Genomic DNA, 72,089 nt, shown 5'->3' on the forward strand with positions numbered 1-72,089 from the left:
AGCATATGTCTAGATGCACAATTTCATGAGCTTTCCCATGGATTTTGCAGAATTTTGATATGACCGATAGTAGTCAAATAAACTGCAAAAAAATTTAAAATCTCATGAGTCAGTGTTATAACCACGGAGGAGGGTAAGGACTGAGGGAGTGAAGGAGCCGGGAGGGTATGGAGGAGGGACAGAAGGGAGGGAGAAGCGAGACTGTGGGCAGGATTTTCACCCTTCTGTCATGAGTCGGACAACACTTTTACTGCACATTTACTCGTGGCTTGCGGTCTGTTAGATGCCCAGTGGCCATGCGGAAACACAACTCCCGGTGACCAGGTGACTTTGGACGTTTGGTAGAGAGGCGGACAGCCTCTGTCACCGAACATGTACTCGTGGCTTGCAGTCTGTGTTACAATCACAGTGACAGTTAGAAATGACTTAGTCCGGTGGCTGTGCGACTTTGGACATTCGGTGGGGATGCATACGGACATACTGACACCACTTGTGGGTTACAGTTGTATTACTCGGGTGCTGGAGGTTCGTTGGGAGTGATCGGATGAGTGTGCAACTTTGATCATTCACTACAGGGGCGGATGGATATTTTATCTCTGGTTGTGGGTTACGGCCTACTTCCTGCTCACATCTCGAGCAAAGTGGTCACGACACCGAATGTTTGAACATATTGGCCAGCTGACCTAAGTTCTCGGGGACTTTTACATCTGGATAACAGCAAAGAAATTTGGATAATGGTTTACTACAGCCAAGGTCCAGCATCTGGATAATGAACACGGAGGGACTACTGCAGTTGGATCAAGTCAAAGAGTGTATGAGTACCTTCTGGCAGTGTTTACCAGCAGAGAGGTGATCCAAAATGGTGTTGGATCAATGCAAACACTGAGACTTCAAACTTACTGTTATGAATGTTGTCTTACTGTGCATTATATGACTTCCGTAGAGGGTACTGTGCCGTTTTAGGAGTTTACTGACTGGCTCTATTAGACGGTGTAAAGGAGTCGGGTAATCTCACACAAGAGTAACCCTCTGAGACCATTTGACATAACTCAGCCGAAACCATGTTATATTATTGTCATTGTCCACAATGTTAATATCCGAAAGGGCTTTTCTCAACAAAACCTTTCAGTTAAAATAGGTATTCCTATATATATATATATATATATAATATATATATATATATATATATATATATATATATATATATATATATATATATATATATATATATATATATATATATATATATATATATATATATATATATATGTCATTCACTTGCAAGACAATATGTTCCAAACAATCTCACATACAATAAATATAAATGTACACTTCACTGACAGATATAGAGATATTATCGAGGTGCAAAACAATAAATTGCGATATTCATTTTGATCGATGATGACATCTTGCTTTTGGGAGAATCCTAGGTGGAGAAGCTGAGGCTTGGGCTGGGCAACAACTACTCTCAGAGGCAGAGGTGGCCATAAATCCCTCAAAGTCACTGAAGCTGTCAACTTGAGAGTCTTGTTTGGTGGTGGCTGATTGCTGCCATGCTGCCTGTGTAGGTATGGAGTTGGGTGCAAAAGTGGCAGAAGATAGTCGCTGGGCCCTGCTATTAATTCTGCTGCAAAAATCAATCATTGCTTGTGCCCCTAATTGATTGATTCCATCACTAACTCCTCCAAGCATGCCATGTCACAAATGTTCAGCATCCTGTCTTTCAACTTATAAACAAGTCTGAAAAATTCACTCAGTTGTTTGTGTTGGCATGTCTGGTGATGCTCAGACACATCTGGTTACGCTGATGAGAATGGTAGGCTTAGTGGGCCACACATACAGCAGGAGATTTTGTCACCATGTTGAATTGCCTCAGTGTGCAACACTGTTCCAGGCACAGACAATGCTGGTTAGGGCATTCTTCACACTAAGATTTCCCCAGAGCTCTGTAACAGTTTCCTGCAGAGCTACCTGCCTACAATTCAATCCAATAAATGCCAAATCAACCTTGACACTGGCTCAACCCTCATTCTTCAGGGCTTGCAGCTCCACCTTCTGTTCACTGCTTGCAGCAGCTGAACTTAAGTCTTCCTGAATTAGGGTCCCTTGACACATTACATGATTTCTAGATCTGGATACTAATAATGGTATAAGGGGACAGAAATAGGACTTCAATGGATGGATAACAGCTGACAAGGTAAGCCTGATTTACAAGGCAAGTGCCAAGTCTCTGGACTACCTTAAAGGCAGTATGCTGCTTCTGACAGACATCTGTAGTTGTTAGGACAATGATGTAAATGAATTACCTCAGTAGAAGAGGCTGTAGCCCAACCTTTTGCACAATGCTTCCAGTTTATGCCCAGCTGCTGCATGTTAACACCCATAAGTCCTGGGACAGGCATACCAATGAACCACTAAAGGCTTCAGCTTACATTCCTCAGCAGCATTTACACAGAGTGGGGTCAGACAATGCCACACAGCCAGACTCCATTCTTTCCTCCCAAGTGAAAAAGGTAAAGGAAGGTAGGTAGGTGTTTCCAAAACAACCCAGTCTTTTCCATAAGAAAGACCTGTGAAGTTTCGCAGCTGCCTTTCTCCACTACTTTCTTTAGCACAAGAAGAAAGAAGGCTGTGGCTTCAGCATCAGCACTAGAGGCCTCATTTTGCATGCAGCTATGATGAAGCCCACGTTGCTGCATAAACTTATGTAACCACTCTGCTAACACAGAACTTTCTTGGACCGTCTATCCACACAACTCTGAACACCTTAGCATAACCTTGGCCCTGCCACACAATGTACTGCTGTCGGCAGGTAGGTTATGCGCACACCTCACACAAAAATATGTCATATAAATTTTCTCTGCTTTCAAATGAACAGAGTCTCACAACACTATTTTGCAAGCCAAGATGAAATACAAGCTCTAATTTATAACAATATTTGTGGACTATGAATTCATTAACACCAAAAGTACAAGTCACATTGAAAGAGTGTCTTCATGACTGTGCTATGTAAGCAAATATCTTTTTTCATGGCCAAGTTTAAACTGACAGTTTTGAGATGGTTCTGCAACTGCCCATGCCATAATGTTCCCAGGATAACACACATTACCAAATCCATTTACATCCGAGTGTGGATCACGTGATAATGTCTGCAGGGAAGCCAGATGAAAGAAAAACCATGTGCTACAGAGGGCTTGGGAGAGGGTGGCACAGTGCTTGGTGGCCAAGACTTGCATGCCATGATGTCGTCGCACAGCAGATTAGTGTTAAGGGCTTTTCCACCATGCTCAATCCGTGCATGCAAGATCTGTGACTTGTAAAGGGGAAACTTGTCACTAATGTGGCTACCATGTACAAAAAAGAACACTTCAAGTATGCATAAATGGGGGATAACTACTGTATACATTATTTAAATTTTTTTCTCTGCTTCATGTTCACAACAATGAAAAATATGATTAAGTATTGAAACTCTTGGCCTTGGTGATACTATACTGAAAGAATTTGCTTAGACTGTTAAGTTTTATAGGCTGAGAGGAGGGCCGAGCCAGGCAGTTCATATTTTGTCAATTACCTCCAACTTAAACTCAAAGATAATATTCCTTATTTTTCTTCAATGCCAAGAAAATTGAATTCACACACCATGTCTGTAGTAAAATATGAGAAACAAATGCTGTACAAATTGTCTAAATCAAAGTAAAAAGAATGGCTACAAAGCTGGGTCATGTTTACATATCAAGGATGCAGGTCAGGCCGTGTGAGTCACAAGCGCATTGCTCTGGCCATGAGGAAATGCCTTTGTCTAGAGAAAGTTGGATTTTTTTTTTTTTTTTTTTTTCTTTTTTTTTTTTGTGAGTTTTACACCAGGTCCCCCCCTTTTTTGGATAAGGGCTAAGGCGTTGCCCCTGGGTAGAGGACTTTGGTTTGAAGCGTGTAGCATTTTATGACCGGATGCCCTTCCTGATGTCTACCAATGACTCTTGGGTGGATTTGATCCTCCAACCCTTTGGTCTGAGCTGAGCACTCTAACCCACTGAGGCAGGGCTGCACAAAATATTTTTTTTTATCTATCTATCTATCTATTGCCAGATGCCATAATCCCGTAAGAGGTGGCCATTTAACTTTGAGTTAGTTGTTTTACGGGGAGGGGCAGTGGCTCAATCGGTAGGAAGGTGGCCTGCAGTCCTAATGGACTCAGGTTCAAATCATTGCTGGCGCAGGGAACGGTTTAAGGATTTGAATTTCATTAAATCAGGCTTTACTGATCTATCAGAAGCCCCGCCGACATGTCGTAAAAATACCCCCACTAATACCAATACACCAGTCCTGTACGAGACAGCCCCAGCATGTATTCAATATGGACGGTGGGTGTTAACGCCGAAGTGGTGACATGTGGAGGTGTATGGTATGTAGGAGGACTGCTGGGCTTTGATAGTAAGCTGTGAAGCCTATGCCCAGAGTCGGACAAAAAAAAAAAAAAAAAAAAATCCACCAACCCACTTGTTGACATGTAGGGAGCGCATATGGTTTGGTTATATGGTTACCACCAAGCATTGTAAATGGTTTCCTGGCTTACAGGAAACCATTCGGCTTGTCACTCAATGTAAAGCCACCTGTAAAGGAAAGAAAAGCAATAAGAAGTGACAGGAAAGATGAGAGAAATAGGACGAGAGGAGGGCAGGCACAAAAAAAGATTGATAAAGGCTAAGGAAGAAGTAGGCAACACTACATCATGTGAGCACTGTATTTTAATACAGTAACAAGTCACAAAAATTAGGGGAAAAAAATCCATCTCTGTATGCTGGATCACATCAAAATCACTCCCCAAATGCTTCTGGTAAGGGAAACATCACAGCAGTGACTAAACATGGTGTGTGGGGTATAGCTGAGAGACTCTTTGACTGATCACTACCTAGTATCTGCAGTTTATGATGAAATCTGCTAAATGGACATCAATGCCAGTGGTGTAGTACAGCTTCCCACATATGCCATGGGCAGTTAATGGGTAAATAGCATCTTCCTTGGGTATCTCCAAATGGAAATAACAGTGAAAATTAGCTTTTTGGAAGTAAAAAAAAAAAAAAAAAAAAAAAAAAAAAAAAAGCCATTTTCTTCTAAGTACCGTGCATTACCAGACATTGTAACATTGTTCGGAAATCACTTAATATTACGTCAAAGCTATCTTCACACAATATTTATCCATTTTAAATATCATTTATGCTGAAAGAGGTACAAAGAATATTATTAATGTAGATATTTTCAACTTCCATGTGGGCCAAATGTCGCAATGGTCAATTCATGCTCACAAATGGAGTGATGGTTTGAACACGCTGTCCTCTTGGGATCAAAGGCACCTTGATGCCCATGCATTAATATACCCCTTTTTAGATGTATGTTTATATAAGGTATGCATTACATAATATAGAATTTCAAGTTCTGGAGAGGACCCTGATGATTTTAGTAAAATATAGGTCAGTGGAATTAGGGAAATTATATCAGCAAATTCTTAATCTCTCCAATTGTTTACTAACTGTGTTTATACTCCATAATAAGATAGACTATGTACGGTGTACATGAATGAAATTAGTAAAATAACACCTGCAGCCAGGGTAATTAAGGATCATAACAATGGGAACAGTAAATACAGTTGTGGTCATCAGTGTAAAGCATTGACCTTAACACCAAATGAATCCAGATGGTCCAACTCAGACTGTACTGTCTTCAAGCGGGTGATCAGGTTTCAGAGATTCCTTATTGCTCCTACTGTACTTAAATTTGAATGTGAAGTATTTCTACTGTTTGTCTGGCCAAAGGTAACTAGAATATTGTGACAATTATCTGACAAACACAATAAGTTTTGTCTCCTCAAAGTAATAGCTAGAACATGCTTAACCTAATCATGGTGAGGTTACGTGATGCCGAGCAAAGCGTATGTTCCTCAATAATGCCTCATGGCAAAGAGATGCCTCCTTCTCTGCCTCAAACACACTTTCCACCTCAGCTTCACTTCTGCATACCTGCATTGCACACAAGCAGAAAATAAATTATCAGAAAAAAAAAAAAAAATGATATTATGATAACCAGAATAAAGTTTAAGAAAACAAATACAGTACAGTATTATCATCAAATAAATGCAAGCCAGAACCACATAATGCCCAATGAATCAAGAATATTTTACCAACACTGCCCATCTGGTATGCAAATACTTCCTACTTGGATATCTATTTTTTTACATTCATTATAACATTAAGTTTACAGTCTGCTATGGATTACAGTTTCACTTAGTTACAGAGTAGAGTCAAAATACAGAATTTTTCTCACCTCAAACTTCACCCACTTGTAGCGTGAGCACTTCCTGGCACCAGGACATGCCTGGAGAACATTTTGAACACTTGGGTGGGTCAATCCAAAGAAACGACAGCCTCGCTCTTCACTGTCACTACCCTCCGGTCTGCAAAATAATAATGGATTAGAAATTAAGTACTAACTAGAAAGCGTTCGGAAAGTGCATACCTCCACCGACGCCATTGCCATTAAAAAGGATCTGAATCCTATATCAACATAGGGATCTGCCCCAAAATTTAATTAATTCTTTCTTGGTCCATGGCCCACCATTCCACATAATTTCATTGAAATTCATGGAGAACGTTTGGAGATATTGCGCGGGATACTCTGGATCCCAATGCGGATCAACCCCAAAATTTAATAATTTCTTCCTTGGCCCATGGATCACCATTCCACAAAATTTCACCAAAATCCACTCATAACATTTTGAGTAATCCTGGATCCAGATCTGGATCCGCCCCAAAATTTAATCAATTCTTTCTTGGTCCATAGCCCACCCTTCCACAAAATTTCATTGAAATTCATTGAGAACTTCTGGAGATATTGTGTGGGGTACTCTGGATCTGCTCCAACATTAAATCATTTCTTCCTTGGCCCATGGCCCACCCTTCCACAAAATTTCATCACAATCCATTAATAACTTTTTGAGTTATCCTGCTAACAAACAAACAAGACAAACCAACGTGGGGTAAAACATAACCTCCTTGGTGAAGGTAATAATGGGGGATTCACTGGCCTCTCAAGAGTTAGTGCTTGAACTGCTGAGTACACTATGCCTCTCTGGGCCTAGATCAGGCTCCCTTAACACCTCATTACTCTAGTAGAAAATGAGGATTACATCAGAGCTCAAAAAACTTAAGCAGGGCAGAAAAAACAAGTCCTTGTCAAGTATATATTGCCATGCAATACAAAGTCCCCTAACAGATGATAACCACACATATGTACTGTGTATACATTGTGGGTATGATAGTAATATGTATGTACAGCCATTCAGTGACCTCCCCAGCCAACACACACAGCAGATACAAATGAAGGTATGGCTGTTAAGTATGATGGCACCCAACCTTGTTTGAGCCCCATGTGTGACCTTGAGCTTGGAGGACGATGGCTGGTTGTTGCGCTCAACACACCATCATGGTACGGGGAACAAATGTGGGATGTTACATCAAAATCTGTCCATACATGTGGAAGTTACAAAGAGGACACAAAACTACGGACAGACTCATGAATGTACTGAGGTACTGACGGAACCACACAAACCAGCAATCACTGACCAGTTTGGTAGGAGACTAACAACTGCTAAACACTCAAATCTCCTTGGCCTCCTCTTCACTTTCCACTAACTGCATCCTTAAACTATGAGATATGCTAGTGTATAAAATGCTATCACTTTGTTTCATTCTCTTCACAGTGTCTGCCATTGCGCTTCTTCTGTACCCTTTCTGTGTCCCACCTTTTCAGTGTTTATGTTTTAGCTGATGCTTAGGACCATTTTTGCACTTGTTCTTCAGCCTCTGGCCCTCCTGGATGCTTTCTGACCATTGTTACTTAACCTAACTGCATACTTGTAGATGTCACTCCAGGTCTAAAGAGCCCTCTAGATGGAGCCTCTAGGGCAGTGTCCAAGATGACATTACTTCCTATTTTGGGGGCTTATTTGGACACACCTTCCATCATGATGACTCCACTTTGTTCACTGAATGAACATCCAAGCCTTCCCAACACATGCCACAGTGATATCATAACCTGTCAAAGTCAGATGCCAAGAGGAGCTGTTCATGTCCTTTCAGGCCTGCAAATACCAGCAATGTATTCATATTCTCAATGTTATGATAATGGCTGCTCAACCCATGGAAATCTCCACACTGCTTACATTTCATGCCTCATCCAAATGACACAGAAAGCTGCAGTTATTCATCAACATTCCTGGCTATGAAGTCCTAAAGTCTGAGTGTTCATTTTCAGCCTTGAAAATACAGTACTTGGGGTTTTTACCCTCTTGTTTACCCCTGAAACACTTCAAACCATATGACATTAGGAGAAATACACTGAGGTGGTTTGGCCATGGGCAGAGGATGGAGACTGTGACTTTAATGGGGTGGGGGGGGGGAGGAAGGGAAATGTTCCCCCACGGTAAACCTTATTAGATCATATAGCCCTGCTATGTGTGACAGGAGGGCGCTACCCCTCCCAGCATGGCAACTACCAGGCGTAGCTTGAACTCACGACCCCCCAGTCCCGAGTCCGACAATCTACCACCAAGATACACTACCCCTACCCTAATGTGAGTGAGGTGGGAGGGAGAAGAGGGAGGAGGAGACTAAAGATGAGATGGAGAAATGGAGTGGAGAGGTACATGAAAAAGGAGGTGTGTGAGCTGGGGGGAGGGCAGTGAAATGGCAGGGGACAGGGCGACATGGAGGCAATTTGTGGCCACTCCTTAAGGGATTGAGGTGTCTGGCTAAAGACAGAGAGACAAACTTTACTTAACCCCTTCTTTACTGGAAATGTGTTTCGATGTACCCCCATACGTCACTTGTAAACACCCGTGAGACACCGGAACCGCAACCGTGGTATGCTGGTACATCCTCTAATGAATGGAAGCTTATGGGCCTCAGGGTAGCCCAGTAAGGCTGTTTCTGAGGATCTCATGATTGCAACAACTCTGTGTTTAAAAGACTGTGACGAAGTTCTGACGAATTCTGACATCATAAGATACGTTATGACTGATTTGCAGTGGCATCAATGGCTTGCTCACTCATCTGTGATGTAACCTCTTTTAGACCAATCATTATTTTATTTATAATTTCTGCTACAGATATCGTACTCTATTTTCTGCTGACAAACGGGAAAATTCACATCCTTTGGCCTGCCTGACAGAGCCAGTTACCACGCATTTGACCACAGGAGAGGGTGTACAGGATATTTTCCTCTCAGGATGTCTCTGGCAGATTCCGATAGTGACGAGTTTATTCCCCATGAGGATACTTATTTAGATGTATCAGATGATGATGCAGCAGTGTCTGACGTGTCAGTAGATGACTATAATCCTGAAAATGACAGCGAGGTTGATGTGAATAAGGAGGAGAAGGAAATCAGTAGCGAGCTTAGTGACGCCACACTCTCGGCAACAAGTGGGTCAAGGTCGCCATCACCGTCACGTGTCCACACACTTCATGCTCAGCTTACAAGGTAAATAAATAAGCCATCCATCTGTGCATGACATTTTTTTCAAGCCAGTTTGTACAGTAGTTACCTGGGTAGCAGTACTCTAGCATAAGATATGTAAACTTACAAAGTACCATATAATTATTTATAATAATTTTTTTTTTATTACCAACCTCATGCTGGGTTTATGTGATCATCAGTATACAAACAAATCACAAAGAGTAATTAGTTTGGACGTGGCAAAAAAATACACTATCCCTCACAGTACGGGAGGGGGAGCTGTCAGGTCAGTATGGGGGGTAAATGTAGTGTTTACACTGGGGGGAGGGGTCAGTAAAGAAGGGGTTAAGCATGAGGTTTATTCAGAAAGTATCCAACCTTAGGCTCTAAAAAAATAACTAACTAACCTGTTGAGCTAGGAAACTAATCCTTCGCAAAGTAGGTCCCATCTGACTTGACAGATAGCCCAGTGTTCTTTCCACTGCCTGAAACATTTTTCAAAGCCAGTTTTCGGTATCTCCTACAGGTGCTTCACTGCATTTGTCAAGACCTCTTCTCCCGTCAAATCTGGAACCCTTCAGCAGAGCTTTGAGCTTGGGGAAAAACCAACAGTCACACGGAGTCATTGCTGCCGAGTAAGGAGCCTGCCAGACCTGTGGGATGTTATGTTTGTTCAAAAATTCCTGAATCAGTTGAGAAGAATGGGCAGGGGTGTCATTATGGTGCAGCTTCCAACTTGCTGCTTCCCAAATGTCTGGTCTCTTTCGTCCAATTGTGTCACGAAGATCACGGATAACGTCGAAGTACTGTAGTACTGTTTTTTGACAGTCTGACCTTCTGGTGCAAATTCTTGATACTCAACACCATGGTAGTTGAAAAAAACTGTCAACATGCATTTCACCTTGCTGTGGACCTGTCATGCTTTTCTGGCCCTGCATGCATCCACTGGGACAACTGTGTTTTTGTTTCTGGGTTGTACTCGTACACCCAAGTCTCATCTCCAGTGATAATAGACTTCAGAAAGTCTGGATCATGATTTGAACACTCCAACATGTCTTAAGCAACATTCATCCAAGAGATGAGATCATGACAAATACAAAGAAGCACCTGCAGGAGATACCGAAAACCGACTTTGAAAAATGTTTCAGCAGTGGAAAGAACACTGGACTACGTGTGTCAAGTCAGAAGGGGACTACTTTGAGGGGGATTAGTGTCCAAGCTCGACAGGCTTGCTATTTATTTTTTTTAGTGCCTATGGTCAGATACTTTCTGAACAAACCTCATATACTGGCGGTACAGACATGACGCATATTCCTCTTACTGTTTCCTCAAGTATTCTTGAAACAGTACGTGACACATCATCTGCAAAGGTGATGTACCATATACACAGCTTTTCTCTTCCTTTACTTACCTTATAGCAAGGAGGTCCATGTCAAGAGTGAGGTTGATGGTAGAAAGAATTTGGTTGTGGCACTCTGCAGGTGATGCACCAGTAACCACTGAATCCTCCTCTTCATCTTCACAAACAACCTCAAATCTGAAGTCATCAGAAAAAGGAAATTATTTACCTTATTGTCCTTCTGTACCCTATCTTATTCCACCTGCATGTTGGAAAAAGAGGCAGGATATTTGCGGGCTCAAATGTACAGAAATGAGAAATGATTACTGGAGGATGGATTCATTCTGCATCCTGAAATGATAGGCCTGGGAGGTTAGGACTGCAAATGAAGAGTTGAAAGAAAGGAGGGACTAAAATGTATTAAGTGTTGTGATGAAGAGTAGACATACATGGTTCGGGCAAGTGAAGAGGATGGAGGATGACAACTGAGTGCAAAAGGTGTAGGTGTCAACACTGGGGGTAGAGCTGCGAGCAGAAGACTAAAAAAAAAAAAAAAAAAAAAAAAAAAAAAAAAAAAAATTGTGATGAGATCATACAGTGCAACCTCAGGGATATGAGACTGAAAAGTGAGGCTGCCAGAGATTAAGCAGTGTGGAGAACTGCCATTAACAGATCAAGACTGACATGCAAGCAAGCACGTTGGATCCTTAATAAACAAACAAACGAACATATAATGAAAATGACAACAATGATGATAAGTGGATAGCTGATTACAGTAATAAGCTTTAGAGTTCTTTCTCTGTAAAACTAAATACAGTACTGTTGTATCCTTGATTTATCAGATTTACTGCCACATCGTATTGTATCGTATCATTTATAAAGGCTCCAACATGCTTGCATGCGCCAGCCTTGGTCACCTAATGGCAACTCTCCATGCTGCTCAATCTCTGGCAGCTTCCCTATTCAGTCCTTTCTCCCTGGGGTCATACTCTATGATCTCCTCCCAGGTCTTTTTCAGTTCGCCTCTCTCAGTCCAAACCCCCGATGTTCACACTTCTCACTTTCCACATCCAACTGTCATCCTCCATTCCCTCCACATGCTCAAACCATCTCAATCTACCCCTCCTCATACCAACACCAATACACTCCAGTCCCATCCTCCCTCTCAACTTTTCAATTGCACACCTAGTCCCCTTAGGCCTCGCATTCAGAGACGCACTACACACCCATCTAATCATTCTCACTTCTGTTCGTTTGAGCCTATGAATATCCTCTTTTTTACTGTCCAGGTATCACTACCATACAGCATTACACTCCTAACACATGCCGCATACAACAATCCCTTAGCATGATGGGAGAGCCCTCTCAATGTCAACTGAGGTAACTGCTCCCTTACCTTCCTCCAACCACTCCTTACCCTAGCCACAGAGCTCACTCAGGCACCACCTCCAGCACATAACATGTCCCCCAAATAACAACTCTTGCACTCACTCAAAAGCCTCACCAGCATGATCAATCCTCTCATGCATGACAATCTCTATATGCCATCCCCGAAACACCACACACGAAATCAGCATTATCACAGAGTCTACCCGTAATACCATTAAATCTCTTATGCATAGGGGGATCCAGGGGTGTTGCCCTAGGTGCCTGGGCAACACCCCCGTGGTTGAAAAAAACAAATGTCATAGGCTTAGGAATGGGTAGGAATAGGGTTGAGAGAGAGAGGGAGAATTATATAATTAAAAAATAAATAAATAGAAACAGAACCCTCGCATTCATTACCAGTAATAGAAGGCGTATGCAGTTCACTAATGTGCTGTCAGAGGATTTATCTCAGAAAACCACAGTCGATCAAAACATATATAGAAGCTAAATGAATTAATTTATAATTTGTTAATTCTATATACAGCAAAGCAATAGATTTTTTTTTTAAATTCAATTTACTTCCATTACTACAGTGCAGTCGGATGTCTTATTTCAGAACAAAAATTAAATATTACAAACTTCTCTGGGCTACAATTATCACATACCTTATAACACAGCATTCTTCCTTACACATATCTGTATGTGCAAAGATGAAATAAGATATAATCAAGAATGCTCTACATGGACTCTATTATCCTGTTTTTATCAACTTGTAATCTGCATATCTTGCATATATTTGCCTATATCTTTTATCATGACAAGGTGCAGGGCAACATCCTTAAATTATTCCCAGATCCATCTGTTAAGCACTCACTTATTCCATTCACTGCACAAGACACAGTTACTGCCCGCACCCCTGTGGCAAACTGCATATGGTGACCACCCCCATGCTTTGACAGTGCCACCACCAGCCCTAGATATCATAACTTTTGTTTTATCTGCAATTGCCCTCAAATCCTTGTGCCCTATACCATCTCTCCACTGCCTAAACCTTTCCAACACATCCTTTTTATTCTCTGCAATCAACACCAATTCATCAACATACAAGATCTCTCATGGGAGCCCATTCTTGAAGCAAAGTGATAGAGTTTCACGCACGATGACAAACAATACGGGGCTCAAGACTGATCGCCTGATACATGCCAGCATTCACAAAAAAGTCAACACTAAAATCTCAATTCACTCTCGCCTGGGTGTGAGCATTCACATACACTGGCACAACCACTTTAACCAGCAACTCCTCGATCTCATGCTTTCTCATTGGGCACTTCACCACCTCCCTGGGGATTCTGTCAAATGCCTTCTCAAAATGAACAAAAACAAAGTACTGTACTGTACTCCCTTTTCTTTCATGTATATTTTTCCTAAAGCTGTCAGGCAATGAATACTTCACCAATGGTCCCTTTGCCTGGCATAAACCCAAACTACATCTCATCAATATTCACTCTTTCCCTACTCATACCTTCTAGGGACTATCTCTATTACTTTCATTATCTGGTCCAAAAGTTTTACACCTCTATAATTCCTCTTTCCTGGGCATCACACTTTCCCTTGTACACCCACTAAAATAATTATCGGCACCCCTTGCTTCGATACACTCCGCAACCATCACTGGCACAGATGCCACGCATACAAGGTAAGGGTTGGTGCACCTGATCCGCCTGCTCCTTCCCTCAATCTCTCCTCCCCCCTTCTCTCTCTCTCTCTGCAGATACAAGTATAGTGTGATATAGCATACCTCCCAATGTTTCATACTGTGTATAATGAATAATTCATTGCAATGGACATATTGCTCAAAGGAAGGTTTCAAATTAGCAAAGCATTATCCACCAGATAATACAGAAATGAAAGTGCTATTTGTCTGCTTGGCACCCATCATATCTGAGGTTACCACCTCAGGATTTTCTTACATGCTATGATAGAATGACAACCACCATTGGCATTTTAAGAATGGGATGATGGCAAACAATCCAGGCCAAACTGTCCAGTATATACAGCACCCCATGAACAATGCCTTTTAAGTATATACAGTATGTATCTGCATCCATCCATCCATCCATCATCCAATCCTATGTTGCCCCATGCGGAGTGAAGGAGCCCAGGGCTAAGCAGATTGGTCCTGACATTTAAGATGACAGTGACCAGCCTCAATCATCCCTGAGTGGCATTATGTAAGCAATAAACCCCAACCACCGCTTGGATATGAACCTTCACTGGCTCAATCCGATTGGAGCATAATTACCCACTACACCACCAGACGCCATAATTTGGTTATATGGTTACCACCCAGCATAGTAAATGGCTTGAAATGGCTTCCTGGTGTACAAGAAACCAATACTGCTATAATATTAACTACATCAATGACATGAGAACAGAGTAGTGCATGGTCTATGAAACTGAGAATAGTATAGTACTGGTGTGACGATGAAAACGATATCGTGGAGGGGGTGATAGGGAAGCAAATTCGTTTATTTTAGGACAGGCTTTTACCTCAGATGGTTCTTGATTTGCATACAATATGAGGAATGTTTTGCCTACAAAATTGCTTCAACTTGGATAATTTGAGTTTCAAATTAGCACACATCAACATCCTTGCTTACAATTTTTATGAAAACTATGCTGATACTCAAACTCTCTACGTAACAATGCAAAACAAATTGCTAAGTAAGCAATGCTATGAAGCCTCCAATGCCACTAAGAATACAGATCTAAGGCTCAGCAGATCTGGGATACCAACCAGGCACTCTAACTCAGGAATTTATTTTCAGACCTCTCGTCCAGTGTGTCAAATTTTATCATGCTAAAAGAGTGCTGATAATTTTAGTAATGGGTGTACACACTTACAAGCACAATTTTCAGCCAGTCACCTGGGACAACATCCTTTTACATAATTAGAGAATATTTATCAAATCAGTAACTAAACCCATTCCAAAGCTCCTGAGGCTCTCAGCATTCCAGCAGTCAACCGAGACACACCTGCCGCCTTCCCCAACTGTATCCTGACTATTGTCCTATCCACAGCTGCAGCATCACATCAAAGGCCAAAGGCTAAACACTGGATTCAATGATGCCATTCATTCCTTGTTCCAGACAAACACCTCATTCAGCAATGTGTTATGATGCTCTCTCCAGGCATTTTTAATACCTTCATACTGTATAGTAAAATGAATGTAGGAAAGTAGTTCATTATAGGCATGCCCTTATATGACTTTTCTACTGCTAATAACGCATTTCAACATTTTTATTTCCACAGAAATGAATGTGGAAAGAAGTGTGAAAGTAAGAAGGATGAAAATGGAATAACACTAAGGGAAGTGAAGTTAGAACCAGATGAAAATAATATTTTGAAAGACTGATGAATGGCAATGGTGAGAGCTTGGCAGCTGTAAACATGATTGTTATTGGCAGCCTACATGCAGAGAGGGAGTGTAATGCCAGGAAGTGTGATACTGGTGGGTGTAAGAGCTCTGTGGAGCAGCTAGGGTGTGGAAGAGCAGGTGCTGAAGTGTGTGCAGGGACTGTTATTGTTGTTGCTGTGTAACCTTGGTCTGTCAGCCCCAGCAGACCCATCAACTACATGCAAACAACAGTCCCTGCAGGGTCATCCTGTGCAGTGAACCACTCTTCCCTTATGGTAGACAGTAAACTGCCACAGCAAGGCAAGGGGAAAGGTGTGAAGGTTTGGTTCCTGGAGGGATGCTATATTTGCATCTCTCCTGCATGTTAACAGACATACCATAGGTGGTTTCACATCACCAAGTTCTTTTCTTACATGGTTAATACCCAGCACTGTAAGTGTTTTCCTGACTTACACAGAACCATTATGCCTGTCACTCAATGCAGAGCCACCTGAGGAGGAAGAAGTAGTAAGTAGTGACAGGAAGGAAGGGAGAAATAGGGAGAGAGGAGGGCAGACACAGGAAAATAATGATGAAGGTGAAGGAAGAATATTGGGTTTAGTGGGGAGAGTGGTGTGAAGTGTTTGCTGATATGTGGGAGGGTTTGGCTGAGCAAGGATGTGGCAGTCTGATTGAGGGTGGCTTTGAATGTGTCCCTGTGGAGGTGAGTGAGGTGAGTGCAAAAATTATTGTGCCATGGGTCTCTTCAATGTTGTGGGAGGGGTGTGTGGAGGAACTGAGGGTGGCTTTGAGAGTGGTGGAAGATGTGTAAGTCAAATGTCTGCAGTAGAATAGATAGGGAAGAGGGTATTTGTGGATCTGGAAAAAGCACATGACAGGTGTGTGGAGAGGACCTTGTGTGTGTATGGTGTGGAGGGTGAGCTGCTGACTGCCACCGAGAGTTTTTGTGATCATAATGAAGTACACATGAGGGTGAGTGGGCATCTACATAAGTGGTCTGGGATTGGTGTTGATGCTATATGGGATTGTGTGATGTCTCCATGGGTGTTCAATATATGCACAGATGGGGTTGTGAGAGAGGTGAGGACAGCTGTCGCGGAATGGAGGGATGGTGCTGGTGATGAACGGTGAGGGATGGAGTATCTCAAGTCTCGTGTGTAGACAGTGCAGTGCTGCTTGCAAGTGGCAGAAAGGAGCTTGGTAGAATGGTATTGAGTTTTGGTTTATGTTTGTTGGCATTGTTATATGAAGGTTGGTATGGATGGGAGTAGGGTGGTGGTTGTTGGGAGAGGTGATTTTCAGCATAAAGTTCCATGGACAGGGACTAGATTTGGGTGCCTGGGTGCAGTAGTAAAGGGAAGAGGTGGGTGTGCAGAGGAAGTGGAGGGTGGAGTGGCACAAGGGAAAAAAAAGAAAAAAAAAGTGCTTGGTGCTATGATGACCTTGATAGGAAGTACTTGCTCTAACTGCAAGGGGTTTGCATGGAGTTTTTATGCTTACTCTGACATACAGGTGTGAGACTATAGTGTGGGTCGAAAATGAACAATCAAGAGTGGAGACGGGGCTATTGGGGAATGTGCATGAAGTATGGAGAGTGGATGGGATGGGGAATGGTGTTATGTGTTGGGGATGCAGGATGAAGAAGTCTGTGGACACCGGAGTCAGAGCATGCTTAAATAGTGAGGTCATGTAGAGGGAGTGGTGAGAGGGATGTCAGGGTGAATTTGGCATGTATATGCACAGGAGTAGGTGAGAATGAGAGGGCAAAAGAAGGAGTGTGTATTGTTGTGAGTAAATGATGGAAGAAGAACATAAGAGAGTATGGATCCGTTGGCTCAAGAATTGTAAGGGTAAAATTGAAAGTTGGAAAACAAATGTGGGCGGTTGTGTGCATGTATGCGCCAATGCAAGATCGTGCAAGCAGAGTGAAAGAAGAGTTCTGGATAAATGTGGAAATGTGCATGGAAAAGTTTGGAAAGAATGAGAGAGTGTTTTTGATTGGTGATGTGAATGGTAAAGTAGGGAATGTGAAGGTGGATGAAATAGTTGGTGAGTGGGGTGTGCCTGCTGAGATAGATGAGAATGGCAGTGTGTTAGTGGACATTTGTGCCAGAAGGGGGTTGGTGATAGCCAATATCCTCTTCAGGCACAAAATGATCCACAGGCATACATGGCGAGTAATGAGAAGGGTGAGTGTTGAACTAAATGAAAGGAAGGCAATGACTGATTATGTGTGTGTGGATGAAAGGATGCGAAGATTTGTAATGGATGCAACAGCTTATAGAGGTTGGGGGAGTGGAATTTCTGACCACTACTTGGTGGTGGCCAGAATCAAGATCCAAGTAAAATGGAGAAATACAAGAAGGGAAGGACGGGAGGAAGGAGTAGTTGCAAGGAGAGTGGAAAGGTTACAAGAGGATGAGAAAAAGGGAGAATATAAGAGAGAACTGGAGGAACTGGGTAACTATGAATTGGAGCAGATGGGGGACATGGAAGGTGTGCGCAAGATATTCACAGAAGAAATAAGTGCAGCACGTGATGTGGTGTGTGGGGTGAAGCGGAAGAGGGAGTTATATGTAAAAAGGAAGAGAGAGGTGAAAAGATTAGTAAGAGAAAGAAGAGAGTGGATGAGGAATTTGGAAGGAATTTGAGTGTAAAGTGGAGGGACTGTAAGAAAATGCTCTGGAAAGAGGTGGAGAGAGTAAGACAGGGTGGTAGTGAAGTTAGTAGGGGAGTAAAAGTTAAAAATGGTAGATTACTAGTGGAGAAGGGAGAAAAAGTGAGCAGATGGAGAGAACACCTTAAGGAACTGCTGAACATAGAGAATGGAAGTAATGCGAGTATAAGTGGCTGGGGAATGGCTGGGAGAAGGAGGGAGGTAAGATGACAGGAAGAAATCAGTAGGATAGAAGTTGTGGAAGCAATGAAGAAAGTCAAATTGGGGAAAGCCCCAAGAATTGATGGAGTGTGTGGTGAAATGCTGAAGCATGGGGGAAGAGATAGTAGTAGAATGGCTGTGGAAGATGTGCAGATTGGCCTGGGAGGAAGGCAGAGTCCCAGAGGATTGGAAGTCAGGTATAACTAGTCCCTTGTACAAAGGAAAGGGAAAAAAGAAGTGTGTAGTAATCATAGGGGCATTTGTCTTCCTAGTGTAACAGGAAAAGTGTACGGTAGGATACTTACTGACAGAGTTAGGGAAATAACAGAGGAATTAGTTGGAGAAGAACAGGGAGGCTTTAAGAAGGGAAGAGTTGTGTAGATCAGATATTCATTCTTAAATCTTTAGTGGAAAAATTTCTAGAGAAGGGAATGAAGTTGTTTGCGGTCTTCATGGATTTGGAGAAAGCATATGACAGGGTGGATAGACAAGGATTGTGGAAAGTATTAAGAATATATGGAGTAGATGGGAAGTTGTTGAATACTGCGAAGGGTATGTATGGTGGTGCTAAGGCTGCAGTGCGTGTGGATGGTGAACTGAGTGAATTTTTCTCTTTGAAGGTTGGGTTGAAACAGGGATGTGTCATGTCGCCATGGTTGTTCAATCTGTACATGGATGGGGTAACAAAAGAGATACACGGTAGGGCAGTGGATGCTGGAGTGGCCTGGGCAGTGGATGTTGAAGTGGCCCTGTTGAGAGAGGGTAGTGTTTGGAAACTCCCTGTACTGTTGACTGCAGATGATACTGTGTTGTTATGTGAAGACGAAGGGGAGCTGCAAGGCTTGGTGGATGAGTTTGGGAGAGTGTGTAAGAAACGGAATCTAAAGGTGAATGCAGGGAAGAGTAAAGTGATGGTCTTTGAGAGAGGGGAAGTCAGTGAATGTACAGCGAGGTTGGATGGTGAGAAACGGAAAATGTGAGTACGTTTAAGTACTTGGGGAGTGTGATGAGTAAGGATGGAAGTTTGGAGGGTGAAGTGCTTGAAAGGGTACAACAAGGAAGAAAGGTTGCTGTTTCCTTGAAAGCAGTGATAAAGAACAGGCAAATGAGCATGGAAGTGAAAAAGTTACTACATGACAGGATTGTGATACCAACTCTAACGTATGAAAGCGAAGCTTGGATGTTGTTGGAACAACACAAGTCAAGAGTGAGAGCAGTGGAAATGTGTTATTTAAGAGGAGCCTGTGGAGTCACATGGAGAGACAGGCTGACAAATGAGGATATAAAGGAGCGTTGTGGTGAGGATGTGGATGTGACAGGAAGCGTCAGGAGGAACACACTGAGGCGGTTTGGCTATGTGGAGAGGATGGAGGTTGAGAGACTGATGAGGAGAGTGTATGTGAGTGAGGTGGAGGGGGGGAGAGGAAGGGGAAGGCTGAGTATGAGATGGAGGGATGGAGTGGGGAGGTATATGAGAGAGGAGGGTGTGAGTTGGGAGCAGGGCAGTGAAATGGCGGGGGTCAGGGTGACATGGAGGTGATTTGTTTGTGGCCACCCCGTACAGGATTAAGACATCTGGCAATAGATAGATAGAGTTTGGCAGGTGGAAGAGGGCACAGTAGGCTGGGAGGAAGGCGTATGGATGTGTGAGAAGGAAAGGTGTGGTGGCTGTAGGGACTGAGGAATTAACAAGAAACTGAGCTGACTGAAAATATTCTGAATAGGAGGAGCAGTTTGTGCCCTGGGTTTGGCACTCTTCTTTAACTTCACAGCTGTTGGACTGACTCTGTAGGACAGGTAAATGTGAGGCTACATATGGAATAAGTACACCTATCAAGTGGAGCCAGGATTCTGGGGTTTGAATGGTGAGTGAATGGGTGTATGACCCACTTCTTTGGGCAATCTGCATTTTTTTTTTTTTTTTTTTAATGCAAGGAAGAAGGAACCAAAGGCCATGAGCCTGCAATAAGAGTTCCCTCCAAGAGAAAAACAAAATACAAGAGAGAGCCAAATTCAAGATCCATTCATTTCGAGATGCCTGCACACACTTCGTTTGAAAGACTGGAGATCATAGGAAGCAGGAAATACAGACAGAGGGAGACAGCTCCAGAGTTGACCTGTTGCATAAATGAAGAACTGGGAGTAACGGTTAACTCCTGCATTAGAGAGCTGGACAGAAAAGGGATGAGAGTTTGCTGCTAGACGGGTGCTGCGTGCCCGTCGCAGAGGTGGAGGAATGCATGCAGACAGTTCAGAGGAGCAGTGACCATTAAAGTAGCGATAGAAAAGAGATAAAGATGCAACAGTGTGGCGAAGAGACAGAGGTTGAAGGGAGTCAGTAAGAGGAGGAAAGTTAATGAGACGAAAAGCCTTTGACTCCACCCTATTGAGATGAGCTGTATGTGGGAAGCCTCCCCACACATGAGAGTTGTACTCCACACAGGGGCGGATAAAACCCCTGTATAGAGTCAACAATTGTGCAGGGGTAAAGAAAGAACGGAGTCGGCTTAGCACACCTAATCTCTTGGAAGCAGATTTTACAAGAGATGTAATATGATCTTTCCAAAATAAGTCCCAAGTAAATGAAACCCCAAGCATGTTCAAGGATGATGCAGGATTAAGCTGAATATTATTAAACATTAGTGGGTATACCTGTGGAAGATTTTGACGGGTTGATAGGTGTAAGAACTGAGTCTTAGATGCATTAAAAACAACAAGACTATTTTTACCCCAGTCAGAGATACGACCTAAGTCAGACATTACGTGTGCCATAGCCTCATCCCTTGTTTGTTGAAGTAACGGCTGAGATGGGCGTTGCGGGAACCAAATGGAAAGGTGAAGGGTGGAGTCATCAGCGTATGAGTGGATAGGGTTAGATGTACAGCTTAGAAGGTCACTGATGAATAAAAGGAAGAGAGTTGGTTATAGGACAGAGCCCTGAGGAACACCACTGTTGATAGATCTAGGAAAAGAACGATGGCCGTCTACAACAACGGCTATAGAACGACCAGAAAGGAAGCTAGCGATGAAGGCACAGATAGAAGGATAGAAACCATAAGAGGGCAGTTTGGAAATTAAAGATTTATGCCAGACTCAATCGAAAACCTTAGAGATGTCAAGTGCAATGGCAAAACTTTCGCCAAAGTCCCGAAAGGAGGATGACCAGGAGTATGAAAGGTAGGTGAGAAGATCGCCAGTGGAGCATCCCTGACGGAACCCGTACTGACGATCAGAAAGAAGGTTGTGATAGGAAAGATGCCTTAAAATTTTTCTATTGAGAATTAACTCAAAAACTTTTGAAATACAGCACGTTAAAGCAACTGGACGATAGTTGGAGGGTTGGGAGTGGTCACCCTTCTTTGGGACTGGCTGAATGAAAGCAAGCTTCCAGCAAGAAGGAAAGGTACAAGTTGACAGACAAAGGCGAAAGAGTTTACCTAGGCAGGGTGTAAGCACTGAAGCACAGTTCTTGAGGACAACAGGAGGGACTCCATCAGGCCCATATGCCTTGTTAGTATTGAGGCCAGTGATGGCAGAAAATACATCAGCTGAAGAAATTTTAATGTCAGCCATGAGGAAGTCTGAGGCGGGAAGTGATGGAGGAACAGCACCGGAATTGTCTAAGGTGGAATTGGAGGAGAAAGTCTGTGCGAAGAGATCTGCTTTATCAGTAGAAGAAATGGCTACAGAACCATCAGAGTAGAAAAGAGGAGGGAAGGATGATGAGGTAAAGTTGTTAGAAAGGTTTTTGGCAAATTCTCCCACTATCGTAGTATCTCTTTTTCAGACTTCCTACCTCACCCTGTCTGCAAATGGGAAGATGCATAATGATGATTTAAAAAAAAGTTCCTCATAGACTACATGGGAAATCTAGAATCATTGCTGCATTAGCTTTCTAAGTGATGAGAGAAAATGCCTAAACACCTCATGGCAATAGTATAGTCCTTCTAACCTTGGAGCAAGACCACCATCAACTATTTTGCAAGTGTAAAGGACAGGTTTGAGAGGATCACGAAGGCTGGCATACATCCTGGAGGAACAGAAGCCCACTGGGAAGATGCAATGTTCTGTGTGGTATGCATCACGGTCACTTATGATCTGTGAAGAAAAGTACAGCAACAATTAAAGCTATCCATAACTGTTATTAAACATACAAAGATGCATCCTTATACATTTCCATCATTCAAGCTGTACAAAAATAAATGAAATAATATTTCTGTCACAAGCAACCATCTGATATATCACAATAATTTTGTGTTTAATAGTCAAAGCACAGTATATTGATTATCTTGCAAGAAATTGAAGCCATATTAATGTACATTTAAAAATGCTTTACGACAGTAGGGAGCTACGATGGCTCAGTGGTAGATTACTCAGCTTGTGATGCATGTGAACCATGGTACCCGACATTTAAATTGCAAGTAAGTTTTGGAAGTACAGGTATGTTCTTTCATAAACTTCCCCTGTTGGTTTTACCAACGGAATACGTTATAAAAACTTTGACACTCTTAAACACAGAAAATGCAACACTTTCACAAATCCTATGGATCATTCTTCCTACAAACATCCCTTCTCCATTAGTATTTTGCCAGAATGGGAAAGGGCTACTTCCAGCTATCACTCTACCTACAAAAAGATCTGGTCCTGCAGTGGACCAAATATGAACTGATGCAGAGAATACAGATATAACGTAGACTGCAGGGGAAGTATATACTGCAGATGAGTTGGACTTTAAGGTAATCCTCACCTCTCCTAGACTGTGGATGGTCAGGGGTCCTAAAGTGATTGGGAAAATGGGACGTCCTGCAGAATCAAGGGTGATGGGGGGACACATACGCTTGGGTTTGCTGCTACCACTCTTCCTTGCTCGTCCTTTCTCAGAAGATGATGACCCACCAGGGGATGGGGTGGAACTATTGCTGCCTAGGATGGGCATGAGGAAGTGAAGATATAATCATGCACTGCATTTAACTTTTGGGGATTAAGAGATTACCAGCATTAAATACAGTACTTAAAGAAATTTGGCTTATAATGGTTAACAGTGTCAACATGGCTCACTGTTTAACAAATTTGAATCCTAGTCTGTGTATGCCCTAAGAATTTATTTGAAACCCAATCCAAGGTAGACTTTTAAAGTTTACACTAGTAGTGCATCCTTATATTCCAACACATATTTGCACATTTAATTCATCTCACACACACACACACACACACACACACACACACACACACACACACACACACACAAAAACACACACACACACACACACACACACACACACACACACACACACACACACACACACACAGAGTTATTATTATTATTATTATCATCTTTTTTTTTTCACATTATACAGCACCGACTACATCAAAGTCCAATACTGTATGCACTGTGTACCTAAGGTAAGGTAAGCTTTTACTCACCTTGAGCTGGATCTAAAGATTTCCGCTTCACTGATGTCACCTTGGGTTTCTTACTATCCCAGTTGTCAACACTGCCACTACCCAACACAAAGTAGTTATTGCTCTGTTGACACAAAAGAAAATACACTGTATACAGCAGTACAATATTATTAACAGGAATACAGCATTCTGAGGCACGAGAAATGACTCTCCAGTATCTACTTGTATAAATAGTACTTGTATAGCAACACGGCAGGACCTTTATGCAGGCACTGTGCTATTGGTAAATGAAAAAGATATCGAGGGAGAGTACTGTCCAGCATACCTTCTTCTGCAACACTAATAACTAAACTTACTTTCCCATAATCTTTTTGATCATTATTATGAGTTCTGTCAGGAATGCTTCATAGATGATCCTGCACTAATTTTTAAAAATTCCAAGTCATGTTCTGTTTGGAATTTTGGAACACACACACACAATCACGCACACACACACCCATGCACAAAAAACGAGAGACAGAAGACAGGAAATACAGACAACTGGGGGCCGATTACTTTAAGCATGTACAGTACACTATGTAAGTATGTATGTACTGACTGGCTTGCATACACCTGTCTATCTATCTATCTATTGCCAGATGCCTGAATCCCGTTTGGGGTGGCCACAAACAAATTGCCTCCACGTCGCCCTGTCCTCCGCCATTTCACTGCCCTGCTCCCAACTCACACACCCCTCTCTCATATACCTCTCCACCCCATCCCTTCATCTCATCCTCGGCCTCCCCCTCCCTCTTCCCCCCTCCACCTCACTCACATACACTCTCTTCGTCAGTCTTTCACCCTCCATCCTCTCCACATGGCCAAACCACCTCAGTGTATTCCTCATAACGCTTCCTATCACATCCACATCCACACCACAACGCTCCTTCATATCCTCATTCGTCAGCCTGTCTCTCCATGTGACTCCACAGGCTCCTCTTAAATAACTCATTTCCACTGCTCTCACTCTTGACTTGTGTCCTTCCAACAATGTCCAAGCTTCACTTCCATACGTTAGAGTCGGTATCACAATACAGTCATGTAGTAACTTTTTCACTTCCATGCTCATTTGCCTGTTTCTTATCACTGCTTTCAAAGAACCAGCAACCTTTCTTCCCTGCTGTACCCTTTCAAGCACTTCACCCTCCAAACCTCCATCCTTACTCATCACACACCCCAAGTACTTAAACGTACTCACATTTTCCAATTCCTCACCATCCAACCTCGCTGTACATTCACTGACTTCACCTCTCTCAAAGACCATCACTTTACTCTTCCCTACATTCACCTTTAGATTCCGTTTCTTACACACTCTCCCAAACTCATCCACCAAGCCTTGCAGCTCCCCTTCGTCTTCACTCAACAACACAGTATCATCTGCAAACAACAGTACAGGGAGTCTCCAAACACTATCCTCTCTCACCAGGGCCACTCCAACATCCACTACCCTACCTTGTACCTCTTTTATTACCCCATCCATGTACAGATTGAACAACCATGGAGACATGACACATCCCTGTTTCAACCCAACCTTCAAAGACAAAAATTCACTTAGTTCACCATCCACACGCACTGCAGCCTTAGCACCATCATACATACTCTTCACAGCATTCAACAACTTCCCATCTACTCCATATATTCTTAATACCTTCCACAATCCTTGTCTATCCACCCTGTCATATGCTTTCTCCAAATCCATGAAAGCCGCATACAACTTCTTTCCCTTCTCTAGAAACTTTCCCACCTGACTTGGGAATATTTTCTGAAGCATATGCCACAAATGATACACTTTACTGTTTTTATGTAATCAATAAATAATGAATCTTGCATACCTCGAAAGGGGTTAATCGGGATTTTCCTCAATAAGTCATTCAATTTTTGAAAATCTAGGCAGGCAGCTCTACTGTACATATTCTTGCTGTGTTTTAAGGGCTGCGGAGAGAGGACAGGAGAGACTTTAAGGAGAGGAGAAAGGGCTTTATAGATGGGAGAGGGGAGCTCTAGAGAGTGAAGGAGGATCTAAAGGAGTGAGAGGTGAGGTTCTAGAGAGGCAAAATACGGCAGAGAAATAAGAAATACTGTAGTGACCTACCAGAAACAGGCATCTGGAATCAGTCTCTCACTTCAACTGCTGTCAAGTACACTAACTGCAGTGAACTTACTTCCGGTAATTTGGGAAAGTCCCAGTTCTAGCAGCAGCCATTTAGTACTGCACAACAGATTTTACTTGCTTACACTATACTGTACTAAGGAAGAGTGCTGAATTACTTGCTTACACTATACTGTACCAAGGAAGAGTGTGAATTACTTGCTTACACTGTAATGAACTAAGGAAGAGTGCTGAATTTAGAAGATGACCTTTGCTCCAGCACTCAACCCATTAACTACGACATACTTTTGATTTTTTTCTGACTATTTTCAGATAATTTTACTGGCCTCATGGGTACAGACTTTATAAATCTAGGTACAGACTTTATAAATCTTTTCACCATCAGGGTGTTCACCTACGATTAATAAAACTGAATGGTGGTAGCAAGAACGAATTACAAATTTATTTTACCAACCTGAAGGGATTAAAACAACGGTTACTAACCTTGGTGGTGAGTTGGCTATGGCTGTCAGTGGCTGTCTGGTGGTGCAGGAGTCGCTTTAGCAAGAATATTCGCTCCTCAGCTGCCACCACAACCTGCTGCTGCACCTCTGCCACTTGGTCACAGAGTGCTGCATTCTCCTGATATTCAACCAATGAAGGTAATATCAGAAAAACATAGCACAAAAGATGTTGTTAATTCCAATTTACTTTGGAGACTTGAGACTTCACTCATGAATGGAACTCAGTGCTGTAATTTAGCAAGCAAAGGCCGATCAATATTCTTAACAAAACTGGAGTGGAAAAATTTGCCCATTATCAATATCATTTCAGAATTAGCTTATGCTTTACAATAAACACACACTGGTAAGAATTCAAACGGTCATTTCCAGAACTGTGAATCTATATTTTAAACAAAAACTAACATCCTTAAACATTAACAGCAAACAGTATTATTAGAAACTAACAAAGTGAATGTCATGTTCACCACAAACAGTGACAGGAACCACTGCACTATCCATATTCCATTCTGCTTACTAGTTAGCACTGCCAAGAACATTTGGCTTGAAATAAGTGGCATACATGCTGTGACCACATTTTAGTTACATTTTATTCATTAATACAATCTGTTTTCATATTTCTGCATTACAGTACTCAATACTGACCTTCACTGCACCGACTAACTTAAAGGAATGCTAAAACATAAGATGATGCAGATGACTTTTTGGTACAGTACAGAGTCTATTTCAATGCAGAGTTATGTCTGATGGCGATTTATTATTCACTTTTTTATTTTACTGCTGTAACCAGGAACATGATTAAGGAGAGAATATAACTACAGGCTTACAAATTAGTCATGATCTGGTATACAACTGATCACAATAATAATTGATGAAAACATATACTATCCCCCGTGTTGGGTGTAATGATAGCAAAAACTGCTTACAGGCCGTCCCCATTATAACAATGAGATGCATTTGGGAAAACCCATTGATGAGCCGGGGTATGGTTAAACAGGGACGTTATAACATAGAAAGTATAGGGATGCATTTGGTAGCCTTGGGATTCCCCCCCCCCCCAGCCAAGTCCAAAATCCACCCAAATGAGTCCATAAACAAGTTTCTAGTTCACCTAAACCCCCAGATAGCATTAAAACAAGCTAATCTAAGCCTAAGGGCTGTTTATAACTAACCTAAACCCAAAAACAAAATCTGAAAATAAAAAATAAGTCCGCAAAAAAATTAAACTTCGTAAACTGTACCCATAAATCTAAGTCTAAAAACAGTTTATAAATCAAACTAAACACAAAATTTGTGTCTAAAATATCATCAAAATCAGTTCAGAAAAATAAAAAAATTGGATAACCAGGAACTGGCCACTGATAGGCGGGAAAAGGTGATAATTTTTTCGCATCACTAAGGCAGGGTACTGCATAGCAACAGATCGTATAGCAGGGTAAACCTATATATGATTTTTGCAATGGCCGAATTCAAGGATCCTGAGTGGACGCATGCCACTGGCACAGGCCAATAGTCATACGTCTGAGCTAAGGTGGTCACCCCATATTTACATGTGCTCTGAAACATCATCGTCATTGCAAAATAACATCGTAAGTGTGTGATATTATGCGAAGATATAACTTTTTTGTGTGTGAAATACTGAAACTTGTGGTTTGGAACACTACACTGCTTTCCTGTCACCTCACCGCACCGCTCTCCTGTCACCTCATTGCATTGCTCCCTACCTGCCACACCGCTACATTCTCCCTCGACCTCAACACTTCATTCTTCCCATCGCTCATCACCTCTTCCTGATGATGTAGAGTGATTGCCCAGGCCCTTCAGCTGTCTCCCAGCTTCAAAGGAGACCCCTAGTGATGACTTTGACTGGCATATGACAAACTTCAAGTGGGTGACAGATTTATTATCTTTTTATTTATTTTTTTTTTAAAGGCTGTGGCCTTTGACCTCTAATGTATCCTCACTGAACTCTTGTGAAATAAACGTCGATTTACGACTTATCGGTATGCAATTAGTTTTTACTTGACGTAACCCAATCGTGAATCAAGTCATGACTGTACTAGGTACTCAGAATGGTCACAGAAAAAATCTAAAAATAAAACACTTACATTTAGTCGAAGAACAGAGGGCTTGGTTTGAAATGGACAGGACTTAAAGTATCATGATTATCCTTAGACCATCCTTAGACCAAAAACTGTCCTATCATAAAGAACCCTTTTCATGACAATTATTATCATAGCTGTAGATTAATAATAACAATACACAAAAAACAATGAACACAGAAGAACTGCATATACTTAAGATAAAAAAGACTAAAGGCAATTAAAAGTTGTAGTCAGTTGCTTCCCCAAATGGGCCAAAATGTAATGTGATAAGAACTGAAATGTTAGTTTTCCTTTAAGGTTACCCAGTAGTCACATTAAAATAATTCATGTTATTTTCTATCAGATACATTAATGTGAAGCTACAGAATGTGGTGAAAGTTTTTGGTGTATCAGACAGAGCCATGATTCTGGAGGCTTGAATGATGAGTGAATGGAAGCATGGCCTATTGGACTGGCAAACTTTGGCTGTCTGGATGTTGATACTCCTCACCCTGCCCTGGGGTGGGAAGGTGGGTCCGGAAGATGATGATGATGATGATGATGATGATGATGATGATGATGATGATGATCTGAATGAGAACATACAGACATTCCCATGCTCTAACCACCCATAAACATTGCCCAATGTGTTGAGGATGTTACCATAATATTCAAACATTACATCATTGGCATATCCTGTACACTACAACAAGACTATCTTAAATACTTCAGGCATGGGTCAAGGATAACACGCTGAAAACTGGTTCAGTCAAATTCACCACCACACTCATCACTAGGAGTAATCATGAGCACAAGTACACCCCTTACATCACACTTAACAATGTACCAGTCCCACACACACACTCCACTAAGATCTTTGGAGTGACAATAAGACATTGGCCTCATCTTCAAGGACCACATACATCAAGAGGTGGTGCACCCCCAGACTCATTGCACTCAGGATAATTACAAAGACAGACTTTGGGCAACAAAAACAAGTACTCCTCCTATTATGCAAAAAATATATTACCGTAGATCAGTGATGTATTATGTCTCTCTAGCATAGGCCCCTACCGTATCAAACAATCACAACACCCTGCAGACTATATAGAACAACACTCGATGCATCATCACCGGTTGCACCAATACCACTCACACAGCTCACTTATATTTTTAAACTAAAATCCTCTCTGTACAAAAATATCCTGATATGAGAGGAACACAACTCTATGCTGCAGCCTGCAATGACACACAAAATTCCTATCATTTATATGACACAGGGCTACTATGCACATAAAATATCATCAAACATTACCAGACTCTCTTCAACACAATCCCACCTGAAGACATTCCAGTACTAGTAATGAAGAAACATTTACATGCTCATTTCACACATACAAGGCTATACAACACCTAAATCAGAACACAACACTAAATTCCCCCCTCTCCCACCACATCCACCCATTACAGGTATCCTTAAATCAGGTGATCAAGTTCACCTAGCAAGGCTTTGATAAGTACATCACTTAGTCCTCCTCAGTTACCAGCAGAGATCTGGGTTGGGTGGAATCAGAGATGACACTTGTCCCACTTGTAGAAAAGGCTCACACAACATAACTCACATAATGGAGCAATGCACAACACATGTTACACTAACTTCTGTAATTTTAAAATGTTTGTTGGCACTGGCATTTGCCTGGGAAGGCACCATAAGGCGTTAGTCGTCAGGGATGGTGAAGACTAAGGTTTAACTGTACAACAAGAATGTATGCCTGACAAAAAGCAATGCACCGTGGTGAAAAGATTTTAAAATATGGCCATAAGATCCTGCAACAACATCAAGTGTAGCTAGGGACCCTATGGGACAACCTCATAGGGGCAGTTGCTTACCTGCAACTGACAGTCTGCTGGGCCAGACAGAATGCAACTGAGCAACAAAAACAGTGTAATGAATTATGGTATTATAAGTTTACTTACATAAACCAAGTCTTTTATGACACGCTTGAGGTGTCTTAGTTTGTGCTTATACACCAGCTGCTCCTGAGCCTTGTGTCGGGCCAGTCGTTCTGCAATGGCAGGAGGGAGGGAGCTACCTCGTCCTCGTCCCTTATCATTGTATCCTTTGCTGCTTCCTGTAAGCATCAGTAACAATCCACTATTGTTCAATCTAACCACCATCATCAGTGATTCTTATCATTATTTTCTGGCAACTGCCACATGATTTTCATCACCTGAGGGAAACATTACTTTCTTACAAGTTTTGTACAGTAACTTCTCTGTGTACTGTACTGCACTATAATTACCAGCAAAATATGACAACCAAAACTTATGTACAATATCTACAACATACTGAGAAGAAACTTAAGCCATAATTTCCGTTACCACATACAACAAACTAACAAGTACTGTACAGTATATTATTATCATATACACCATCACTACCCTATCTCAATTTTCCAGTAGCTAATAAAATGTAGAAAAATAAGAAAACTATCAAGAGAGTGCCCAGTATAAATGGGTCCAACACTGATTCACTCATTTTAAATTCTTTGAAATTCTTACATCAAACTCATAGGGAAACCATGCATGCAATTATTTTTTTTCTTTCATAAATTTCATAAATACAGTACCTATGAGAGAATCCTTATATCAACTGTCTAGTTAAAAATATGTATAACTATTGTTATATGCAATTGTGTACAGTGGGCTCGCCTACTGCGCGTGAATCGCATTGTGCACGAGTGACCAAAGATGATAACCAAAAAGCTTGACTGGACGAGTTTACCTCACAAAACGCGAGGTAGAGGCAAGGAGTGGCTCAAAAATGCCATTTTCCATGAGTACGCGACCCCCACCCCCACACAACGCGCCAAGTGACCAAGAGGCTCATGGGGAAGATGCACAAAAGGAGTCTACGGTAAGATCTCGCCAATAACAACTTCGACAATAAAGTTTTCGGCAATAAGAGTAGGTTAGAATAGATACCCAGTTTTTATAATAATGACAGTTATTTTGCAAATACAGTACCAAGTTGTTATACTAGCAATACGTCCATAACAAGACAGGAAGTGAAACAGATAAGCAAGAAGAGATGAAGGAAATTGCCGAAAATGTGAGCAGTGGTGAGGAGGAGAGGGAGGATCCTCCCCTCACCACCTCCCCTGACTTGCCCGCCGTCATCCCCTCCACCTCCACTGCCCCACCTGACTCACCAGCCGCCTCCCCTTCCACCTCCACAGCCCCACCTGACTCACCTGCTTCACCTGGCATACCGGCAACCCCCACCATAATGACTGCTGCTGTATTCTGGAAGATATGTAACATTCGACAGGCCGTGAATTTCTTCATCAAAGCCTGGAATAATACAACACTGGCAACCGTTAAACAAGCATGGTGCAGCCGGGGTGGCAGCGGGGGCACTTTAAGTATGTTGCCGCGCCTCGGAACCCCTGTTATTTAAGTCCATCAGGCCTGTTGTCTACTGTTGTTAAGGTGACTGCCCATGTTTTTGTATTGTAGCTATATCTGTGGTACAATGTTTGAAAAATTTGACCTTTATTATGTCTCTAAGGGCCAAAAAATGTCCAAGTATGAGGGGGTACTGCTCATATGTTATTTTTCCCATAAGATTATGTATTCTCAGTGAGCAATTTCACACTGCACAAGGACCAGGACCACCCAATCTCTTGCACACTGTGCGAGCCCACTGTATATGTTATTTTCCACAACAAGCTTAGAAAACTTTCTCTGTCTCTTTCTTTGTAATTTCCACACCTTTCAACATGCATGAGTTTGTTTTTTCAATGGATTTTCTTCAGCTTTATGTCACTGACAAACAATTTGTAAATTCTTTGCTAGGTATCTTTCACATTCCTAATTACACTCATGTCCCTCCTATTACCATAATAAGAACATATCTGAAGAACTTTTGTTCCCTACTAACTCGAGTGTTACGATCTACTGTCCTTCTCAACCCCTAACTGCTGGGTGTCGGTATGGACCGAAGCAAAAGAGGTGGTGGAAGGCCGCCAGGTGTCAGCAGGAATCGCAACTGTTTCCCGGCACAGAGTAAAGTGGACACCACTTGATCTCATCACCACGAGCTAGAAAGAGACTCCCGTCAGTTGAGCCAACCATACCTCAGTCGCCTCTGTGACTCTGCCAGGTGTAAAACGATATTTTCTTAACCCTTCTCATTCGATTGCGTTCCCGCCTCACATGGACACCTCATCCATCCCTGCCAAGTCTCTCTCCAAGGATACTACAAAAGGACTCTGTGATAGTGCCATAGGGCATGCCTTGGATGCCACTGTGTCTGGTTTATCTAGTAATGGAGAAGTTATCACGTTGAGGGCGAAGTCAAAATCGGGGCTGCATGAACACATCCTACCACTCACACCAAAAATTACTCCTCTTCAACACGTCCTTACTCATCGACGCGAAGACCTACAGACCTGGGGATATTTTTCATTCGCAAGGATACTTTCATTCACAAGATGAGGAGTTGTTGAGTAATATGGTCTTTAATTTGTTTCCCTAACTGCTATAGTTTCTGAGATTTTAAGGTTTGAAAACAGGCTATTTTCAGAACGCCCGTAGAGATAGAACAACCACGCTATAAACACCATATGATTGGTACCATGTCTGAGGCAACCCCAAATTCTAAAATCCTTTCTCTTTTATTATTTCTGGTACCATAAACACAACTACCATGGATTCCATGAAATCTCCAACACTTTTCCAGCAAGTCCATTCAGGTTGTCACCAAGCACTATCATGTACAGTACAACATTCATTGTTCACTCCAGCCACAATATCCACAAGTTCATCCTTGACCTCCTCACTCAGTTCACACTGAGGAGCATATGCAGAGATCAGTCACAATGCTCCCAACTCCCATCTTCATAAGAATTATCCTCATATTCTATTTCTTCACATCAAGGACACCATCCACCAAATAACACTCTCACACCACTGATACTGTATATAAGTCATCACCACCATAAAAACTTATATCATTCCGTTATTCCCTTAATCATCCTTTGGTGATCCTCTCCCTCTAACTTCCTGCAAAGAGCATGCACCATAAATCAAATTACCAGAAGAGGTGTTAGCTGGTGAAGCCCTGCCTGGGACAGATAGAGTAGCAGCCACTGGGACAGTTGCTGCTTCTGTGGTGGCTGTTGATAGGATGCCGAGCATATTATCCTCCCTGTTACTCTGACCAACACCAACCTAAGTGAAGATCCATTCACATTACAAAGGAAACACAGTAAGGCCTCACTATATGTCAGTTTGGTAAGCGATAAATCAATAGAATGATGAACTAAAAATTATATCCAGTTTTGTGATAAAGGTGGGAATTTTCTCTTATATGATAAAAGCGGTGGTCATGTACAACAATTGCAAGAGTAATGTACATGGGACATTCCACACACGCCGACAGTTAGACGTTTGAGCTAAAATGGCTGCCCAGCGTTTACATTCACTGATATAATTTCCCTTTCATTCAACTTCATGCATACAAGGCCACTGAAATACCACTGCTATTGCCAAATAACAGTGCAAGTGCACAATGAAGAGTGCAGTGTGTGATGTTAAGTGGAATGACAACATTTTGTGTGTGAAATACTGAAAGTTATGACTTGGAAATCATGTTTGGCAAGGATGCTACCCATAGTGGAAAGTGTGGTGCTACCAAGGGTCCCAAGGGCAATCTTAAAAAGGTGAGGTTTTTGAGAGTTTAGGTTACCTGGTCCTTGGGCCTTTCCTTGTCCCCACTAAACCCATGTTATACTGACCTTGGTAAATGATAAACTGATATGCAGTGAGTTTTCACTTGACATAAGCCCATTGCATCCTGTGGCCTAACTGCACAGTACAGAGCTACTAACTTCTTTGTACAAAAAGATAGAATATGAAAAAAAAGCATGTAGACCAAAGAAGGATTGGTCTGTTAAGTATACTGCATATATCTAGAATGGTACACAATGTTAATATATAGAGGATGCAAAACAACTCAGAAAAATTAATGAAGAAGAGAGAATCAGGAGGAATGGCGCTCAAATAGCTCCAGTGAGGTTGTTTGCACAGAATTACTGTGTGGTTAAGAAGAAAGCATCTGGAGGAGTGCAGCTCAAATACTATGGTTCCAATGAGGTTGTTTGGAAAGAATTACTGTATGATATTAAAAAACTGCATGCTGCATTTAAGGATGTGATGAAAGATTATGACAGATTGGATTCAGAGGGATTCTGAAAAATTAGGCAGAGTACAGTGGAGAGGATGGGGGATGACAATTGCATGCAGAAAGTAAGAGGTATTAGTGTTGAGGGTAGGTTTGTGAAAGGCAGACTGAAAAAGACCTAGGATGAGGTCAAAGAGTGTTATCTCAGGGATGGGGGACTGAATATGGAGGCTGCCAGTAATCGAGCAGCATGGAGAGCTGCCATTAGGTGACGAAGGCCGATGCATGCAAGCATGTTGGAGCCTTTATAAACCAAATGAACGAAACAAGTACTGAGCACACAGTACATGTACATAGTAATAAAGGGGGGTTGTTTTAAGTACTGGTGGCAAATAATCCTAAAAGAGTAGCACGTGTATCGAGGTGAGGGAGAAGGTTTGCTGTTCCTATTGTTATTGTGATCCTACGCTCATCTGGATTTAAACTGGTGGACTGCAGGAAACTGGCCACTTCATCTGAGACTCCCATCACATACTGATGTTATGAAGGAGGATTGCATTTGGTCTGAATGTAAGGTTCATGAGTATGAGTTACTATGTTCTGATATCAGGTGCTGCATTACAGTCGGAATATAAGAGATCGTTTGTTGAGAGTTGTATTTGTGTTGGTAACTACCAGCAATGACGGAAAGGAGGGTGATGGCCAGATCACAATCTTGCTAGAGGCATTCGTGTCCCTCTAGGAAGGGCAATTTTTCATGGGACAAATGTCAGTGGGGATTCAAGATGTATGCTCTACGGTTGGGGGTTTTGGATGGCTTGGTGGTTGTATCTGTGTACATATTTGTAAACTGTAGTGTTGACGGTGGAAGAGGAACATTGTTGAGGCATTCTGTATAGTGTTGAGAAGTTGTCTGTTTTATATTTCTTTGTGGTGGTGGTGGATGGAGGGGGGAGGGGTTGCAACATAAAGTTACAAGGATGGGATGGACTGTTTCCCTCTCATATTCATGTGGTTCTTGACTGGGAGTGCTTTTGTTCATGGTGTAAGTGCTCTATATTTGTGGTCTTTGTACACAGCTATTATTATAGTCTCCATCATGTGCTGCAGACCATACTGTATTTGCCCAGTTTGTCTCTTCTTTCTTCCAAACACTTATCAAACTGGGTGCAATTCCATTATTTCTTCATCAGTTCACTTCAAACTTGACATGTGTTCTTTGCGCAAGTACAACAATATACTTTTTTTTTTTTTTTGTAAGGCCTAATAAAGAGTTTTATGAGGCCACAGGTCAACTGACATATACCTGTATATGTGAAATGAGGCAACATGAAACCACAAAGCTTATCAGTTTTGTGAGGAGGTCTGAAAGTTTATTTACTTTTTTATGTACCATCCTGAATTCCTTTTGGAATATTGACAATTTTTAATTCTTAAAACTTTGTTCTTTGTTTTTTTATAAGCTTTCTATTTTCATGGGTGTTTGGGCCTGCATAATTCACTGCCCAACCACAAATTTTGAATGGCCAACCTAGTTCAGCTGATTGCTAGCCAAGCTGCAGTCTCCCACAGAGTCCTTATGAAGTCTCCTGACTCTCAGGCCTCTTTTTAGAAACTCACCCTTTTCCTTGGAATGCTGACATGTGCACTCCCTTCCCTCTCCAAGCCTGTACAATGCTACACTCAGTTGCTATCAACAGTGTCAAGTTAAATGGGCCCTATATCTATATGTTCATCAATCAAGCCTTGAAGATGTTCAGCTCCACTTCACATATACTGTACTGCATCTTCAACCATGGGCACACACTACATTCAATACAGGTCTCAGTAAGTCATAAGAATCCTCATTGTACAGTATCTGAACAAAGAGACAGAAAAGCACGTAAATGCCTTCTCCAATTGTTTTCATTAAATTATTAAAGTCATTTCACTTACTGTACTCTATACCATATACACTGACCTTTATGATGCATGAATGACCTGTTTCTATCATTAACTGATTATGTTGCCATAAATCATATGCAGTAGGTATTACCTGTTTTGTTAACTACCAGTATATCATTTCTGACTTATCATTCAGCATACTTGTTGCATTATTTTATTGAAATACTTTACCTCATTAGTCATTTATATTGTTGTAGAACTCAGCCAGCCTAAAAGCGGTTCAGGTAATTTTGTAACACTACATACTGATCCCTCAGTACCCATGATTCTTGTACACTTACGGCTTCCAAACAAAAATAAGTGCTTCACGTGATTTGGCTGCTTTTGCAAAGCCTATGAGGTAGAGTTTGCTGACTATCAAATAAAAAACAAATAAATAAGAGGGAGTGAAATCTCTGTCATATGCATCGCATACACACAGCACACTAAACATACTTAAATATACTGCTCAGTAAAGCATTCACAGAATAAAACTTACTGTGTGTGTGGCTTCCAATACCCTTCCACCCCTGCCTCTTGCAGAGTCCATGCTGGGTCCAAGTAGGAGATTCTCTGCTGTGTTCCATACTGATGACATTCTGGAAATTACAAGGAGTCATAGTGAGCAACTCTACAACAACATTCAGTCGCTGCAGTGCCACTTCTGCAGATGAAGGCTCTGCAGTAGCTATATGAATTTATGTCACACTTCCTACAATGGTAAAATTGCAAATGTGCTCTGAGCACTGATGAATTCCTTAAGATGAAGTGGTACATTTGAGATACATAAGATTCGTTTATAAATGCTCAAACATACTTGCATGTATTGGCCTTGGTCACCTAACGGTGGCTCTCCACACTGTGCCATATGCACATTGCCCATGTACCCCTTCATATCCTTGAGCTGCTTCACCCACATGATCATTTATGTCCCCACCCAAAACTACAATTTCATCTTCCCCTATACCACCAACCACACATATCAGGCCATCCCTGAATCTATCTTTTTCTACATCATCCAGGCCAGCCTATGGAGCATACACCAATATAAGCAAAATCATGAGTTTACCAAAAAAAAATTTCATTGCTATAATTCTTTCACACACTTTCATTACATTCATGACACATTCCACCCACTTCTTGTCAACTAGCACACCCACACCACCATATCCACCTACACTTCCCTGCCAATATGACTTATACCTACAGTCCCATCTAACAATTGTTCTAGCTGACCCTCCCCTATACCCACTGTGTAATTTCATTCCTTCAGGCTTGCATTTTACATACTGCTGTTTTTTTGTCATAGTTGGTATATAAAAGGTCAAGACGAAACACAGGCCCCACCCACACAGCCTCCAGTCACCTTACCATGACAGCCACAAAGACATCCATCTAAGCATGCTTTGGCACTGCTACTGCCCCACCATCATACATTCAATGGTAGGGCAGCCTCCTGGGGTGCTACTCCCAGGTTTGAGTCCTTCCTGTTGAGTGGAAGTGACAGCCTGGGAACCACAATGCCCTGTTCCCTCTGGCACAGATATGAGTCTCAGCCCTATCCCAGCCCAAAGCCACGCAAATGGAACCCACCCCATGCCTCTTCTCATATCTGCAAAGTTGTCCAGTTGCATGTCCTTGCTGGTGTCAACCAGTGTCACAACAGGATACAATATGTGGTATGTAAAAGTGCATGTAGTGTGGTGTATAGCAGACAATTAGAGAAATATGTTTGGGACAGTAAGCTGGCCTATTCTCTGTGTTGGTGACAAAATGAAGAGGTCAGCAAATGGGGATGGTCAGGATAGTTCTGAGGGCTAATGAAACATAAGCTCCAGCTCTTCATATCACCAGTTTTCCCAATCTCCTTGGGAGTATCATCCTGATCGGCTGGTGCTACAGCCTATTATTACTACAGATTATTATATTACACCACAGAAGTACATACATACATCCACGCATGCATGAAATCATATGCACACATGCATGCGCACGCACGCACGCACACACACACACACACACACACACACACACACACACACACACACACACACACAATGCACGCAATCATACGCACGCACGCATGCATGCACACACACACACACACACACACACACACACACACACACACACACACACACACACACACACACACACAGTCAAGAACTAACTGGGTCAGAAGAGGCAAAGGCTATGTTAGGTCCTACTAGACTGGGTGTGATAACATTATAAGACTTGGAGCTTTCAAAAACAGACGTTCACCACAATCATATTTACTTATTACTCAGCATTTTACACAGGCTAATTATTTCAGAAGCTAAATGAATTACTGTAGTCTCCCAGAAGTGAGGATGAGATAAAGCAGTGGGGTTAAGAGGCATATGAATGAGAATTGTCTGACATAGAGAAAGGCAGCCTGATGGCAGAGGACAGGGTGACATGGGGGTGATTTTTTTTTTGTGGCCACCCATTCCAAGACTATGATGTCTAACAGTAGATGTAGCTAGATTTTTTTTCTTTTATTAACATTTAACCACAGGGGTGCAGGTCTCCTACAATTTCCTACTGAAATGGGTCCTCCACAGGTTATCTGCTGTTTTGTAGATTGCCACATATACGAGTACAAGGCAATCATAAAGTTTTACCTCCGAAGTGCATAAACACTGATTACCTATAGTATATCAAATGTAGCTTACCTTTTTCCAATGAAGTTATCTTTTAGAGCTTAGATTGTTGCAAATCTTTCCTATTTGTTTTGCTTTTGTTGCAATATTTATTTGCCTTACTGATGTTAAGTTAGGTTCATTACGTTACGTTTGAGGTGAGACTGAGTTTTCGCCTGATACGTACGGGGGGCTTCACCCCCCATTAAGTTGGGCATGGATAGGTTAGGGTTGGAAAAGTTAGGTTAGATCAGGTTGGCATGGTTAAGGTATGTTAAGTTAGATCATTAGGTTTACTGTACCTTTAATTGGCATAATTATGGTTTAAAAACTGAATACTCAGGACATGTGAGTAAGTCTGATGCACTGATGTGTCCAGTCAACAAGATCATCAGTAAACATTGCCACAGGTGTCCTGGCAGCTTCCTTATGTACAGTACAGTACTGTACACCAAAATCCATACATTTCATTTTTCATATGCCCTTTTTGGAATCTAAATCACCATGGCACTATTTGCATTGCATACTGTGCCAAAATTATTTACATGAATATTAAATGTGCTTGGAAAGAAAATTTCAACCAACTGCTGAATAAATAGTCTGACTGGAACAGTGAGTTTGGAGACAGCAGATCCTGTGTTTGGCCCTTGGCCTATGGTTAATACTGGTATTGCAGGCAAGGCAATTGAGAGAAAGCAGTCACTGAAGGCTGTGGGAGTGTCTGGGTTGACTGCTGTGATGCTGAAGGTCTCTGGAGATGTAGGAATTGGTTTCGTTACAGTACTGATTTAATAAATTCTATTATATCAGAACATGTTGTTCCACATGACTGGGTGAAGAGAGTGAATGATTTTACTGGGAAGGGTGACACCCTGGAAAAGGGAAATTATTAAGGCATAAGGCTCTTGGACCAAATAATGAGGTATCTGTAATGGAAATAGTCCTGGAAGGTGTGATAAAGGACAGTGTGAATAGTGATGAGATATAACACTGATGCATGCCAGGCAAATGGATCAGTGATTCAACATCGGTATTTATTGTCCAACAACTTCAAGAATACAGTATATATAGGTTAGGAAAGAAATGGGAATTTTATGGAGTTTATTTTGTTTTTGGTGATTTGGAGAAGGCTTTCGACAGAGTGCCCAGGAAGATGAAGTAGGCTATGAGAAAGCTTGGGATTGAGGAATGGCTGGTTAGAGAGGTTATGGCAATGTTTGTCAGGTGCTCACCTAAGTGAGAGTGAATGGAGGTTTGAGTGATGAGTTTTTCGAGAATGTTGGTGTGCATGAGGTGTTAACTTGAAACCCCTTATTACAGGTACTCATCCCCGCCCCAGAAGGGCTCAGGGACAGGTATTGTTTTCACTCAGTTTGTCTGTATGTCCGTCTGTTAACAACTTTACACGAAAACTACCAGTGCGATTTTGACTAAAAATTGTGGGGATGATGAGCTATGACCTTCTGATCACCTGACTGAATTTTGGGCCAAATTGGGCCAAGGCCCAAGCTGTAGGCCCAAAAAATGTAAAAAAAAAAAAATAAATAAATAAAAATAAAATGGGGAGGGTAAAAATTGTTTTTTTGCCATAACTCCTTTCAAATTCGTCATATTGACATGAAACCAAAACTTAAAGGTGCATCTTTCAAATCTGCATCCTATAACATGCCTCATTACATTAGTGGGGTCACACCCCTGTTAGCAGTAGGGGGGGCAGTTTCAGGTGAGTCGGGCCTAAAATTTCACACAGGCATACAATAATCAATTTTCACCTGCTTTACTCCAAATCTGATATGTGACATCTTTGACTAGATATCCTGTTGTGTTTATATGTCTGCACTAAAATGACTTCCACAGATGGGGTTGCTGTGCCTTGGCACCAATTTTTTGTTGTTTAGCACAGCACCTGAAGCACTCTCACTTGACTTCAGAATACCACCATGGGAGATGTTGTATGCTGAACGAGAGGGTAGCAGAAGAAAGATTTAGAAAGTGTAGAGATGGAGTGGGGTACAAGGGTTTGAGAGTAAACATGGGTAAAACGAAAGTGATATTAGGCAAGTGGTGGTACTGTCATTGCAGGAGTACAGCCATGCACAGTTTGACACAAGGGTGTGGGAAATAGGTCTATTTTGCGGAATGTTTGTTGATAAAGTGGTTGCATAAGAGATGTGTCTTTGTGGTACAAGAGGTAGGCTGCAAAATACTATAATGCTAATTCTGAGTGTGTGGTATGTAAAAGAAAGCATATAGAGGGAGAGAGGTGGGAAAGGAATAGTCTTGCTCGAGAGTCTCTTGAGTGTGAGGTGGAATTCTGTTACTTGGAGACATGATATGTGCTGAAGGGGGGGATGCAGCTAGCCTGGTAGCATGGGAACAGAGTGGCTGCAAGAGGCTTAGGAAGTTGTTGCTTCTCTTGACACTGAGAAGACTCTCCCTTTGTGCTATGGAGTCCTTGAATGCAACATGTATTTAGAGTGTAATGCTGTATGGTAGTGAGGCTTGGGCAGTAATCCAGTAAAGGAGGAGAATATTCATTGGCTCAAATATACAGAGATGAGACTGATCAGGTGGATGTGTAGTGTGTCCTTGAATGACAGACCTGGAGGTGGGGGGGGGGGGGCTGGATTGTGAATGAAGAGTTGAGAGGAAGGATGGGATCTGAATGTATTAGTGATGTGATGAGAAGGCGAGAAGTAGACTGAGTAGGGCTGCCATATCTGAACTGTCAAAATACTGGAAACCTCCACTGAAACCCATGCTCCCCTCGTCCCCCCAACACACATTTTGGGCCTCTGACGTTCAGAAACCTTAACATACAAACGCACGCACGCATGCACGCACGCACGCGCACACACACACACACACACACACACACACACACACACCAGTACTGCTGTACTGTATCACAATATTTAATCTTTTTACAATATAATGAAAAACAGGCAAAGTACAGAATTGGCTAGATTATGACTGAAAAATGCTAAAGTGCCTTAGGTGCAGGATAAGATCATAAGAATAACAAATGCTACAGTGTAAAAATGAAAACCAAGCCAATACCTGGGTGCAATTACTGTACCATGTATTTTATGGCTATAACAGCACTATGGAAGGAACAAAAAAAAAAAAAAAAAAAAGATCGTGGCTGAACAACAGGAAAAGGTGGGACATTTTAGCTACCTGCTAGCACTAAACCAGCCAAGTTGGCAACACATAACACCTGACAAAAACAATGAAGGCCTCTCTCTCTCTCTCTCGTCATTTGAATGTAATGGTATACTGTATCAACTTTTCGAGAAAAAGGGATGGAAGCTGAAAATCCGGACTTTTGGAGAATTTTTAAAATTCCTCCTGGACAAAGATTTTGACACCTAAATGCACGACACGTCTGGGAAAATCCGGATGTATGGCAACCGTAGGACTGATATGGCTTAGACATGCGGAGAGGATGGAGGATGACAACTGGGTGTGGAGGGTGAGATGTATGAACACCGAAGGTAGAACTATGAGAGGCAGACTGAAAAAGACCCTGAAATAGAAAAGCTGCTAGAAATTAAGCAGCATGGAAAGCCACCATTTGACAACCAAGGCTAGCACATGCAAACATGTTGGAGTCTGTATAATGAACTGAAACAAAACAAAATGAATATCAGGATTGTGAGTATACAGCTACAATCCCTATACTCTGGATGTAAAATTTTACTGGCTGTTCACACAGTATAAAGCAACTGTTTTCCCATTATTACTGCAAGTTCTTCATAATCAATTTACCATACATAGTTGTTAGATTTATTTTTTCTTGTGTGTTGCAACAAAGTCCTAAAACCCACCAAGGAGTCTATTAGCAATTAACTGAAGTTACTGTAATGTAATCTGAATTAGGTTGCAGTAACCCCAAGCTGGGTCAAATTAAGCCCTGGTTAGGTCTAGGTTTCGTTAGGGCAGGGGGTGTTTGGATGGGTTTCTTTATATCAGTGCCAAAACACAGAAGAATGGGCACATGAAAGAGGTTAGAAATTGGATAACATCATTAGAGGAAACAATAATCCTTCACTGGAAGTAGCCTAATTGCATTCCAAAAGAAAATCAGAAGCATATGGAAAATAATCATGAAAATAAGATGGTAAGGCATTTTTACTGCTTACAGTAATTCAAAAGGCTAGTTTACCAATTACAGTATTATTCATACCAGAGATGGCTGTTAAGCAATATATAGTACGTTACATTTCTGTCTATAATCACATATGATTCTTTTAATTTTTTTTTTTTTTTCCCCAACCATCTGAATTGGGGGAATAAAAACACATTAATCATCCAGAGAACCCCCGACAGCAGATACTAGCAGCCACAACAAAACCACTTTCAGCTACTTTATCTTTAATACTGCTATCTCCCAAGTATGGTAAATTATTACCTTTACATGGAAATCATCCTGGGAGAAACCAGGAGCCCTACATTATACTGCACTATGGTACCTAAAATTCTAAGCAAAATTTTTTCCAGAAACATTCTATGGAAATTAACAGCTTCCGAAATATTAATTACACTAGTATAATATACAGTAAAACCTCGATATAACGGACTTCAACAGACCAGAATTCACTTTAATCAGAATCGAGGAGCCGACCGGACTAAATTCTTGTATAGCGGAAAAAGTTAAAAAAAGCCACAAGTGGTCCTGACTGCTTGACCACTTCAGCTATGTTCACCACAATAAGGTCTATCTATCTATCTATCTATTGCCAGACGCCTCAATCCCGTTTGGGGTGGCCACAAACAAATCGCCTCCAAGTCGCCCTGTCCCCCGCCATTTCACTACCCTGCTCCCAACTCACACCCCCCTCTCTCATATACCTCTCCACCCCATCCCTCCATCTCATCCTCGGTCTCCCCCTCCCTCTTCCACCCTCCACCTCACTCACATACACTCTCTTCGTCAGTCTTTCACCCTCCATCCTCTCCACATGGCCAAACCACCTCAGTGTGTTCCTCACAACGCTTCCTATCACATCCACATCAACACCACAACGCTCCTTTATATCCTCATTCGTCAGCCTGTCTCTCCACGTGACTCCACAAGCTCCTCTTAAATAACTCATTTCCACTGCTCTCACTCTTGACTTGTGTCCTTCCAACAACATCCAAGCTTCACTTCCGTACGTTAGAGTTGGTATCACAATACTGTCATGTAGTAACTTTTTTACTTCCATGCTCACTTCCCTGTTTCTTATCACTGCTTTCAAGGAACCAGCAACCTTTCTTCCCTGCTGTACCCTTTCAAGCACTTCACCCTCCAAACCTCCATCCTTACTCATCACACTACCCAAATACTTAAACGTACTCACATTTTCCAATTCCTCACCATCCAACCTCGCTATACATTCACTGACTTCACCTCTCTCAAAGACCATCACTTTACTCTTCCCTACATTCACCTTTAGGTTCCGTTTACACACTCTCTCAAACTCATCCACCAAGCCTTGTAGCTCCCTTCATCTTCACTCAACAACACAGTATCATCTGCAAACAACAGTACAGGGAGTTTCCAAACACTATCCTCTCACCAGGGCCACTCCAACATCCACTACCCTACCTTGTACCTCTTTTATTACCCCATCCATGTACAGATTGAACAACCATGGAGACATGACACATCCCTGTTTCAAACCAACTTTCAAAGAGAAAAATTCACTTAGTTCACCATCCACACGCACTGCAGCTTAGCACCATCATACATACTCTTCACAGCATTCAACAACTTCCCATCTACTCCATATATTCTTAACACTTTCCACAATCCTTGTCTATGACCCCTGTCATATGCTTTCTCCAAATCCATGAAAGCCGCATACAACTTCTTTCCCTTCTCTAGAAACTTTTCCACTAAAGATCGAAGAATGAATATCTGATCTACACAACCTCTTCCCTTCCTAAAGCCTCCCTGTTCTTCTCCAACTAATTTCTCTGTTCTTTCTCTAACTCTGTCTATAAGTATCCTACCATACACTTTTCCTATTATACTAAGAAGACAAATGCCCCTATGATTACCACACACTTCTTTTTCCCCTTTTCCTTTGTACAAGGGAATAATTATACCTGACTTCCAATCCTCCGGGACTCTACCTTCCTCTCAGGCCAATCTGCACATCTTCCACATCCATTCTACTACTATCTCTCCCCCATGCTTCAGCATCTCACCACACACTCCATCAATTCCTGGGGCTTTCCCCGATTTAACTTTCTTCATTGCTTCCACAATCTCTATCCTACTGATTTCTACCTGTCTTCTCACCTCCCTCCTTCTCCCAGCCATTCCCCAGCCACTTATACTCGCATTACTTCCATCCTCTACGTTCAACAATTCCTTAAAGTGTTCTCTCCATCTGCTCACTTTTTCTCCCTTCTCCACTAGTAATCTACCATGTTTATCTTTCACTCCCCTGCTAACTTCACTTCCACCCTGTCTTACTCTTTTCACTTCTCTCCAGAACATTTTCTTACAGTCCCTCCACTTTACACTCAAATTCCTTCCAAATTCCTCATCCACTCTCTTCTTACTCTCTCTTACTAATCTTTTCACCTCTCTCTTCCTTTCCACATATAACTCTCTCTTCTGCCTCTCAACTTCTTCACGCCCCTATTTCTCATCCATTCATTGTATGCTTTCTTCTTTTGTGCCACAGCCTGTTTCATCTCTTCAGTCCACCACGCTGTTCCTTGCACCCCCTCCGTCTTCTCTTCCTTCCCACACACCACATCACATGCTGCACATATTTCTTCTGTAAATATCTTACACACACCTTCCACGTCTCCCATCTGCTCCAATTCATATTTGCCCAATCGTTCCTCCACTTCTCTCTTATACTCTGCCTTTTTCTCATCCTCTTGTAACCTTTCCACTCTCCTTGCAACTACTCCTTCCTCTCGTCTTTCCCTTCTTCTATTCCTCCATCTTACTTGCATCCTAATTCTGGCCACCACCAAGTAGTGGTCAGAAAGGCCACTCCCCCAACCTCTATAAACTCTTGCATCCAATATACATCTTCGCATCCTTTCATCCACACACACATAATCAATCATTGCCTTCCTTTCATTCAGTTCACCACCCACCCTTCTCATCACTTGCCATGTATACCTGTGGATCATTTTATGCCTGAAGAGGGTATTGGCTATTACCAACCCCCTCCCAGCACAGATGTCCACTAACGCACTCCCAATCTCATCTATCTCAGCAGGCACACCCCACTCACCAACTATTCCATCCACCTTCACATTACCAACTTTACCATTCATATCACCGATCAAAAACACTCTCTCATTCCTTCCAAACTTTTCCATGCACACTTCCACATTTGTCCAGAACTCTTCTCTCACTCTTCTAGCACGATCTTGCGTTGGCGCATACACACACACAATCGCCCACATTTGTATTCCAACTTTCAACTTTACCCACACAATCCTCGACCCAACTGATCCATACTGTCTTATGCTCTTCTTCCATCTTTTACTCACAACTATACACACTCCTTCCTTTGCCCTCTCATTCTCATCTACTCCTGCACATATACCCCATCCATACTCCCATTCTCTCACACTTTCTCCTCTCCATTTTGTTTCAGTTATTCCACATACATCCACTTTCGCATCCTCAAGCACCTGGACAATCTCTCTCTCTTTCACCTCATCATTCGCTCCTCTTACATTCCATGTACACATTACCAAGTCCTTTGTCCGGTCCTGGGTCGTCAACGTTTGGTCAGTCCTTGTCCGAGGCTTCTTGTTTGTTTTTTTAGTTAGTTGTTTTCCGGGGAGGGGCACTAACCCTCCGCCAACCCTTTTAGTCGCCTTTTACGACAAGCAGGGATACTGGGGGAGTATTCTTGAAAACCCCCCTACCCCCAGGGGGGCCACAATACTGTAAATAAAAGACATGTTTATCAGTGTCCAGTACAGTATTATTATATATATTATACCATTTGATTACTGAAGTGAATGTATACTACCATACAGTACTGCAATGGTAGTGAAAACAGTTTAAAAACCATTGGTGCAGTTTGGACTATGTCTGATATATCAGAAAAAGTGCAGGTTAGCAGGGCAAAATCCAGATGTCGCTTTTATCGGAATTTCGCTTTTTTCAGAATGGCTTGGGCCCCATTTAGTCCATTATAATGAGGTTTTACTTAGCTATGTACAAAAGGTTGGCATGGCACTCTCCATTTTTACCAGGAATGAAAAAGTTAAATCAATCTAATGCCACATTACCTAACCTCAGCCAAGCCATAAAACCTTATTATTGTCTGGGAGGGGTACTGGAAAATAGTGGCTGAATATATATTCCAAGGGAAATTAAAATGCTGTCTGTGGTATGTTTATAAAAGAGATGCTGCTTTGAATTACTGGCTCTGTAATGCAGACCTATTGGTCTATCTATCTATTGCCAGACACCACAATCCTGCAAAGGGTGGCCATCTGACACTGTGTTAGTTGTTTTACAGGGAGGGGCACCAACCCTCCACCAACCCACTTGTTGACATGCAGGGAGCACGTATGGTTTGGTTATATGGTTACCACCCAGCGTTGTAAATGGTTTCTTGGCTTACAGGAAACCATTTGGCTTGTCACTCAATGTAAAGCCACCTGTAAAGGAAAGAAAAGGAATAAGAAGTGACAGGAAAGATAGGAGAAATAGGAAGAGAGGAGGGCAGGCACAGAAAAAGAATGATAAAAGCTAAGGAAGTAGGCAGCACTACATCAAGTGAGTGGATGATACTTCCCAGAAAAAAAAAAAAAACAAAAAAAAAAAAGCTCTTCCAAATCATCCGTTCTCCCTGACTAACATCCAGGTAAATGTTACAGAACTGTAACACCAGATTCCTAAGAAATAATAGTGTGAATCAATTTGTTGCACAGACCTATGCTGACTTTGTTCTTTGATGTAACACCAGATTCCTAAGAAATAATAGTGTGAATCAATTTGTTGCACAGACCTATGCTGACTTTGTTCTTTGATGTTTCTTCCACAAATAAAAAATAAGCGAGATATTGTGGAGTCATTAATATGGTGTAAAGGCTTTATAAACATTAACCCCATGTTTTTTTTTCTTAATGGTGAAAATAAATACAAACAAATGAATTTCAAGCAATTTTAGGCATTAACCTACCCAATTATCACAACCTACGGTACGTACCCTAGATCCATGTCATTCAAAGCTGTCCAAGACAAATTTCCAATCTTACTCTAAGGTGTTCATGGAGATCATCTTGATTCCGATTTCAAATTTGAAAACATGTGACAAACCCACTTCCAGCTCTATGACTGGCTGAATCAGTACCACAATGGACCAGCATAAACAAAAACATACCGGTACTGCCTATGACTATAATGCAACACCAAGAAGAAAAAACACATCACTTATAATGGACGAAACTTACGCAATCCACCAACACAGGCACACATTAGAGACCCAACAATATCTTACACAGTTTTAACTTGTGACAGAAACATCACTGAAGAAAGCTGACTTAGAACTGTGCAACAAAATGAATCATATGGCATTATTTTTTGGGAATTTGGTGATTTGGTTTCACATACATTATCCAATATCTGCACCTCTCTTATCATATATGTTAAACTCTGCACCTACCAACATTATCTTCGATCTAGCCAACCCATTCACCAAAATTAGCTCACAGTTTTATCATTTCTTCTGCTTCAAGTTAACATTATGGAACCTCACCTTATTGAATACTTGGTAATGAGATAATAAGGTTATATGCTGATACTCGTCAGCGACGCACGAATTTCCTCAAGCATATGACAGAAATATGGTAATCGTCGAGGCATCTGTCCTGGGGTTCACATGAAGGCTTTTCTACAGGTATTCTGGCATGTGAATCTGTCCATTGAACAGCACAAAACTGATGAATTTTGAATTTCCTGGTACTGGTCTTCTACTTGGATTTCAAAGACGAGATGCTTAGAATGATGGCCGAGGAAAATCTCCTAGTACTACGAATAATGTGATGTGATGTCGAGGTGTTCCCTTACCTCTCAGTTGTTTACACCGGCTGCGAGATCATTCGGTATTGCTGACGATTCGGCTTTCCCCGTTAAAAGAGGGTTCGGTTCGGTTCTCCATTTGAACCTTTTTCAATGGTCTCTCCTCATGCTCATGGTAATCATTGTGACTGAGTTTTGTTTGACTTTCTCCACCTCTTTTTCTCGAAGGCCACCGACTGTTGGTCCCTTGGTTTTTCTTTGCCAATATTTTTCAATCTGTGGTGTAGCCTACTTGGCAGTGCGGTTTACGATAAACCGAAGATTCTGCAGGTTTTATTAAGCAAGACATTTTGTAAATAAAACATCCTTTTACAGTGCTCTGACTTCTCATAATGTAGCAGAAAAGGAAGGGTTACTTTTCGTCGGTGTAGCAATCGAGAGGTTCATTTTCCTCTATCATTTTACACACGTAGAATGAATACAAAATTCCAATTATGTGGAGTCGACGTGGAGGATCTGGAACACTGCACAGTTCCAATATTTCGGGAACTCTCTCAACCATTTTATTAGTACTGAAGCAGGGTTACAGTGATGATGATGATGATGATGATGATGATCTATCTATCTATCTATATACCTAGGCTGCTTCCCCCAAGGAAAGGGAGGTAGCCGAGACAGGACGACACCTTCCCCATTTACTCATCCATTCAAACACATTCATTCGCATCTTAGCCCCAAAGGGGAGAACGGACAGATCTTCACCGCACCACACCGCACAAGGGTCAACTGCGCAATGCAATCAGTGACATCCACAGCAGGGCCCGACAGCAGAACTGGTTTATCCCTGCCACGTCATAACAAACCCGTCCCCTTACCCGCACCTGACCTGACTAGCTGATCAGACCAAATGCGGGAGAATATCCCCTCAGGGCTGCGTCATCACTTATTCATTCACAATTTCTCTCCATTTATTTCTGTCACGCACAGCCACTCTTCCTTGGTCAACAGACATCCCTCTCGCATCCAGCGCTCTCTTCACACTGTCCATCCATCCTATTCGTGGTCTTCCTCTCAGCCTTACACCTCTCACATCAGATCTAGTTATCTTTTTCACCAATCGCTCATTATCCATTCTCTCCATATGCCCAAACCATCGCAACACCCTCTGCTCAACTCTACCAGCCATCTCCCGAACAACTCCAGTTCTCCTTCGCACTTCATCATTTTGCACCCGATCCATACGCATCACTCCACACATACTCCTCAGACACCTCATCTCCATTACATTCAAACTTTTCCTCTCTGCTACACCCATATTCCATGTTTCAGCCCCATATAACGCAGTTGGTACCACAACACCCTCATACAGCCTTCTCTTTACATCCATTCTAAGCGAACGACATTTAAACACTTTTTTCATTCCTCCCAGCACCTTTCCTACTTCATTTATTCTAAACTTCACTTTTGCATCTATTCTTCCATCCACAGCAACATGTGACCCTAGATATTTAAAACCAGAAAAAAAGCAGTATACATGTAGCAGGAAATTCACACCATATAGCCACTTAGGCTACATTGCCCGTGAGGAGTGTGATTGTTGCGTGGGGGAGGGGGGCGCAGAAAAATACAATCATCCACGAAAGTCCCGTCGTCCCCCTGCATTTTTTTTTTTTTCCGGATTTTAAAAATCCGAGTTTATCTGCAGCAACCGACACTGATGATGCTAATACAGTGCCGAATAAAACCGTCAGTGCCACTTGCTGCGGAGTTACCACACTGATTTTCAAAGTAGAAAGAGAGAGAGAGAACACTCTCAGCTCGGTTGATGGCCAAGCGTAGTAAGGCTGATGGGTTGTTCCGGCTAAAGACCAAGGAGAGTCATTTCTACCTAATACTTATGGCTTATCGAATTTCACCAGATAGTAATCAAACTATGATTTAATCCCCAAGCTAGGCAACTATGGCCATATAGCCCTGCTAGGTTACAGGAGCGCGCTACCACTCCCGGCACGGCAGTTCCGGGCGAGGCTCGAACTCGCAATCCACCGATCACGACTCCGATGCCCTGCCACTGAGCCACCGTGCCCTCAATCAAGCTATGAGAGAAGTCAAGTCAGATAAAAACAGACCGACTAGATGAGTACACTACCACCATCCCCCCCCCCCCGTCAGCTACCAACAATGACAACCCCTTCATCTTGAGGACACTGTTTTTATATTCTAACTAACACCAGGCAATTTTATTTACCTTGGAGAGCCCCGTATGGTTGAAGGGAAACACAACTTGACTAGAAATGGAATAGTGCGATTATCAGCTGTGTGTCTTTAGCTGATCTGATCAACTTCATCAGTGCAATGGAGTGTATTATATTCTATTCTTCATATCTCCAGACGATTTTATCCAAATTAGGAGATGCCTTCCTAACTGGAGGGTTACATAAAGTCTTATTTAACCTTTCACTACTACAGGTGTTAGAGAGGAGTGCCTTCACGCGGCGGCACTGGCATGTCTGGGTGGTTCCAGTGCGGGTTATGCAAACGTACCTCAGCATCCTCCCTTTACCCTGAAAACGGGCTGGCGAACTACGGCAGGGCAGCCTTAGCCTATAGTCTGCTGGGTTCACATTTACGATGAACCTGGGGTAACAACAAACAACAACAACAACTATTACTACTACTTACTACTACTACTACTACTACTAGAAATCCTTGAGTAAAAATCGTCTAATGGTAGGGAGCCTGAACTAAAAAATAATGTCACTGGATTGAAGGGGTCGTTAAAAATTCATATAGATTTTACAAAATCAAACTCCTGTTTAAAATCTACAGATAATCGAGTGGTAGAAGAATGAAGTAAGACAAAGATGGAAGGAAAATCCTCCTGAATCAAACAACAGGCACTGGACATGAACGATTTTTCATAATGATAGTATAAAGAACGATCGAGTTTATCGTGGCTAACGAGTTGTAATCTACGGAGTTATAAGTCTGATTATTCATGTATGGTATTGTTCTCTTGCGCTTTTGCGTTCATATGCTCTTGATGCATATCTGGGACCATTTGCTAGTTTCAGAGGCGCGAACAATTCGGATTCACGCCCAAGAAGTCAACAATTGACCAGATTCTAGCACTTCGAGTTGTCGTGGAACGCTGTCCTGAGTTTTAGCAAAGACTGCTTGCACCTTACATTATGTCGGTCTCAAGAAGGCGTTTGATTCAGTAAAATGAGTGGCACTATGGGAACCCTTGCAACTCCCAGGGCCCCCGCAGTAATTATCTGGTAGGCTGCCGGCCTGTATTCAGACACAGACTGCTGTCAAGTATGGGCGAGATGGGTCCGGGTGCATCTGATTTTTTTTTTCCGGTAAGTTCTGGAGTAAGACGGATGTGTCCTTGCCCCCACACTTTTCAGCATGTGCATGGGCTGGGTGCTGGGTCAGGCTGAGTCGGCGTCACTATAGGGTATCAATTGGCAGTTTTAAGGTTACTGACTTTGACTTTGCTGATCATGCAGTTATCCTTCCGGAGTCACTGAAGGCATTTCTGGGTGCTCCCGATTCAACAATAACGCAAAACCATTGGGATTAAAGGTTTCTTGGGCCAAAATCAAGGCCCAGGTATTCAGCGGTTTGTTGTATGATGCAGTACGGTCTGTTCATGCACATGATGGTGACAAGGAGGTCTTGGAAACGTTCATAAATCTTGGTAGTGTGACCCATAACAACGGCAGGTCAGATGATGAAAGCTCTTGTCGCACTGGTCTGACTTACGATGTTATAGATTCACCTCGTAAATTTGGCATTGTCAGTATTCTAGTAAGAGGACGAAAGTCCACATCTTCAAGGCGCTAGTGCACCCGCTTTTCCATTAAAGCTGAGAGACATGGATACTAAACAGTGCCTTGGAGCGACCACTTTATTCGTTTGGTACTAATGCCATCATAGGATCATGGAGTATCGCTGGTACGACCAAGTGCGTAACAAGCGATTAAATCCGTGTAAGTGACGTGAGGCCTACTACCCATATTGTACAAGAACCTCAGCTCCAGTTACATTGACAAATCGCTCATCTGCCTGAGGTTGACCATGCTCATAGGGTGATATCTGAAGAGTCAGTCCGGGTTGAAGGAGACGTGAGCGAAGGTTTTAGGAAGACGATTGTTCCTGTCAGGAGATACAGTGGAGGGGCAATAGTTGCTGTCAGTAGGCAAGCAAGGAGGAATCTCTTGAGTGAGTGAGCGAATGAAATCCAAGTGAAAGATAGCAAAGATCATATGGCACTTTGTCATGACCTGAAGGTATAGGAAGGAGTAGGGAGGACACGGCAAAAGATGACGGCAATGGAAGGTCCTTAAATATTCCTTGAAATCAAATATCTAACCTGACAGAAATTGAACGAAATAAAAGCTGGAAGAAAAACGGAAATGTCAAGAAAAGAGGATGGACAGAAGAAAGGAAGAAGACAGCAAGGAGAGAAAAACTGGAGACAAAAAGCCCCTTTTAGTCGCCTCTTACGACAAGCAGGGATACTGGGAAAGTATTCTTTCCCCCCCTTCCCAGGGGGAGCCGATCTCATGAATCGAGTCGGAGGATGAGTGAGCGTGTACGTCCTGCGGCGCTCTCATCAGTGGGGTGTGCGTGTGTGTGTGTGTGTGTGTGTGTGTGTGTGTGTGTGTGTGTGTGTGTGTGTGTGTGTGTGTGTGTGTGTGTGTGTGTGTGTGTGTGTGTGTGTGTGTGTGTGTGTGTGTGTGTGTGTGTGTGTGTGTGTTTTATATACAGGGTGATTCACTACCCTGTCCCAGGAATAACATCATTGTTTTCGTTATTAATGGAGCGAAATAAGTGAAATAGCATACTTACTTTGTTATAATTCAGCCACACTTACGCTAAATCATTGAAGAGGATAGAATGATGTTTAAACTTAACTGCATCCAGTGTTTTAATCTGACGAAGTTTCGGTGCAACTTATGCAATAAGATGGTGCATTTTCCCTAAAATATTACTTTCCTTCAGCTAATGAAGTGTGCGAGGCTTGTTTTTAAATTATTTTTTACTTAAGGTGGCACCACAACCAGGAAAAAAAAGCTTATAGTTAAATAGGGAACATTAAAATATCCGATCAGTTACCGAACACGGCACGGTCACTGGATCAGTGCGGCTGACCAACTGATACCCAATCAGCACCACACTGGTGGAAAAGCTGTATTTATCTTGTGGCATATGTCTCTAAATTCAGATGTCGGGGAATTTCTCAAATGCAACATATGGCTGACGTAAACTGAAGTTGTAAGAATGGAATTTCATTTAAATCCGTTCAACGATAACAGATATACTGGCATTATTCTGGGGGCTGAATGGTAAATTATCATACAGACAGGTAGATATGGATAAGCAGATAGATAGGTATAGATATATAGGTATATAAAAGCTGAGGTGATGAGGACTGCATTTCAGTAATTGATTGCAACTGCATAATGAGCTAATCCTAGAAAGGAAAAGCTCATTGCAACCCATCCACAGCTTTATCCGACACTGAATAAGGGACTTCATACACCTGGACCTGCCTGAGCGAGGTAGTGATACCGGTAAACATTATTATTCAATCCTTAACTCCATCAAGCTGGGTGATTTTCTAACTGGTTTATTTTTGATGATATGAAAAGATTTGTTTTAACTTTGAAAAGATCTGTCGTACTGGATGGATTTATTAAAGATATATCTAATTCCTCTAATCCTCACCTCAGCCATATGAAATTGTCTGAAAATAAGAAGAATATTACAAAGTATGTAGCCTGATTCAACACCGTCATCTTCAAGAGCGCAATGATGTATTTTCTCTTTTCTTCTGGCTACCAAAAAGACGGTGTGATGCAATTTACAGGAGACCTTTTGTGTTGAACGCTAGAGTGAATCCCGATACTCATTTACCCCTCCGACAACCTCTCCTTAACTTTTTATAAGAAACCTTTGTAGCTAGAATGAACTACACCACATCACACTGAAGGAATAAGCCCCCCCAGGCCTGTAACGTATTTTGTTGTTTCATTCTTGCTGTCTTCAATAATTCTATAATTTTAAACAGACTGTCTAAATGAAAGGGTTAACGAATGCTTTCCCTAACCCTTCGAACTCGGCAAGTTACTCCAGCAAAAACAACAATAATAATAATAATAGCCTAATAATCGAAACGAAGTAAATGGCATGACTGTTCGAAGTTTATTTTGTGTTTGGGCCGTGACGGATCCTGTGTCTGTAATACTGTAGTTCTAGATTTGATTGTGATAATAAGAGCCACATTTACAGAAAAATCTTTATTAAATACTACAAAAAATCCTATATTACAGGTTCAGAACGTGTTTTTACGACATAACCAAGCTCAGCCATTTAAGTACAGTATTCGTGGTTGTCACACACACACACACACACACACACACACACACACACACACACACTCTCTCTCTCTCTCTCTCTCTCTGTGGCTGAAATTACTGCTTCGGGTATACAGTAGAGACCATTTATGCAGCAGATACATTACGCCTATTGAATTATCATCTAAAAACAAAGCTATATGCGAAACAGTCCGCATTATAGCTTATCCTTCTTCTCTTACCATTCAGTCCGTCTAATAAATGAAAAAGCCAATTAAAAAAAAAGTACAGTAATACCAGTATTATGGCCTACTGTTAAAAAAGATCTTAAGGAACTATCTGATACAACTTAAAATAGCAATTCCTTCAAACTTTCTTGATTACGTACTGGAACCAACGCTGTGCTCCATCCAACAATGCCCTGAGAAGCCTAAAAACAAAAATCATCTTGAAGTAAAGTTAAGGCAAAAAATACACGCAAAAAATACACGCCCCCCTCCCCGACTCCTCACAGAAAACGAGCAAAACAAAACATGGGAGGGGTACCTAGTGAAAATACCCCCCCCCCCCTTTTCCCAAAACAATAATTATACATCAGTTACCACGTGCCCATCTCTTTAGCGGGTGTGTGTGTGTTTGACAGTGTATATAATTCATTCACTTTATCCTGGCAGAGATATTCGTTCTTTTTCTGACTATTTCCCATGGCTCAACGTCAGAATAAGATAATACTAGCAGAGTACATCTTCAATCTCTCGTGCACAGTCGGTCTCACTCGCAGCGCGGAAAAAAAGAGCAAAACTGTGCGTCTTCATTCCACAGCAGGTCGGTCCATAACACCTACAGAGTCACAGCAAATCTGAATAATATCATAGCTGGCTTTAGAACAATTTCCAGAACAACACAAAGTTATCCCCCAAACTCTTCTCTGCAACATCTACGGACGCTCCCGATTGCTAGGAAACGCTTACTTTTATAACTTTCTCCTCCTCCTCCTACTCCATCTCTCATCACCATTACATCCCAGGAAAAGTCCGTACCTTGGCCTCTCTGGAGTTGAAAAAAAAAAGAAAAAAAGTCAGAACTCCGTTCCGCAATTTTCTATGACAAAAGTGCTTGGAACGGAGAATTTATGAGCAAAACAGCCTTTTTCATTATTTCGTGTAGTTGAAGAATCTTTAGAAACGATCTAGACCTATATCAGAACGTACACAATGGGTTTGAATTTGGGAGTCGGTATGGGCATCGAATCTTCACTATAATTGTGTGTGTGTGTGTGTGTGTGTGTGTGTGTGTGTGTGTGTGTGTGTGTGTGTGTGTGTGTGTGTGTGTGTGTGTGTGTGTGTGTGTGTGTGTGTGTGTGTGTGTGTGTGTGTGTGTGTGATAAATTCCATATGATAAAAAAAGACAAACAAACATCAGTTACTCAAGAGTCCCTTTTTCTCCAATAAGGGTGGCAAAAATGAAATTGGCATGATTATGAAAGGAATTTGATATTGCTGGAGCAGATATTAATCCATACAAAAATTGACGAACCAGGAGCAACAGTTAACAGAAAAATGGTTAAATAATGAACGAAATATGATGTAAGAACTAACAGCTTCACCTCTATACTGATATTAAAATTATTTGTAGAATTATAAGACCAACAAGAACAAAAATGAAAGAAACAACAGCTATAATGCCTTGATCACCATAAAATTGTCCAAGGACAATAACTAATAAAGACAAACTTCTCACAGCCATTGCCTAAAAGAAGACGAGTTTTCTTGTGCATGTCATCCGGTGTACAACTCCACCAAGTTGATGGCTCTAATCCATCATGGAAATTTAGGTGACATCCAGAATATTCGGAAATATCCCATTTTTTTTTAAACCCCAGGCGATCTCAGGGAAATTATCAGCCGATTGAAATCATACTCCTTTCCACATTGCGTCCGCCTTTAGGCCATACTGTAGTAAAATTTCAGCTTCCAAGCTTCAGTGGTTCTTGAGATACCGTGGCTGACTCACTTTTCTGTGTTCCAGATAATATCCGGAGATGCGCTTGGTGCACTGCCACCATATTTGGCCAAAAGAAGCGGACAGCCGTCCGACAAGCTGACCAACTTTGAAGGTTCTGGGCCATATCACCTTTGAAATATCGCATTTTTTAAATAAGTAAGAACTAATAATATTGGGGGGAAAAGGGAAAATTTCCCAGAGGAATGTGGGAAGTTTTAATTAAAAAAAAAAAAAAAAGTTTGTTCCAGTCGAGTCACAACCAAAAGAAAACAATAATAACTGGCAACTAGAGGACAGGTCTCTTGAACACATACATTACCACCAACGTATGTCTCAGCATTATCCTTCTCTAAGTGTTCTATCATTAAACAGGGATTTAAAAACAGGAAGGAGATGAAGGCACCAATGCAAAAACAATACAAAAATAAGTAATGGTAACAAATAGGTAGTGCAACGTAAGAATACTACAAACAGCCATATGCTGCTAAGACACCTCTACTTTCTGATTCAGACAATGATAGATATAGCCTTAAAGGTAAAGAACTTAGAACGATAAATGTAGAGGCACATCAAAGAAGACTAAAATAGAAAGGAATCATGCCTGTGATTTACAAAATATCCAACGCATGGAAACACTGCAAGAACGCATTCTTCTCCCTATCACTAAACCGTTACAGGCAGCTTCACTCCATGACAGGGGTTTCCAACCCTTTTCAGGCCATTCCCCAGTTCTGTCGGGAAGTCTGCTATTACGTCAGCGCCACCACTCACTCTCCTACACACCCAGGATATATAATTTAATCACGATAAACTATTTACGAAAAAAGACACTATGATTTGATGATAAAGGTGAAATAAAGCCATAAGAATTTTAGCCCAACAATCCTAAGGGTCACCTGGTATAACAAAAGAAAATCAGAGGTAAACAAAATTATATACTTAGCCCTGTGCCTTGAATCCCCATGAAATCGAAATTCCGAAATTCTCCCCAACAGCGAAGTTTTTCCTCTTTGTTGGGGACACCTAATCTACTGTAAAATAATACGTTAAAGTAAGGAGTAACTTGTCCCTAAATACCCTAAATGTCCTTCAGTTCCAATTATCACTACCACGGGGGCAAAGTTCAATACCGTTTTTATACTTAAGTCATTTATATACAAAATATTCTCCCATTTAAAACAATACAAATACTTATATAATAGGCCTACGTAAAAATAAATTCCTTAAAAAAGAGAATGGCAGTGTTGAGGTAATAATTTGATCAATTGGGTAATTTTTTTGTCCTCAGCTTTTAGATCTGGGTCGCTTTTCATACTATATGCGATAATGGCCCCTATATTCGTTGGTCAAGAAAGCTCATTAACACCTTTTCCTAAGAGATTTATTTTGCTTATTACGCCCTACTGCCCGATTCTGTGTAAAATAAACCCTTCCAGTAGCACCATACTCTGCATAGACAACGTACAAAAGGATATCAACCAGCTATATATAAAAATACAGTAAATAACTGAGAAAGAGGTGTTAGGGGGCTTCTTTCCCGATGAGAATACGAGCCAGTAACAACACAGCTGAAGGAACGTCACCTGTAACAATAAACACTGAAAAGAAAAATGAATAAATAAATAAGCACCCATATACTGTGTAGCTGTCACCAACGCGCCTTATATCCAGCATCACAACAATGACGGGCAAATCCTAGGTGGCATCGAAGGTTTCGTAGCAACTCGTCCTTGAAGATATAATTTGCACATTACGCCTTCCCATTCGAGCGAGCAAGCGATGATTGCTCTGTTAATGTTGGAATCAGCAGCCCGGCCCGACCCGATCGTTACGCTAAGCAGATGCTAATAATTTTATTCCTATATGTAACAGAGTAGAAATTCTTTCTACGTGTAATACATTCATTCAATAAATTTTTTCATCAACTAAAAACTCACCCATCAAGGCATAGGAACTTCTTGGTATCTCAGGTTTTTCAAGGGAGTGTTCAGTTCTAATCGGTGAACGTTTCAATTAAGAAATCAAATTTTTAAAAATCCGTCGTATCACTGTGTTTTTTGGCATCAGCTCTATCAATTAAATATCGGAGATTCCGCCTATAACGTTACATTAACGTTTTTGTTAGAGTCTGGGGAGGCGATGGCTCAATAGGAGGGAGGTGGCCTGCGGTCCTACCGGACCCAGGTTCAAATCCTCGCTGGGGTAGGGAACAGTTTAAGGATTTGAATTTCATAAAAAGCAGACTTTACCGATCTACCAGAAGACCCGCTGACATGTCGTAAAAATACCCCCGCTAATACCAATACACCAGTCCTGTATGAGAAGCCCTAGCATGTATTCAATATGGACGGTGTGTGTTAGCGCCGAAGTGGTGACATGTAGAGGTGTATGATACGTAGGAGGACTACTGGGCCTTGTGAGCAGGCTGTGAAGCCTATGCCCAGAGTCGAGCACATAAAAAAAAAAAAAAAAAATTATGATTACATGGCGCTCGCTCGCTCGTCACGCGCTCACAAAGTGCGCATTACTGGTGTACCCTTGATACCGCAATAATATCGTTATAGTTTGCATCAATAATATACAGGGGGGGACACAGAGGTAATAAAGGAGAATAAATCGCTTACGAAAATGTGCTACGAAATCTCCAAAGCAACACAAGAATGCAACCCTGAAAATTCGACCATATTCGTTTCTCCAATCCGGTGACGTAGAGTTGATTTATACTACCATCAATTTTGTTCAATTTAGTAAAGCTCGCTTGTACTGAAGAGGTTAATTAAAGTTGCTGACATATTTTAGTTCTCTCCAATTCCAAAAGCTGATCCTGTGCTAAATATTATAGTTTGAAGGTAGCGAGAACTGCTTAAAACGTAACGCCGTCGGAGTGAAGTACTTAGCGACCATTTAATCACTTCTTCCTCCTAGTACATCTCATCACACACACACACACACACACACACACACAGTACACTAATTCTCCTCTTAACTCCGTCCACACAACCAAGCCGGTGACAGCTCTTGTACTGACGAGATAATTCGAAGGGCGATCCATATAAAACGCCCCACTTCCCATTCACCGGGCGATTTCTCGTGTGTTGTGGGGGCGGCTGGTTTATCAGTATCTACCCTGCATCCTTCATTTCCTGTATCTACCCCGCAATGTTTATGTTTTTCCTACTCCCACTGCCACATCCAAGCTAGCCTAGGGAGCAGTCCCCGCAACATACAAGATCCTGACATGTATTGCTAGGAGCCGTCCCCGCAACACACAGGATAGTGACACGTATTTCTAGTGGAGCGCCATTTAAGGACCATCCTGTATTCGGTGAGGTAATATGGCCGAGTTACGTGTCAAAAAATCGGGTGGATTCTTGAAAATATTTACGAGTGATGTCTTACCTATGATTAATTTCAGCAGGAATGACAAATATAGGAGCATACAGGCTTCCTATGTCTCTTGTTTCTGTAAACAACAAAAGGGAAAATAAGACAAGAAAGAAAATAAATTAAACTAGAATGGCACTCAATAGTGCGCATACCTCCGCCAAGGCCCAACATGCAGTTCCTTTTAATTCGATCAGGTCTAATCCAATACAGTATCAAACTCATAACCCTAAAAGTTGTAACACCATAATTTTAAACCACCCATAACTCTTTATAAAAAAAAGACTACCCCCCTATAAAAGCATATTTAAATCCGCTACATCCGGAATTTTATATGGATCCGTGCCAAACTGTACACATTCGTAGATACCAACATCCTAAATATGAGTGCCTTTTTTTCAAGATCCATGCAATATTCACTGAAAATTTTACGCAAATGAAAAACGCCCGATCTCGCAATGTTAAAGACAGTGAAAAAAAAAAAATCTGGATCCGCACCTATCTGGATCCGAACCAAAATTTAATGGAGTCTACTTTGGGACAAGGCCCATTCTTCTACCAAGTTTGGTGGAAATCCGTCCAGTAGTTTTTGTGTAATCTTGCTCACATACCAACCAACCAACAAACGGACAGGGGTGAAAACATAATCTCCTTGGTGGAGGTAATGAAAGAAATAAAAATAAAAATAAAGTTTCAAGAGGAAAATTATTGTAGGTTACATTCATTTTAAGTTAAAAGAGAATAATAATCGTAAATTATATTCGTTTTAAGTTACTCGAAAAAATATCTTTGGTTATATTCAAGTTACAAGAGAAAAATTATTGCAAGTACTATTCGTTTTTAATTTACATGAGAAAAATTATCGTAATATTCGTTCTAAATTACGAGAAAAATTATCGTACGTTATATTCGTTTTCTACTGGAACAACTACGAAGGAGGAGTGCAGATTCTTCATTTTTCTCCAGCTCTACCAGGAAATAAAAAAAAAATTACATTACGACATGGCATCGATCATAAATATTTTTCAGAACATCACACCATATTTACATTTTCTTGATTCTTCCGGCACGTAACATATATGGCGATCATCCCTTGCACTAACGACGACGTCTTATACTGTATTTAATTCCTGTTACCTCTACATGACTTTATTCAAGCTGGGAAGGACCTCGTACTGAAAGGGATAATGATGGCTACACTAACTCTAGTTCGAAAGTCTCCATTAAGCTTGGAGAAAATAAAAAGGAACTGATGTGGAGGTAACGGTAATACAAAAGTCGTCATAGTACTGAAGGGGTTGAGGTAAATAATAATAATAATAATCCTGCTATCATCTGGTGAGATTAATCTGATGTAAAAAAAAAATTAAATAAACTGCCATTGACATGCTGTGTTTGAAGTGTGGTCTTCAAGCACAGCATTTATGAAAATTATCTTATCTCTAATGAACATGGAAGTTAATAATAACATGGCGTACTATATACAAGTCACCGATGTTCTGCAGCAGGGCTATTCAACTGGTGGCCCGCGGACTATTTCGGGTCCTTGAGTCGTTTTTGTTTGGCTCTTTGACCGACTCAGAAGAACGAAAATAAAAACTAAACAAGCATAAAACAGAGAGTTTTGCGGTTTTCTTTCTATTTATGTATTTAGCGGAAAACGTATACACAAATAATATGCGAATTTCTCGTTTCTCTCTATGTACAAATGTTCAGAGAGGGGGAAAAAATACAGGTAAAACCATGTATGGCCCTTTTGTTAATCTGAGTTTCATAACTCGGCCCTACTTCTTGAGCAGCTGAACAGCCCTGTTCTACAGTTAGGTATCACTGCAGTCTGCCTTTAACTCCTTAAGCTGATGACGAACTTCCTTTATTTCTGCTGTATCAAGAAGGTTTTCTCCTGCTATGGAGAGACGACTGGTACTGATGAGATGTGGAACGAACTCCAGTAATGTCTGTTACAACGAGAAGTCTCCTAAGGTAAAACTGGAAATAACAAGAATATGAAAAAATCGTCATCAGTGAAGGTTTTATATATATATATATATATATATATATATATATATATATATATATATATATATATATATATATATATATATGGTTCTGGCAGAACTGTTAATCAGACCCGAGTATGTTACTCGACCAAATCAGGCAGACTGCATTTAATATTCGTTGAACATGTATCCTCTTATTCGTATTTACAAGACGAAAGCATATGTTTCAAAATCCTTTAGTTTATTGCACTTATTTTCGGTGAATCTACTGAAACACTATGCACACGTAATCCCTTCCTACACAGCACTGTTTTGCTGTTGTCTACAGTTATTCTCTGAGGTCCATCCGGCGGATGCTATAATTAGTTAGTTTAGTTTATTTTTATCTGAAGGAGATCCCTAACACTTTTCAGCTCAGCTGATGGCCAAATGTAGTCTCAAAGGAAGGTCGACTTGACTGGTAACTAAGGAGGCTCACTCCTGCCTCTTTACTAAGACTTATCTAATTTCCTGCGGTCACGACTTTGCTTTCAGGTTGAGGGAATGACCCAGTTTTGTTGGGTGAGAGCAAACCGATTACTACTGATGAATGTCAGGCTACATCTCACTGCATCTGCAAAGAGTACTATGCTACATGACGAGATGGATTTGAAGTATTCTGTGGGTTCCAAACCACGGCCTGCTGAGTCACCCGTGTGGGGAATTCTACCTTTCTCAAACTACTAATTCCCGTTGTGTTTTTCTCTGGTGGGTGGGAGGGGAATACTATCTATCTGTCTATCTATAATCAGACGCCTTAATCCAGGGGAGGGTGGCCACAAACAAATCTCTTCCGTGTTATCCTGCCTCCTCCATCAGACTGCCCTCCCTCCAGCTCTCGCCAATCACATCCATACACCTCTCCACCCCTACCTTGATAATCTATCAAATCCCTTAGTGTTGGTGCTTTTCTCATAAACCTCCTGACCCCCCCGCCTTGATCTCGGAGAGGGAGGCCACAAAAAACATCACCTCCACGCTACCCTTCCATCGCTATCAGGCTGCTCTCCCTCCAGTTCAAGCTACTCTCATTCATACATCTCCCCACCTGTTCTACCCATGACATTCTATCACATCCCATGGTGTTTTTCTCTGGTGGTTGAGGGGCAGTGAGGGCGGTCCCAAATGGAGGCGAACCGTCTGCCAGAACACCTGCTCCGGGTCACCCACACACACCATCTTCATGCACCTGCCCAGCGGCTCACACACCTGTTGTTAGGAGAAAAATTATGAATAGGAATATCTTAATGGTTAATTCTGAGCGACAGGTGTGTGTTTATGAACCTCAAAGTCCAACTGTTACAGATTTTTAGAGAATGGAGGACACCCGTTGTCTGGTGTAAGGATTTTTTTTTTTTTTCTATATTTAATTTGTTTTTCCTTCCTCTGTTCATCTGTTACAAAAAAATCTAAAACAGTGAGCCGTAATGTAGGTAGCGGAGAAGGCTTCGTAGCACTTCCTCCTTAGCGATTTATTCCCCATATTACTTCCAAAACTTCTCATGTATGGTATTTATATCATTTTAAGTCGGTACCGTTAGCAAGAAAAAAAAAAAGGATACAAAATGATACTGATGTGTAATGACCTGAATAAATCGCTGTAAAAGAAGGTGTTAAGGCATCTCCCAAACCACACAGAATCCACCCGATTGTAATAAATTAAATATAATGGAACTTTTGATACCTACCCTTAATTAACTCTTTTCACTTTAACTTGGCCTATAATTACCATCCATCCATCTCAAGTGCTCAGTCATAATATGTAGATTAGCACTAGAATTTGAGACTAGTCACGAAGAAGTGCTATGAGAAGGACGCAGAGCTGTGTTATTGTCTTTTTCTGCTATCGATCTACGTGAAATAAGCTACAAAATGACGAAGATTCTGGGCCAAGTTAAGACAGAATGGTTACAGACATATTAAGCGACACATTAACCCCTTCAGTCCTGCGGCGTATTCTTTAGTTTATTCTTTGCTATCTCCAGACGATTTTATTCAGCTTAGGGAAACTTTTCGACCTGGAGATATGGCCTTAATAAACCCCTTTACTACAATTCCTTCTTATGCTGAGGAAAACCGTAGGCAAATTGCGAGAAGAAATTTGAATATGAGTCCTCGAGTTGATGCGGCTGATGTAAGGTAGCCTACACGGAATATATCATGTTCTTAAATAACAGTGGTGAAGATGACATTTAGAAGCTGAATGCATTTTTTAGATCATCACAGCTCTTCATTCCTTCAGTCCTGTGACGTATAATTTCTGTTAATTTTTACTGCTCCTAGCTATATACGGTTTTAGTCAGCTTAGGCACACGTTTTGCACTAGGGGAATTAGATATGGCTTTCATTACCCACTTCGTTACCTGAGGTACTTCCTGGTGGTAGTGATAACAAAATAGAAAGTGTCATAATAGCGGGTTAACGTTGGACTTTCAAACGACACTAGCCTAGAGCCTGGGAACAGCATTAAGTAGTAAATCTGTAAAGATGCAAGTGAATGAAGGGAATTATCATTTTGCTTGTGGATTAAATAATGACTCTGTAATAACATAAAAGAGAGATGGTATTTTTCATTTTGCTTGTGGAAAAGGGGATTCTGACATTTTTATTACTTATAGAATTTTGTAATAGTAACGTAAAAACAAACTTAAGTGTGTTTTATCATTTCGCGAGAATAATATGAAAATTATTCGATTCATATTCTCAATAATTTTACTGTAATATATACAATTTTTTTTTATATCATTACAGACAATCAATACTATCTGTACCAACAAATTATGTCACCAAGTAAGAAAATAAAGAAAAATTGTTGTTAGGGTCACGATCAGTAAAGTTTGGGAAACACTGGTCTATAGGATTTCTTGATGTCAACAGGTAGATTTAACATTACTGGCATCACATACAAATGCCACAGTGTTGGAAGTACTGTGCTTCCATAAAGATCAATACAAAACAGAATGAAGGCAGATAACACTTAGGTGAAAAGGACTGAATGCTACACGGAATGATATTACTAAATTCTCAGTCTACAGTACTCCTCGTAGCTCAGTGTCTCACTCACTTATAAGTACAAGCAATGGTTTTGGTTGCCTTTGTTAGTTTATGTGTCTGTTCGGCTGTTCTGGCTCTTAAATTTTGGAAAGCTACGCTAGACTTAGTAATCTAATTCTTCCTAGATTGGTTGCTATTGATAACATCTGGGTCGAATTCTAATATCAAGGTCAGAGTCGGAGGTGATGGTTACCAGAATGAAAAAGAATTGTTCCCTGTCTCATGGGCCAGCCTATCAATCTTCTCCCATCCGTTGTGCACTCCAAGTAGCTAAATAACCTGACTTTCCTCCTTTTAGTCACCATGGTTTCTGATACATTTACTTTCACATCCCACGGCCGACACCTTCTTTCCCGTATACCCATCAAACCTAGTTCGACTGACCCCCCCCCCCACACACACACAAATATGAATAGACAGCCAGATAGACAGATCGATATATACAGATAGATATACCGATGTGTGTGTGTGTGTGTGTGTGTGTGTGTGTGTGTGTGTGTGTGTGTGTGTGTGTGTGTGTGTGTGTGCGTGTGCGTGTGTGTGCGTGTGTGTGCGTGTGCGTGCGTGCGTGCGTGCGTGCGTGCGTGCGAGAGAGAGAGAGAGAGAGAGAGAGAGAGAGAGAGAGAGAGAGAGAGACTCACCGAAAACTGTGCAGACGAATGGCGGTCTTTCTGGGAAGTGTCTGAGTCTGTGCAGAAGAAGGGGGTCTCGGAGCAAGGTGATCCAGGGTCTTCGAATCCCTGATTAATGGGTTCGTTGCAGTCTTCTGTGTCCTTCTTGTCTTGTCTCAGACTCTCACGTGAGGCCGCATTACTGCCGCTCACCATGTTGCTGAGACGCTGACTACCGGGGGAGTGTGACTCAGAGGGCTGTGTCAGTTCTGGAATGTTCAGCATGGGACCCGACCGTAAAGTTTCATCAGCATCATCCTCATTTTGTTTATCTTCTTCCGTTATCTTCACTGTGATAACGTGTGAGTCACAGGTGAAGTAGTCCTGCTGTTGATGTTCCGCCACAATATGCCATCCACACTCTGGTGGCACCTGCACCCGCCGCACCACCCGCAGCACCTCCAGCAGGGAGTTCTTCTCGTGGGTTCCTATCTTCACCTCCGGCTCCTGTGCAAGGGACATGGCATGGTAGACGCGTTATTTAATGCTTTTTATTCTTTATACATGCTCGTTCTTACCTCCTCAAGCAGGGTACCACCAAACATGAGAAAGCAACCTCATTCACTTTACTTTTGTCTTTCAGCTGTCGTAAATAATGGCCTATACGCTAAATATAGCAGCTTTAAACCATTTACAAGCAGGCTCCGCTGATCTAGTTTTTCCCAGTCACTGCACATCTTCCTTGCTGTAGATCACTGACAACTAGTCATGCCTCCATAACCATCATTCAGATTTACTCGGTTTCGTACACACCTCTTACTCTCATGGATGCTAAGATCTCCATGAGTAAAATTTCTATCACACTACCCTTCCACCTTCTCATTGGCATCCCCACTGCCCTCACTCTCTCATCTTCTGATAATCAATCTCCCAGCCTCCCAGTACCCATTCTCCCTTTTAACATTTCCACCACGCTATGTCTGCCTCCACATCTTTTTTCTACAGTGTTAGTAATCATCCAGTTAAATAATCTTATTCAATACGTAAATCGTAAGCACTTTATATCTAACACTTCAAACCTCTTTCGGTCTTTAGTATTCAAGTTTCAAGCCTGGTGCTCACACAACACAGTCAGTACCGGTGTTCCATCATACACATACATCTTCACCTGCACAGACACTGATGTTTCCTTACACACACCTCTCAATGCTCTTAATATCTTTGTCATTTCTCCTATCCTCTAGCCTACTTTAAGTTCCTAAGCTGCATCTGCTGCTATGTCCCCTTTTCCCCTCTCCGAAATACCTAATGCACTTAATTTCCTCCAAACTTTTCTCTTTCCGGCTTATTCTTACATAACTGCCGTTTCTACATTTCAGTACCTTGCCCATTCCCTCATGCACACTCAATTTCCTTCTCCCATGAATCCATCCAAGCTAAAATACTAAATAATCAAGTTTGGCGACTGTGTCTGCTGTCTTATGCTGTATCACTAGTCTATCTATCTATCTATCTATAGCCCGACGCCCTAATCCCGCAAAGGGTGGCCGCAGACAAAACGCCTCCAAGTCACTGTCACCCACCATTTGACTACCCTCCCCCCAACTCACCCCCCCCTCCCTCATATACCTCTCAACTCCATCCCTCCACCTCATCCTCGGTCTACCCCTCCCTCTCCCTCCCTCCACCTTACCTACATACACCCTCTTAGTCAGTCTTTCATTCTCCATTCTCTCCACATGTCCAAACCACCTCAGTGTATTTCTCCTAATCTTTTCAACCACATCCACATCTACCCCACAACGTTCCTTCACTTCTTCATTCGTCAACCTGTCCCTCCACGTCACTCCACATGCTCCTCTCAAGTAACTCATTTCCACTGCTCTCACTCTTGACTTGTTCCCCTCTTGCAAGGTCCACGCCTCGCTTCCATACGTCAGGGTAGGGATCACAATACCATCATGCAGTGACTTCTTAACTTCCATACTCACCTCCCTATTTCTCATCACTGCTTTCAGTGTACCAACAACCTTTCTTCCCTGCTGTACCCTTTCACGTACTTCATCCCCCAAAGTTCCATCCTTACTCATCACACTACCCAAGTACTTGAATGCACTCACATTCTCCATATCCTCACCATCCAACCTAACTGCACACTCTGTGACTTCATTCCTCTCAAACACCATAACTTTACTTTTGTTTACATTAACTTTCAGCTTCCTCCTCCTACACACTGTCCCAAATTCATTCACCAAACCTTGCAACTCCCATTAATCTTCACTCAACAATACTGTATCATCAGCAAACAGCAACACCGGAAGCTTCCAAATCTCACCCTCATTCATTAGGGCCACCCCCACATCCACTGCCCTACCTTGCACCTCCTTTACAACCCCATCCATATATATATTAAACAGCCATGGAGACATCACACACCCCTGTTTCAGTCCCATATTGAGATCAAAGAACTCACTCAGCTCACCATCCACTCGCACCGTAGCCCTAGCTCCCTCGTACATACTCTTCACAGCACTCAACAATTTCCCCTCCACTCCATATATTCTTAATACCTTCCACATACCTTGCCTATCTATTCTGTCATAAGCTTTCTCCAAGTCCATGAAGGCAGCATACACTTTCCTTCCCTTCTCTAGATACTTCTCCACTAAACATCTTAGAACAAATATCTGATCTACACACCCTTTTCCCTTCCTAAATCCCCCTTGTTCTTCTCCAACTAACTCCTCTGTCATATGCTTAACCCTATCAATGAGTATTCTACCATATATTTTACCAGTCACACTAAGAAGGCAAATACCCCTATGGTTACCACATACTTCTCTCTTCCCTTTTCCTTTGTACAGAGGAACAATTATACCTGATTTCCAGTCCTCTGGAACCCTTCCCTCTTCCCAAGCCAATCTACACAACTTCCATATCCACTCCACAACAATCTCACCCCCATACCTAAGCATTTCACCACACACTCCATCAATTCCTGGGGCCTTTCCCAGCTTAATCTTCTTCATCGCTTCCGCTACTTCCGACCTACTGATCTCTTCCTCCCTCCTCTCATCTCTTCTTCTCCCAGCCATTCCCCAACCACTTATACTCACACTGCTCTCACTCTCTACATTCAACAAATCCTCAAAGTGCTCCTTCCATCTCCTCAATTTCTCTCTCTTCTCCACCAACAATCTATTATTCCTATCTTTCACTCCCCTACTATTTCCCCTTTCACACTGCCTTACTTTCTTTACCTCCTTCCAAAACAATTTCTTACTCTCCCTCCATTTCACACTCAGATTCCTCCCAAACTCTTCATCCACTTTCTTCTTATTATTTATTTATTTGTCACTAGTAACAATAAATAATTTACTTCTCAATGCCCTCCTTTCCTGGTATTCCGCAGATCTGCTCACCTTCCCATTACCTTACATCTACCTGTGTCACCAGCCTATCCCTGGACAGGTGGAATAGCCATGGTATCAAAATGCATTCTTGACACTACTCCACCTTTACCCCCTACTCATCACCCTCCTCCTTTTCCACCTGGACACATGCCCTGTTCCTTTGACTCTTCACTGCACTTAACCCTCCACCCCTCCCATTCGCACACATGGCCCATTCCTTTGGTTTATAAGAAAAAAAAATGCATATCACCCTCCACCCTTCTCACTCACTCACATACACTGCTCCTCTGATTCTGTATACTGAAGGGATAAGATACCGCAATTATTGCTTTTGAGTGTACATGAGGAGAGGTCAAGGTGTGGTTGACTACTCTGTTAATTCTTTAGGATTCTAGGTTCTTACCTTCAAGATGAGGGAGAGGATGCGGGCTGGCGAGGTGAGGGCTGCCTGAATTCCGCTGTAGGCAGACCAGGCAGCCCAGGGACTGTCCAGGAGGCAGGGCGTCACCACCACCAGCACGCGACGGCACCGACGTAGCACCTTCAGAATGGAGTCAGCCACCACTGTTTGGAAAGCAGTGAAAGACTCTGCATTAAACTCAGACTTCCAGTGCACTAAAATTATGTAAAAACAGTGTCTCTCTTTCCTTTTTAATCCGTTAACTGTCAGGACCATCATCCTAACTCCATTTCCCACTTTATAAATATCGTAGGTAGCATGTTGCCACAGGAAAAGGACAACATAAAAGTAGAATAATTAAGAGAGGCCAGTGCAATGGGTCTGTAGAGATTTCGTAGCACCTCCTCTTTGGCGATTTTTTTTTTTTTTTTTTCACATTACACCTCAGTATCCTCTGTTATGCTATTGATGAAAACTGTATCTATCTTAAAACGGTATAAATAGCGCACAAGAGGATCTATCTATTGCCAGACAACATAATCCCGTAAAGGGTAGCCATTGGACACTGAGTTAGTGGTTTTACAGGGAGGGGCACCAATCCTCCACCAACCCACTTGCTGACACGTAGGGATCACGTATGGTTTGGTTATATGGTTACCACCCAGCGTTGTAAATGGTTTCTTGGCTTACAAGAAACCATTTGGCTTGTCACTCAATGTAAAGCCACCTGTATATTAATGTGTAATACGCAAAATAAAGCGCTAAGGAAAAGATGCTACGTAATCCCTCATACCCCCAAGAGTAAGGTCCGTAGCGTGATGTATACATAGAACAAGTGTGGAAAGATTGCACCGGCATTTGGGTTAAAGTCTGATCGAAGCCGTTTTATCTCCCCAGTAAATAAATATTCCAGTGTTAGAGAGGAACGCCTTCACATGGTGGCACCGATATGACCGGGCAGCGACACTACCCGATTTTACATACGTCCCTCACTCCCCTCCCTATCCCCCAAAGGAAGGACTATGAACCTAACAAGGAGGGCAACTTCAGCCTTTAGTCAACCGAGTTCACATACAGATGGGCCTGGGGTTGCAGTTACTACAACTAAACAACTATGTCAAATGTGGGCATAATTGTTTCCTTTTAACAATACATGGAATTGTGATGGGAAGACGCACAGAACCGTATTACTGTTTACAAGGAATATGTTTTAGAACCTCTTCCTCAGCGATTTATCTTGCATAGTACACGACATAATTAGAATCATTAGCATACAATAAACATTAAGGTGACATACGCAAAACAAATCACAAAGGCAGAGGCACTACTCAAGCCTCTGAAGCTGATGAGAACAGGGGTCATAGAAAAAGCTTGTGTCAGATGTGGAACT

General features: G+C 41.8%; 2 protein-coding genes across 2 annotated transcripts in view; both read right to left on the reverse strand.

Annotated features, from left to right (window-relative positions):
• Window positions 1–4,776: 4,776 nt before the first annotated feature.
• Window positions 4,777–49,380, reverse strand: LOC145412486 (transforming growth factor beta regulator 1). Its single transcript, XM_080282369.1, has 11 exons — window positions 49,164–49,380; window positions 37,260–37,359; window positions 33,750–33,885; window positions 30,628–30,782; window positions 26,550–26,687; window positions 23,939–24,041; window positions 23,262–23,437; window positions 22,467–22,612; window positions 10,922–11,047; window positions 6,319–6,448; window positions 4,777–6,014 (listed from the first exon to the last, which is right to left on the reverse strand). Exons 2-11 carry the CDS (start codon window positions 37,356–37,358, stop codon window positions 5,895–5,897), a joined length of 1,329 nt encoding a protein of 442 aa, XP_080138495.1. The 5' UTR covers window position 37,359; window positions 49,164–49,380; the 3' UTR covers window positions 4,777–5,894.
• A 14,894-nt stretch (window positions 49,381–64,274) lies between these two features.
• LOC145412398 (interleukin-1 receptor accessory protein-like 1) overlaps window positions 64,275–72,089 on the reverse strand; it is a 17,214-nt gene continuing 9,399 nt past the window's right edge. The window contains 4 exon segments of the mRNA XM_080282286.1: window positions 64,275–64,430; window positions 66,917–67,221; window positions 67,258–67,393; window positions 70,703–70,863. Of these exon segments, the coding sequence (XP_080138412.1) occupies window positions 64,275–64,430; window positions 66,917–67,221; window positions 67,258–67,393; window positions 70,703–70,863 (758 nt within the window).

The sequence above is a fragment of the Coenobita brevimanus genome, chromosome 93 (assembly GCF_032717465.1).
Source record: "Coenobita brevimanus isolate Jiangsu-jjx chromosome 93, ASM3271746v2, whole genome shotgun sequence".
Lineage (NCBI taxonomy): Eukaryota > Metazoa > Arthropoda > Malacostraca > Decapoda > Coenobitidae > Coenobita > Coenobita brevimanus.

What these genes read in the sequence shown, in the direction of transcription:
- LOC145412486 (XM_080282369.1), bottom strand. Translation starts at nt 37,358, where the DNA reads ATGTCATCAGTATGGAACACAGCAGAGAATCTCCTACTTGGACCCAGC. An exon ending in ATAGCCAACTCACCACCAAG is followed by an intron (nt 24,042 to 26,549) that starts GTTAGTAACCGT and finishes TTGTGTCAACAG; the next exon opens with AGCAATAACTACTTTGTGTT. An exon ending in ATCTTTAGATCCAGCTCAAG is followed by an intron (nt 23,438 to 23,938) that starts GTGAGTAAAAGC and finishes TGCCCATCCTAG; the next exon opens with GCAGCAATAGTTCCACCCCA.